This window comes from Arachis stenosperma, chromosome 9, assembly GCF_014773155.1.
Source record: "Arachis stenosperma cultivar V10309 chromosome 9, arast.V10309.gnm1.PFL2, whole genome shotgun sequence".
NCBI classification, from domain to species: domain Eukaryota; kingdom Viridiplantae; phylum Streptophyta; class Magnoliopsida; order Fabales; family Fabaceae; genus Arachis; species Arachis stenosperma.
Genome location: NC_080385.1, coordinates 47,251,948 through 47,324,036, shown reverse-complemented (window position 1 = coordinate 47,324,036; position 72,089 = coordinate 47,251,948). Strand labels below are relative to the sequence as shown.

The 72,089-nt window shown below is 39.2% G+C and overlaps 3 non-coding genes across 3 annotated transcripts; all 3 read right to left on the bottom strand.

The window, feature by feature from the left end:
- Nucleotides 1–21,638: 21,638 nt before the first annotated feature.
- Nucleotides 21,639–21,742, bottom strand: LOC130952569 (small nucleolar RNA R71). Its single transcript, XR_009074748.1, has one exon. It is a non-coding gene; the product is annotated as a small nucleolar RNA R71 (small nucleolar RNA).
- Nucleotides 21,743–37,019: 15,277 nt separating this feature from the next.
- On the bottom strand, nucleotides 37,020–37,127 carry LOC130952988 (small nucleolar RNA R71). Its single transcript, XR_009075161.1, has one exon. It is a non-coding gene; the product is annotated as a small nucleolar RNA R71 (small nucleolar RNA).
- Nucleotides 37,128–56,204: 19,077 nt separating this feature from the next.
- Nucleotides 56,205–56,312, bottom strand: LOC130952046 (small nucleolar RNA R71). The gene has a single exon (XR_009074228.1). It is a non-coding gene; the product is annotated as a small nucleolar RNA R71 (small nucleolar RNA).
- Nucleotides 56,313–72,089: the final 15,777 nt, after the last annotated feature.

The window sequence follows — 72,089 nt, the reverse complement described above, 5'->3', positions numbered from 1 at the left end:
TCAGCAACAGACAGAGAATTCTAAGCAGAGCCCCTCTAGCTTAACAAATATAGTCTCTGATCTATCTAAGGCCACTCTAAGTTTCATGAATAAAACAAGGTCCTCCATTAGAAATTTGGAGGCACAAGTGGGCCAGCTGAGTAAAACAGTCACTGAAACTCCTCCTAGTACTCTCCCAAGCAATACAGAAGAGAATCTAAAAGAGAGTGCAAGGCCATAACCTTACTTGGTATGGCCGAACCTAGAGAGGAAGAGGAGGACATGAATCCCAGTAAGGAAGACCTCATGAGACATCCTCCGGACAAAAAGGAGTTCCCATTTGAGGAACCTAAGGAATCTGAGGGTCATCTAGAGACCATAGAGGTTCCATTGAATCTACTTCTGCCATTCATGAGCTCTGATGAGTATTCTTCCTCTGAAGAGGATGAAGATATTACTGAAGAGCAAGTTGCTAAGTATCTTAGAGCAATCATGAAGCTGAGTGCTAAGTTATTTGGTAATGAGACTTGGGAGGATGAACCCCCCTTGCTCACCAATGAGCTAAAAAACTTGATTAGGCAGACATTACCTCAAAAGAAAGAGGATCCCGAAAGGTTCTTAATACCTTGTACTATAGGCACCATGACCTTTGAGAAGGCTCTGTGTGACCTGGGTCAGGCATAAACCTCATGCCACTCTCTGTAATGGAGAAACTGGGAATCTTTGAGGTTCAAGCTGCAAGAATCTCACTAGAGATGGTAGACAAATCAATAAAACAGGCTTATGGACTAGTAGAGGACGTGCTAGTGAAGGTTGAAGGCCTTTACATCCCTGCTGATTTCATAATCCTAGACACTGGGAAAGATGAGGATGAATCCATCATCCTTGGCAGACCTTTTCTAGCCATAGCAAAAGCTGTAATTGATGTTGACAGAGGAGAGTTGGTCCTTCAATTGAATGAGGACTTCCTTGTATTCAAGACTCAAGGTTCTCCTTTTGTACACATAGAGAGGAAGCATGAAAAGCTTCTCTCAATACAGAGTCAAACAAAGCCCCCACATTCAAATTCTAAGTTTGGTGTTAGGAGGCCACAACCAAACTCTAAATTTGGTGTTAAGAGGCCACAACCAAACTCTAAGTTTGGTGTTGAGAGGCCACAACCATGCTCTGATTATCTGTGAGGCTCCATGAGAGCCCACTGTCAAGCTATTGATATTAAAGAAGCGCTTATTGGGAGGCAACCCAATTTTTATTTATCTATGTTATTTTATGTTTTCTTTAGGTTGATGATCATGTGGAGTCACAAAAATAACTGCAAAAATCAAAGCATATTCAAAAACAGTATTAAAAATAGCACCCACTAGAGGCTAAGCTTACTGGCATTTAAACGCCGTAAGAGTAGCAGAATGGGCAGTAAACACCCAGTCTGGCACCATTCTGGGCATTTAACCCCAGAAATGGGCACCAGACTGGCGTTTAATGCTAGAACAAAGCACCAAGTTGGCGTTAAACGCCAGAAACAAGCAACAGCTTGGTGTTAAACGCCAGGAGAGGTATAAAAGCTGGCGTTTAATGCCAGAAACAAGCAGCTGTCTGGCATTAAATGCCAGAATTGCACTCTAAGGACATTTTTGCTTGCCAAAATAGAGCAGGGATGAGAACTCCTTGACCCTTCCGGATCTACGGACCCCACAGGATCCCCACCTACCCCACCTCTCTCTCTCCCCCTCACACATCTCTATAACACTCTACCCAAAACACCACTCACCTATCAAATCCTATTCTCTTCCCTATATTCTCTTCACCAATCACCTCCATCCCTCTTCCCAAAAAAAAAAACCCACCTACCTCACTTTCAAATTCAAACACTTTTCCCTCCCAAACCCACCCAATTCCATTTGGCCACTCTCCCTCTTTTTCCCTATAAATACCCCTATTCACTCCTTCATTTTCACACATCACAAACCCTCTCCTACCCCCTTGGCCAAACCTATCTCTCCCTCCATCTCTTCTATTTTCCTCTTCTTCCCCTCTTTTCTTTCTTCTTTTGCTCGAGAACGAGTAAACCTTTTAAGTTTGGTGTGGTAAAAGCATTGCTTTTTGTTTTTCCATAACCATTTATGGCACCTAAGGCCGGAGAAACCTCTAGAAAGAGGAAAGGGAAGGCAAAAGCTTACACCTCTAAGTCATGGGAGATGGGGAGATTCATCTCAAAGGTCCATCAAGACCACTTCTATGAAGTTGTGGCCAAAGAAAAAGGTTATCCCTATGCAATTCAGCTGGAATTGTCATAGAGGAAGACATCCTCATTGAAGAGGACAAGCTCATCACCAAAAAGAGGATGGAGCAAACAAGAGAGCCCACTGATGGACCTCAACAAGAGCATGAGGAATTCCCTCAACAAGAAATCCCTGAGATGCCTCAAGGGATACTTTTTTCTCCACACAACTATTGGGAGCAACTAAGGATAGGAGCACGAAAAGCACTAAGGATGGAGCAACAAAGGCAAGGAAGAGACATTGAGGAGCTCAAGCACTCCATAGGATCTTCAAAGAAGAAGAACTAGCTGCCATCATTAAGGTGGACCCGTTCTTTAATTTTCTTGTTCTTATTTTTCTATTTTTCGATTTTATGCTTTATGTGCTATCTATATTTGTGTCTTCACTACATGATCATTAGTGTCTAGTGTCTTTGTCTTAAAGCTATGAATAATTTCATGAATCATTCACCTCTCTTAAATGAAAAATGTGCCTAATTACAAAAGAACAAGAAGTACTTGGATTTCAAATTTTATCTTGAAATTAGTTTAATTATTTTGATGTGGTGGCAATACTTTTTGTTTTCTGAATGAATGCTTGAACAGTGCATATTTTTTATAGTGAAGTTTATGAATGCTAAAATTGTTGGCTCTTGAAAGAATGATGAACAGAGAGAAATGTTATTGATAATCTGAAAAATCATGAAATTGATTCTTGAAGCAAGAAAAAGCAGTGAAAAAGAAAAAAAAAGTAAGTAGCGAAAAAAATGGAAAAAAAAAGAGAAAAAGAAAGAAAAAGAAAAAGCAAGCAGAAAAAGCCAATAGCCCTTTAAACCAAAAGGCAAGGGTAAAGAAGATCCAAGACTTTGAGCATTAATGGATAGGAGGGCCCAAGGAAATAAAATCCTGGCCTAAGCGGCTAAATCAAGCTGTCCCTAACCATGTGCTTGTGGCATAAAGGTCCAAGTGAAAAGCTTGAGACTGAGTGGTTAAAGTCGTGATCCAAAGCAAAAAGAGTGTGCTTAAGAACTCTGGACACCTCTAACTGGGGACTTTAGCAAAGCTGAGTCACAATCTGAAAAGGTTTACCCAGTTATGTGTCTGTGGCATTTATGTATCCAGTGGTAATACTGGAAAACAAAGTGCTTAGGGCCACGGCCAAGATTCATAATGTAGCTGTGTTCAAGAATCAACATACTGAACTAGGAGAATCAATAACACTATCTAAAATTCTGAGTTCCTATAGATGCCAATCATTCTGAATTTCAAAGGATAAAGTGAAATGCCAAAACTGTTCAGAAGCAAAAAGCTACTAGCCCCGCTCATCTAATTGGGACTAAGTTTCATTGATATTGTGAGATTCATTGTATATTCTCCTCTTTTTATCATATTTTGTTTTCAGTTGCTTGGGGACAAGCAACAATTTAAGTTTGGTGTTGTGATGAGTGGATAATTTATACGCTTTTTGGCATTGTTTTTAGATAGTTTTTAGTAGGATCTAGCCACTTTTTAGTATATTTTTATTATTTTTTAAGCAAAATTCACATTTCTGAACTTTACTATGAGTTTATGTGTTTTTCTTTGATTTCAGGTATTTTCTGGCTGAAATTGATGGACCTGAGCAAAAATCTGATTCAGAGGCTGAAAAATGACTGCTGATGCTGTTGGATTCTAACCTCCCTGCACTCAAAATGGAATTTTTGGAGCTACAGAAACCCAAAAGGCGCACTCTTGATTGCGTTTAAAATTAGACATCTAGGGCTTTCCAGAAATATATAATAGTTCATACTTTGCTCGAGTTTTGATGACGCAAATTGGCGTTCAAATTCCAATTCCCTGCCCTATTCTGGCGTTAAACGCCAGAAACAAGTTACAAGCTAGAGTTAAATGCCCAAAACAGGCTGCAAACTGGCGTTCAACTCCAAGTGAAGTCTCTACACATGAAAGCTTCAATGCTCAGCCCAAGCACACACCAAGTGGGCCCGGAAGTGGATTTTTGCATCATTTACTTATTTCTGTATACCTTGATAACTAGTCTAGTATAAATAGGACCTTTTACTATTGTATTCGACATGCTGGGATCTTTGATCAGTTTTATGCTATCTTAGACATTGGGGGCTGGCTCACGGCTATGCCTGGACCATCATCACTTATGTACTTTCAACGGTGGAGTTTCTACACACCATAGATTAAGGTGTGGAGCTCTGCTGTTCCTCGAGTATTAATTCAATTACTACTGTTTTCTTTTCAATTCATGCTTATTCTTGTTATAAGATATCCATTCGCCACAAGAATATGATGAATGTGATGATTATGTGACGCTCATCATCATTCTCAACCTATGAATGCGTGTCTGACAAACACTTCCGTTCTACATGCAAACGAGCTTGAATGCATATCTCTTAGCCTTCTGGTTCACGATCAGAGTCTTTGTGGTATAAGCTAGAATCAATTGGCAGCATTTTTGAGATCCGAAGAGTCTAAACCTTGTCTATGGTATTCCAAGTAGGATCTGGGATGTGATGACTGTGACGAGCTTCAAACTCGCAAGTGTTGAGCATGGTGACAGACACAAAAGGATCAATGGATCCTATTCCAACATGAGTGAGAACCGACAGATGATTAGCCATGCGGTAACGGCGCATTTGGACCATTTTCACTGAGAGGACGGATGATAGCCATTGACAACGGTGATCCCTCAACATACAGATTGACATAGAAAGGAGTATGAAGGATTGGATTAAGGCAGTAGGAAAGCAGAGATTCAAAAGGAATAACGCATCTCCATACGCTTATCTGAAATTCCCACCAATGAATTGCATAAGTATCTCTATCTTTATTTTAAGTTTTATTTATCTTTTAATTATCAAAAATCTATAACCATTTGAATCCGCCTGACTGAGATTTACAAGATGACCATAGCTTGCTTCAAGCCGACAATCTCTTTGGGATCGACCCTTACTCACGTAAGGTTTATTATTTGTATGACCCAGTGCACTTGCTGGTTAGTTGTGCGAAGTTGTGAAAAAGAGTTGAGATTACAATTGTGCGTACCAAGTTGTTGGCGCCATTGAGATCACAATTTCGTGCACCATGACTGCTGCACAAAATATCTCGGCGAAGACCTCGGGAGAAGGATCCTCTTAGGTGCCTCTGAAGAAGCCGACTTCTGATGCCTCTGGACCGAGGAACATTATTCTGACTCCTTAAGTCCGGTCGATTCCTTCTGACCCTGTTCAGCCGACTTCTGGTGCTCCTCCAGAACGTCAAAAAACTATTAGTTCTTATGATCTGAATGACAAGGATTTTGATGGTGTGGGTTTTGCTACCGAACTGATTGCTCCTCATGGTAAACTTCCTTTGGATAATGTATCTATTCTTCACCACCTTGATTTTGTTACAAGTAACAGTACTCGGATGGCCAATATTGGTGCGAAGTCTGAATATGGAAAATGCCAAGTCTGAATATGACAGAATGAAGGGTTTGAAGGATGAGCTTGACGCTAGGGTGATTAAGCTATAGTTAGATGTGGAGAGGGAGAAATCCCGAGCTACTACTGCTGAGGCATCAGCCAATTTAGCTGAGGAAATAGCCAAGAAGTCCAAAGAAAGCTACACCCGCACATATGCCAAGTTGTTGGAGACTAGGAAGAGGCTTCAGTCTGCCCAAGCTGAATATGCCGAGCTTCAAAGTCATTGGGTGGGCTGTGTGACTGATGCTTATGAAAACTTGTAGGCTCAAGTCCGAGTTCTTGTCCCTGAGCTCGATCTGACTTTGTTTAGTCTGGACAATGTCGTGGAGGATGGAAAGATCGTGCCTGCCCCAGATGATGAAGATGAGGGTCCTCCTCCTGCGCCACCAACCAAGGCTTCTATGGCTTCAGCCTCTTCGACTCCTTCTGCCGAGGCGGCTCCTGCTGGGTCCGATCTTGATGTAGAAATACTGAATGGCCCAGATGGAGTTGTCAATGTTGTTCCTCTTGCGACCAGGCCTCCCTCTCCTAAAGATGCCACTACCGAAGCGACTTTGAATCCTTGATGACTCTTTTTAATTTTCATATATTGCTACAGTCCGACTTGTGGACTTTTGAACTTTTTTTTTGTAAATCTTTTTGCTAGTTTGCCTATGCTTGGCTTTTCTGACGTTTGGTGGCTTCTTTGCAACCTTTATTTTAAAAAAGAACTATTTAAACTCTTGGGCTGTCCTTTAAACAGCCTTTGAGCCTTGGATGTTTTAATTTGAATGATGCGCCTATTGAACCCTTGACACTCGGTGGTTTTACTTTTGCGACCTTTTAGGGCTTATAGAGGTTAGGTACTTTCTTGTCTGACCTCCTTGTCCCTGCCCTTTGGGTCATGCGTTGTCCGTCCTCTGCTTTGGCAAAGTGATCCTTGCGGCTAGGCATTCGGGCTCTTAGTAACTCGTCCAACAATTTCTTAGTGTTCTTTAGAACCTTTTTAGTTTGAACGACTTCTTTGTTGCCCTATTTTGTGCGGAGTTGTCCTCCTCTTAGCCAAGCGCCTTTGAGCCTTAAGTTGTTTTCAACCTTTTTGGATTTTGATGTCGACCTATCTAGCTTCACTATCCTGGCTTTTTAGTCATATTCCAACAACTTTTTAGGTAGTGTTCCAAGGGGAACCTTTTCTTTATAGTTTGTTTGGATGATTTTTTAGCGCCGAGTTAACCCGTGCTTTTACTTTTTAAGTAGTGTCGTTTTTCAAGACTTCGTACCTTTCAGCAAAGCACTTCTGGCCTTTCTTTGGCCTTTGTGAGGTGTCTTCGTCCCTTTTTAGTGATCATTTTTCTTGGTCCGACTTTTCTGTCGGGCCTTCTTAAGTTATTTTTAGTAATCCATTTTTAGTCAGACCTCGTCAGGTCGCTTTCTATGGTTACTTTTTTATAACTTCTTGCATTAATTTGATTTTACGCTTTCACCTTGCTGACTTCTTTGTAATCAGACGATGAATTTGGTTTTCACCTTGCCGACCTTTTAGTAATCAGGCGATGCATTTTCGCGTTATGAGCTTAGATTAATGCGTCTTGGTAGAAAATTTTTAGGGAATCTGAAAACTTTATTCAAATGGTAATAAGAGATAGAAATATAAACAAGAGTGTATACATATGACTGCTTACCCTTCTAGGTCGGGTAATTTTGTAGATCTTGGCCTGGTGCCTCATTAAAAAACCTTTTCAGGAAAAAGAGTGCACCTTGACCTAAGATCTTTATTATTTTCTAACTATAGTACCTTCTTAGGTTACAGGCATGCTATGACCTTGGTAGCTCTCGCCCTTCGAGATTGGACACCTTGTAGTAACCCTTTCCCAGTACTTCTACAACTCGATAAGGTCCTTTCCAGTTAGCTGCTAGCTTCCCTTCTCCTAATCGACCTGCTCCGATGTCATTTCGGATCAAGATAAGATCGTTGGCGGCAAAGCTTAGTTGGACTACCTTCTGATTATATCTTAAGGCCATTCGTTGCGTTATTGCTTCCTCTCTAATCCGAGCTCTTTCTCAGACTTCTGGAAGTAAGTCTAGCTCTTCCCTTTGAATTTGGGAGTTGGCCTCTTCATTGTAGAGGATCATTTTGGGAGATCCTTCTTCTATTTCCACTGGAATCATTCCCTCCATTCCATAAGCGAGTCGGAAGGGTGATTCTCCAGTGGTTGAATGTGGGGTTGTTCGATATGCCCATAGGACTTGTGGGAGCTCTTCATCCCAAGCTCCCTTTGCGGCTTGTAGTCTCCATTTTAACCCAGCCATTATGACTTTATTGGCTGCTTCCACCTGTCCATTGGCTTGTGGGTGTTCTACAGATGTGAATTGGTACTTTATTTTCAAGTCAGCTACCAAATTTCTGAAACCTATGTCAGTGAACTGAGTGCCATTATCTGTGGCGATGGAGTAAGGAACCCCAAACCTTGCGATAATGTTTCTATACAGGAATTTCTGACTTCTTTGGGCGGTGGCAGTAGCTAAGGGTTCTGCCTCAATCTATTTTGTGAAATAATCTACTCCTACAATGAGGAACTTGACTTGTCCTGATCCCTGAGGGAAGGGTCCAAAGAGGTCGAGCCCCCATTTTGCAAATGGCCAGGGCGACGTAACACTGATGAGTTCCTCTGGTGAGGTGATGTGGAAGTTGGCATGTTTCTGGCATGGTGGGCATTTCTTAACGAACTCTGCTGCTTTCTTTTGTAAGGTTGGCTAGTAGAAATCAGCTCGGAGTACCTTTTTGAAAGTGCTCGTGCTCCCAGGTGGTTGCCGCACATGCCACTGTGTATTTCTTCTAAGACTTCCCTCGCATCGGAGTCTGGCACGTATTTTAGGAGTGGTGTTGAAATCCTCTCCTATATAGGATGTTACCCACCATAGTGTAGTACTGTGCTTCTCGTACTAGCCTTTTCGCCTCTATTTTATTTGTGGGAAGTATCTCAGACTTGAGGTAGTTGACTGTGGAAGCCATCCATCCTTGATCCTGACCTGATATGGTTAGGACCTTTTCTTCCTCTGAGATTGATGGACTTTGCAATGTTCATGGATGAGGCTTCTATTATTGCTCCCTGGTTTAGTCCTGGCTAGTTTTAAAAGTGCGTCAGCTCGAGCATTGTGTTCCCGAGGTATATGTCGGACCTCATATCCCCCGAATTGTCTGAGCTGTTCTTTGGTTATTCCTAGGTATTTTTTCATGGTGGGATCCTTAGCTTGTTAGTTCCCTTCTATTTATGAGGTGACTACTTGTGAATCACTGAAGATGGCAAGCTTCTGCACTCCTACCTACTTGGCCAGCCTTAAACCAGCCAGTAGTGCCTCATATTCAGCCTGATTATTTGAGGCATGGAATTCGAAATTTAATGATAGCTCGATTTGGGTTCCTTGATCGCTTTCGATTATTACACTTGTGCCACTTCTGGTCTTATTTGAGGAGCCATCCACGTAGAGATTCCATTTTGTAGTAGTTCTCGGGGTGTCAGTTGATGAGCGGATAATTTATATGCTTTTTGGCATTATTTTTAGGTAGTTTTTAGTATGATTTAGTTACTTTTAGGGATGTTTTCATTAGTTTTTATGCTAAATTCACATTTCTGGACTTTACTATGAGTTTGTGTGTTTTTCTATGATTTCAGGTATTTTCTGGCTGAAATTGAGGGACCTGAGCAAAACTCTGATAGGAGGACGACAAAGGACTACTGATGCTGTTGGAATCTGACCTCCCTGCACTCGAAATAGGTTTTCTGGAGCTACAGAACTCCAAATGGCGCGCTTTTAATAGCGTTAAAAACTAGACATCCAGAGCTTTCTAGCAATATATAATAGTCCATACTTTATTCGTGATTAGACGACGTAAATTGGCACTCAACGCCAGTTCCATGCTGTATTCTGGAGTCAAACGCCAGAAACACGTCACGAACTAGAGTTGAACGCCCAAAACACGTTACAACTTGGTGTTCAACTCCAAGATAAGCCTCAGCTCATGGATAGATCAGGCTCAGCCCAAGCACACACCAAGCGGGCCCCAAAAGTGAATTTATGCATCAATTACTTACTCCTGTAAACCCTAGTAGCTAGTTTAGTATAAATAGAACTTTTTACTAGTGTATTAGACATCTTTGGACGTTTAGTTCTGAGATCTTGGGGGCTGGCCATTCGGCCATGCCTGGACCTTCATCACTTATGTATTTTCAACGGTGGAGTTTCTACACACCATAGATTAAGGGTGTGGAGCTCTGCTGTACCTCAAAGTTTTAATGCAATTACTACTATTTTCTATTCAATTCGATTTATTCCTGTTCTAAGATATTCGTTGCACTTCAACTTGATGAATGTGATGATCTGTGACACTCAACATCATTCTCACCTATGAACACTCGTGACTGACAACCACTTCCGTTCTACCTTAGACCGGGCACATATCTCTTGGATTCCTTAATTAGAATCTTCGTGGTATAAGCTAGAATTGATGGCGGCATTCATGGGAATCCGGAAAGTCTAACCTTGTCTGTGGTATTCCGAGTAAGATTCCAGGATTGAATGACTGTGACGAGCTTCAAACTTCTGAAGGCTGGGCGTTAGTGACAGACGCAAAAGAATCATGGGATTCTATTCCAACCTGATTGAGAACCGACAGATGATTAGCCATGCTGTGAGAGAGCATTTGGACCATTTTCACTGAGAGGATGGGATGTAGCCATTGACAACAGTGATGCCCTACATACAGCTTGCCATGGAAAGGAGTAAGAAGGATTGGATGAAAGCAGTAGGAAAACAGATATTCAACAGGGATAAGCATCTCCATATGCTTATCTGAAATTCCCACCATTAATTTACATAAGTATTTCTATCCTATTTTATTTATCTTTTAAATATCTAATCCAATCACATTTGAATCAGCCTGACTGAGATCTACAAGATGACCATAGATTGCTTCATACCAACAATCTCCGTGGGATCTACCCTTACTCACGTAAGGTATTACTTGGACGACCCAGTGCACTTGCTGGTTAGTTGTGCGGAGTTATGACTAAGTGTAATTCACGTGTGAGAGCTACCAAATTATTGGAGCCATTGTTGATGATCACAATTTCGTCCACCAAGTTTTTGGTGCCGTTGCCGGGGATTGTTCGAGTATGAACAACTGACGGTTCATCTTGTTGCTCAGATCAGGTAATTTTCTTTTTGTTTTAATTTCAAAATTTTTCAAAAAATTCTTTCAAAAATTTTTTTTCTCTTTTTCGTTTTCCTAAAGAATATTTTCGAAAAAAATAATAAAAGTACAAAAAAATAATAAAATCATAAAAATCAAAAATATTTTGTGATTCTTGTTTGAGTCTAGTGTCAATTTTTAAGTTTGGTGTCAATTGCATGTTTTAAAAATTTCTTGCATTTTTCGAAAATTCATGCATTCATAGTGTTCTTCATGATCTTCAAGTTGTTGTTGGTAAGTCTTCTTGTTTGATCTTGATGTTTTCTTGTTTTGTGTCTTTTATTATTTTTCATATGCATTTTTGCATTCATAGTATCCATGCATTAAAGAATTCTAAGTTTGGTGTCTTGCATGTTTTTTTTGCATGAAAAATTTTTCAAAAATATGTTCTTGACATTCATAGTGTTCTTGCATGCATCATAAGTTTTGATTCATAATTTTCATGTTATGAGTCATTTTTGTTGTTTTTCTCTCTCATCATTAAAATTTCAAAAATAAAAAAAATCTTTTCCTTATTTCTCTCCTAATTTTCGAAAATTTGAGTTGACTTAGTCAAAAAATTTTAAAATTAGTTGTTTCTCATAAGTCAAGTCAAATTTTCAATTTTAGAAATCCTATCTTTTCAAATTTTTTTTTTCAAAAATCAAATCTTTTTCATTTTTATCTTATTAATTTCAAAAATTTTAAAATTATTTTCAAAATCTTTTTCTTAATTTTATTTCAAATTTTTGAAATTACACTAACAATTAATGTGATTGATTCAAAAATTTGAAGTTTGTTACTTTCTTATTAAGAAAGGTTCAATCTTTAAATTCTAGAATCATATCTTTTAGTTTCTTGTTAGTTAAGTAGTTAATTTTAATTTTAAAAATTAAATCTTTTTCAATCCTATCTTTTTATCATATCTTCTTATCGTATCTTTTTATCATATCTTTTTCAAAAATTTGATTTCAAAATATCTTATCTAACTTCTTATCTTCTTATCTTTTCAAATTTGATTTTAATATCTTTTTCAACTAACTATTTGACTTTTTGTTTATTTCTTATCTTTTTCAAAACCACCTAACTACTTTTCCCTCTTTAATTTTTGAAAATATCTCATCTCTTTTTCAAAAATTCTTTTTAATTAATTAATTGTTTTAAATTTTAATTTTAATTCTATCTTATCTTTTATTTTCAAAAATTATTTAACTTCTTTTCAAATTTATTTTCGAAATTTCTTCCCTCTCCCCTTCTTCTATTTATTTATTTATTTACTAACACTTCTCTTCACCTCTCTTCATCTCAAATCACTGCCCCTACCTTTACCCTTTATTCAGACTATTCATTCTTCTTCACTCCTATTCCCTTTCTTTTTCTACTAACATAAAGGAATCTCTATACTGTGACATAGAGGATTCCACTTCTTTTCTTATTCTCTTCTCTTTCATATGAACAGGAATAAGGAAAAATGCATCTTTGTTGAAGCTGATTCAGAACTTGAAAGGACTCTGAAGAGAAAACTAAGAGAAGCTAAATTACAACAATCCAGAGGCAACCTTTCTGAAATTTTCAAACAAGAGAAGGAGATGGCAGCCGAACCCAACAACAATAATGCAAGGAGAATGCTTGGTGATTTCACTAAACCAACGTCCAAGTTTGATGGAAGAAGCATCTCAATTCCTGCCATTGGAGCAAACAATTTTGAGCTGAAACCTCAATTAGTTGCTTTAATGCAACAGAACTGCAAGTTTCATGGACTTCCATCTGAAGATCCTTATCAGTTTTTAACTGAGTTGTTGCAAATTTGTGAGACTGTTAAGACGAATGGAGTAGATCCTGAAGTCTACAGGCTCATGCTTTTCCCTTTTGCTGTAAGAGACATGATGGGATTATTTTGGTGGAAAAATGAATTTCTCCCAAAACAACACCAATCTAACCGGCAAGTGCACCGGGTCGCATCAAGTAATAAAAACTCACGGGAGTGAGGTCGATCCCACAGGGATTGAAGGATTGAGCAATGTATGTTTAGTGGTTGATTTAGTCAAGCGAATCAAGAATTGGTTGATTGATTGGTGATTGGCAGAATGTAAATTGCATTGAAAGTAAAGGGAATGGGAAATTGGCATGAATTTTAAAGAGAACAAAAATTTAAGTGCTGAATCTTAGAGAACAAGAAATTAAATGGCAGAAACTTAGATTGCAATTGCAAGAATCTTAAATGGCAAGAAATGTAAATGGCTTAAAATGTAAAGGGGATTGGGACTTGGAATTGCAGGAATTAAACAAAGAGAAGTTAAATTGCATCAAACAGAAAGTAAATGAGAATTGGGATGAATCGGATTCAAAACAGAAAATTAAATGAACAATTAAAGCAAGAAACAGAGAATTGAAATGGGAAAATTGGATCTCAGGACCCAGAGACTAGAAAACCAAGTCTAGATCTCAATGCCTTCCTAGATCCAACAAGAACAATAGCAATGAAATTGTAAATTGCAAGGAAATTAAATGAGAAGGCAAGTAGCAGAAATGGGAATTTAATTTGCAGTGAAAAATAAACAAGATCCAAGGCGAGATTGAAACAGAGTTCCTTCAATTCTTCAACCCAAGATCCAAGACAATTGTAATTGAAATTAAAAGCAAGAAAGCTAAGAGGAAGAGAATGGAATTCTCCTTCCCCAAAACAAGAAATTAAAGATCACTCTGTAACTAAAAACTAAAGGAAAGTTCTATGAAAAATTCTAAAAAGGGAACTCCACGATTAACTTGAATTCTAGCCTATTTATACACTTTCTTCAATTGATCTTCAAGCCTTGAGTTGGGCCTTTGCTCTTGGTGGAATTGGGTTGAAAGAGGCCTTGGTTAATTGCTCTTGAAGTTTGAAGAGAAACCCAAGTGAACCATGTGAACCGGATTTGAATTTTGTAAAGTTGGATTCAAAGTTTGAGTTGAAGTTTGGGGGCTAACTTTGAGGCAAACTTTTTATATCAGCAAGCCCATTTTTCTGGTGCCAAAGTTGGTGCCAAAGTTAGGGGGCAAACTTCAGCGCAAACTTTGGCCTTTCCTTAAACACAATTGGCGCCAAAGTTAGCCTTCAAGTTTGGGGTCAAACTTGAGCGCAAACTTTGGCCACCCCTGGGAGAAATTGACATGCCAAAGTTAGCCTCCAAGTTTGGGGGCAAACTTGAGCGCAAACTTTGGCTACCCTTGGGAGAAATTGACATGCCAAAGTTAGCCTCCAAGTTTGGGGGCAAACTTGAGCGCAAACTTTGGCTACCCTTGGGAGAAATTGACATGCCAAAGTTAGCCTCCAAGTTTGGGGCAAACTTGAGCGCAAACTTTGGCTACCCTGGGTGAGAAATTGACATGCCAACGTTAGCCTCCAAGTTTGGGGGCTAACGTTGGCACAAACTTTGGTTGTCCAGGGAAGAATTTTCAACTTCTCAAGTTAGCCTTCAAGTTTGGGGCTAACTTTGAGGCTAACTTTGCACCAAAAGTTTGTGCCAAAGTTTGAGGGCTAACTTCAACTCCAACTTTATGTTTCTTGGTTCAATTTCACTTGTTTCATTGCTCCCTCTTTGCTTCTAGCCGTTCCTTCTTTCTTCCATTTTTCTCCAAGCTTTCTTCACTTATCATTAATCAACCAAACACATCAAAGCTATGCCCAAAATCATAAGATATTCAATTTATCATAATATGCAACAATTATAGCATAAAACCTCATGAGTTTGCATTAATTCACATATGGTTGATTCAATCAAAGGAAGCATGAAAATCTACCCAATTGGCTTGCTTATGGCTCAAGAAAGTGCATTAATCAAGTGAAAACAAAAGAAAAAGACTAGTGAAACTAGGCTAAGATGACTTGTCATCACAACACCAAACTTAAAGCTTGCTTGTCCCCAAGCAAGAAATGAATTATTAAGAAGAAAGAATGAAATGGAAGAGGATGTTCATGCTAGCAGAATGTTATTGGTAGTTCATGGGATTTTGTGTGGATATGCAATACTCACTTCTTATTGACTCTTAGGCCTAGAAAGTCTCCTTCAAGCTTCAAGTAATTTACTGCTATGACCCCTCATTATTCCTTCATCCTTGGCTATTACTTTGTTCAAAGCTTTATTTGAGTGTCATGTGTAGCAAGTTCATTTTCTTCTCTGTATACTTGACACATTATTCACCATGGACACTTGGCTCACCTTTCCTTTTAAACATTGATGCCCAGCACCTCTTTGGGTTACTAAATGCCTTGTAGTTAGGTTGCTCTTGATAGTGGATTTTCAGCTGATGATCCCGGATTAGTTAATCCAAGTCACCGAGTGTTGAAGCACTCCAAAGAGCTTAGTAGTCCAAGCAGATCCTAATACACAGACACCACAGGCATATATTTTTAAGGTTCAAGCTATTGGTATCCAACTTTGTTTCTTTTTGTTTCCTTTTCTTTTCTCTGCCACTTTTTGGCTATCTCTTTTCTTTCTTTCTTTTTGTTTTTCTTTCTTACCAAGGATCTTTATCTAATTGAGATCCATAGACAGTAGGTCACTCTATACTTGGAAGGAGATATCCTAGCTCTTTATTCACTAACAGTGAGCTATCATACAATCACACATACATACCACCACTTACTTTTATTGTACTTCTGTCTAACAGAGGACTATCTCACTTCACATTCAAACATTTCTTTTATTGAATTGAAAATGCAGGGGACAAAGCATGCTTTTTGTTAATGTGAAAGTAAACACACAAGCACATACTTAAACTAGCATACTTATTTTAACTAGAACATTCAAGATGCAAAATGACTGAACTAACAGTTACTGTTGCAATGGTAACACTCAAACTTCCAAATTAGAACAGTTAAATGCTGATAGAATTAAGTGACAATACAACCTCTTGGTGGCTTCTTCTTCTTACTCTCAGCTGATGGTATGTAACCCTTCCAAGAGAGTGATTGAATTCCTATAAAGTTCATGGAAGTTGCTTCTTTCTCAAGCCCTTAGGTAACTTGTTAGTGTGCAAAATTTTCTTGTAGGCTTTTGAACTTACTTTGGTGTGTGAACACCAAACTTAGTTCCTTGCCACCTTTCTCATGCATCAAAATAGCTATATGTGAAATCCTCCTATCTTTGTTAAAGACAATAAAAACTAAAAAAAAACCAAAAAGTAAACAATTGGTTAATTAGTTTATCTGATTACTCGGAGCTAGCATCCATGTATGCAGAAGGTGAGAATGTGCTTTTAAATGAGAATTTGGTGAAACACCAAACTTAGAATCTTTCATTCTCCCTTAATTTATTTTGGTGTGCAACACCAAACTTAGCTCCTTGCAATATAGACAAGTCTAATTAATCCTTTTATTGAAATAGCTATGAAAAGTGAACTACCTCAGGTTGGGTTGCCTCCCAACAAGCGCTTCTTTATTGTCACTAGCTTGACATCTTATCCTTTGATCATGGGGGTTGAAAATCATAGTGCCTCAGCTTCTCTCCTCTTACTGTGAACTTCCTTCCGGTCTCCTCTCTGATGATTTCTAGGTGTTCAAGTGAAAGGATCCGGTTCACAGTATAATACTCAGATAATTGTGGACACACCTTCATTGGTTGGGTGTTCAACATCACTTTATCCCCTGGTGAGAAGTCTTCAGTGGGGATTTTCTTGTTTCTCCACCCTTTTGGCCTCTTCTTCTTCTCTTTTTTCTCAAGAGATAATCCATGCCTTAGTGGTTCTTTATCTGGAATGTTGAGGTTCTCATCTGGGGGTTTTGGATCTAGCTCCTCCTTGATTTCTTTGGTCTGTTGCACCATCTCTACTTCTTTCAAGAATGGATTTGAAAGTCTTGGAGTTAACTCATTGAATGCCTCTTTCAAGCTTTGATCTCTGGCCTTATCCTTCATACAATTTTCTTCTTGAGTAGGCTCATGCAAGGTTTTAAAAACATGGAATGCTAGATGTTCATCATGCACTCTCAGCAACAATTCCCCTTTTTCAACATCTATCAATGCTCTGCCCGTAGCCAGGAAAGGTCTCCCCAGGATGATGGGAGTGTTAGGGTCCTCTTCTATATCTGAGATAACAAAATCAGCTGGGAGAAAGAATTTTCCCACTTTTACCAAAACATTCTCCACAACTCCCAGTGCTTGCTTAATGGATTTGTCAGCCATTTGGAGAACTATTTGTGTGGACTTCAGCTCGGAAATTTTAAGTTTCCTCATTAGAGTTAAAGGCATCAAGTTTATGCTTGCACCGAGGTCACAGAATGACTTCTCAATTGTTATGTTTCCTATGGTGCAAGATATGTAAAAACTCCCAGGATCATCTTTCTTCTCTGGCAACTCTCTTTGGAGGATAGCACTACATTCCTTTGTCATCTCAACAATCTGTCCTTCCTTCAGGGATCTTTTCTTTGTTAGCACTTCTTTCATAAATTTGGCATATAATGGCATCTGTTCAAGTGCTTCTAAGAAAGGAATATTGATACTGAGTGTCTTGAATATGTCCAGGAACTTTGAATATTGCTTATCCTCGTTTTCTTTTTTGAACCTCTGAGGGTACGGAAGTTTGGGGACATCTGGCTTCACCCCTTCCTTCTTCTCCTGTAGCTGTGTTTCAAGGATGTCCTCATCTTTCTTTGAGCTTTTTGCATTCTTGGTCTTTCTTTCCTCTTCACTTCTTTCTTCTGTCTCTTCTTGTGGAACTTTTCTGTTGTGTTCTTCCTGATTGATGGCTTCCTTCTCACCTCCCACCATAATTGCTTTGCACTCCTCCCACTTTGTAGCTTTTCCTTTGTCCCTTGGGTGGTCTGAAGTGGTACTAGGGGATGCATTTGATTGCTTCTCACCCATCTCTGTGTTTTGTTTAGCTATTTGTTCCATATGCCTCTCAAGATTTCTGATTGCAGCTTCTTAGTTTTTGATTATTATGGCTTGATCCTTCCGTGCTGCTTCTTGATCTTGTCTTGCCATCTCTTGATTTTTCATGAGTTTCTCCATCATTGTCTCTTGGTGCTTCATCATCTTTTCTATCAATGTCTCCAAGTTGGAGATCCTTTGAGTATCTTGTGATGTTTGTGGCTGGTTGTGGGGTGTTGAAGGTTGATGGTGGGTGTTTTGGTTAGTGGTTTGGTTATTGGGTGGACAGTAGCTAGAATTTGAGTGGTTGTTTTGGGGTTTTCTATATGGATTGGAGTTAGTGTTTTGCTGGTTGTGATTTTGGTTGTTTCTTGAGTTATTTTGGTTTGAATTTCGTTGCCATGGTTGCTGATTTTGAGTGTGGTTATCTCCCCATCTTATGTTTGGATGGTTCTTCCAGGATGGATTGTAGATGTCACCATAGACTTCATTTTGGCCGGAGCTTTGGTTATGCACATATTGAGGTTGTTCCTGCTGCTGGTCTTCTTGGTTTTCTTCATTTTGCCCCCATTTGGTTGATGGTTGGCTTGTATTCACTGCTGCAACTTGCAGGCTATCAATCTTTTTAGCCATCTGCTCAAATTGTTGTTGAATCTGCTCCTGCATTATCTTGTTTTGAGCCAGGATTGAATCCACTCCTTCTAGCTCCATTACTCCTCTTCTTTGTGATGGTTGGCGGCTTCTTTGATGAGCAAAGAAATATTGGTTGTTAGCCACCATGTCAATGAGTTCTTGAGCCTCCTCTACAGTTTTCATGAGTTGCAAGGAACCTCCAGCTGAATGATCCAAAGCTTCCTGGGATTTCAATGTTAAGCCTTCATAGAAGTTTTGCAGCTTCTCCCATTCATTAAACATGGCAGGAGGGCATTTTCTGACTAGAGCCTTGTACCTCTCCCATGCCTCATAGATGGGTTCAGCCTCCATTTGTGTAAATGTTTGTACCTCAGCCTTCAACTTTATAACCCTCTGAGGTGGGTAAAACTTGGCAAGGAACTTGGTTACCAAATCATCCCAGTTGTTGATGCTGTCCCTTGGAAAGGATTCCAACCATTGAGTGGCCTTGTCCCTGAGAGAGAATGGGAATAGCATCAGTTTGTAACTGTCAGGAGGCACACCATTAGTTTTGACAGTGTTACATATCCTCAAGAAGGTGGATAAGTGTTGGTTTGGATCTTCCAAGGGGCCTCCTCCATAAGAACAGTTGTTCTGCACCAAGGTGATGAGTTGGGGCTTCAATTCAAAGTTATTTGCATCGACATTTGGGGTAAGGATGCTACTCCCACAATGCCTTGGATTAGCAAATGTATATGAAGCCAAGACTCTCCTCTGGGGTTGACCATTGTTGTTGGCCATTCTCACTGGTGGATTTGTTGGATTTGTTGAGTGTTCCTCCAATTCATGATATTCTTCATCTGATTCTTCTTCTCCAGCAACATTTTTTCTCTTGCTTCTCTTCTTAGCCTTTGGAGGATTCTTTCGTCAGTTTCATGAAAAGTGGGGGTGGTTCTTCTTGTACCTGACATACAAGCATAACAAGATAAATTCACAAACCAATGTTTCAATTCACTGTCAAATTGAGGGTTTGGTTAGTTTAAACAATAAATCAAACAGTTAGTGGGTTAATCAAAAATTAATAAAAAGTGCTTGATCTAAATTACCACCTCACTTAATCATTGTCAATCTAATCAATCCCCGGCAACGGCGCCAAAAACTTGATGGGATTATTTTGGTGGAAAAATGAATTTCTCCCAAAACAACACCAATCTAACCGGCAAGTGCACCGGGTCGCATCAAGTAATAAAAACTCACGGGAGTGAGGTCGATCCCACAGGGATTGAAGGATTGAGCAATGTTAGTTTAGTGGTTGATTTAGTCAAGCGAATCAAGAATTGGTTGATTGATTGGTGATTGGCAGAATGTAAATTGCATTGAAAGTAAAGGGAATGGGAAATTGGCATGAATTTTAAAGAGAACAAAAATTTAAGTGCTGAATCTTAGAGAACAAGAAATTAAATGGCAGAAACTTAGATTGCAATTGCAAGAATCTTAAATGGCAAGAAATGTAAATGGCTTAAAATGTAAAGGGGATTGGGACTTGGAATTGCAGGAATTAAACAAAGAGAAGTTAAATTGCATCAAACAGAAAGTAAATGAGAATTGGGATGAATCGGATTCAAAACAGAAAATTAAATGAACAATTAAAGCAAGAAACAGAGAACTGAAATGGGAAAATTGGATCTCAGGACCCAGAGACTAGAAAACCAAGTCTAGATCTCAATGCCTTCCTAGATCCAACAAGAACAATAGCAATGAAATTGTAAATTGCAAGGAAATTAAATGAGAAGGCAAGTAGCAGAAATGGGAATTTAATTTGCAGTGAAAAATAAACAAGATCCAAGGCGAGATTGAAACAGAGTTCCTTCAATTCTTCAACCCAAGATCCAAGACAATTGTAATTGAAATTAAAAGCAAGAAAGCTAAGAGGAAGAGAATGGAATTCTCCTTCCCCAAAACAAGAAATTAAAGATCACTCTGTAACTAAAAACTAAAGGAAAGTTCTATGAAAAATTCTAAAAAGGGAACTCCACGATTAACTTGAATTCTAGCCTATTTATACACTTTCTTCAATTGATCTTCAAGCCTTGAGTTGGGCCTTTGCTCTTGGTGGAATTGGGTTGAAAGAGGCCTTGGTTAATTGCTCTTGAAGTTTGAAGAGAAACCCAAGTGAACCATGTGAACCGGATTTGAATTTTGTAAAGTTGGATTCAAAGTTTGAGTTGAAGTTTGGGGGCTAACTTTGAGGCAAACTTTTTATATCAGCAAGCCCATTTTTCTGGTGCCAAAGTTGGTGCCAAAGTTAGGGGGCAAACTTCAGCGCAAACTTTGGCCTTTCCTTAAACACAATTGGCGCCAAAGTTAGCCTTCAAGTTTGGGGTCAAACTTGAGCGCAAACTTTGGCCACCCCTGGGAGAAATTGACATGCCAAAGTTAGCCTCCAAGTTTGGGGGCAAACTTGAGCGCAAACTTTGGCTACCCTTGGGAGAAATTGACATGCCAAAGTTAGCCTCCAAGTTTGGGGGCAAACTTGAGCGCAAACTTTGGCTACCCTTGGGAGAAATTGACATGCCAAAGTTAGCCTCCAAGTTTGGGGCAAACTTGAGCGCAAACTTTGGCTACCCTGGGTGAGAAATTGACATGCCAACGTTAGCCTCCAAGTTTGGGGGCTAACGTTGGCACAAACTTTGGTTGTCCAGGGAAGAATTTTCAACTTCTCAAGTTAGCCTTCAAGTTTGGGGCTAACTTTGAGGCTAACTTTGCACCAAAAGTTTGTGCCAAAGTTTGAGGGCTAACTTCAACTCCAACTTTATGTTTCTTGGTTCAATTTCACTTGTTTCATTGCTCCCTCTTTGCTTCTAGCCGTTCCTTCTTTCTTCCACTTTTCTCCAAGCTTTCTTCACCTATCATTAATCAACCAAACACATCAAAGCTATGCCCAAAATCATAAGATATTCAATTTATCATAATATGCAACAATTATAGCATAAAACCTCATGAGTTTGCATTAATTCACATATGGTTGATTCAATCAAAGGAAGCATGAAAATCTACCCAATTGGCTTGCTTATGGCTCAAGAAAGTGCATTAATCAAGTGAAAACAAAAGAAAAAGACTAGTGAAACTAGGCTAAGATGACTTGTCATCAAGACAGAGCTAGAACATGGTTGGACTCACAACCTAAAGATAGCCTGGACTCCTGGGATAAGCTGGTCACGGCCTTCTTGGATAAATTCTTTCCTCCTCAAAAGTTGAGCAAGCTCAGAGTGGATGTTCAAACCTTCAAGCAAAAAGATGGTGAATCCCTCTATGAAGCTTGGGAAAAATACAAGCAGATGACCAAAAAGTGTCCTTCTGACATGTTTTCAGAATGGACCATATTAGATATATTCTATTATGGTCTATCTGAGTTTTCCAAAATGTCATTGGACCATTCTGCAGGTGGATCCATTTACTTAAAGAAAACGCCTGCAGAAGCTCAAGAACTTATTGACATGGTTGCAAATAACCAATTCATGTACACTTTCGAGAGGAATTCCGTGAATAATGGGACGCCTCAGAGGAAGGGAGTTCTTGAAATTGATGCTCTGAATGCCATATTGACTCAGAACAAAGTGTTGACTCAGCAAGTCAACATGATTTCTCAAAGTCTGAATGGATGGCAAAATGCATCCAACAGTACTAAAGAGGCAGCTTCTGAAGAAGCTTATGATCCTGAGAACCCTGCAATAGCAGAGGTAAATTACATGGGTGAACCTTATGGAAACACCTATAATTCATCATGGAGAAATCATCCGAATTTCTCATGGAAGGATCAACAAAAGCCTCAACAAGGCTTTAATAATGGTGGAAGAAATAGGCTAAGCAATAACAAGCCTTTTCCATCATCTTCTCAGCAACAGATAGAGAATTCTGAGCAGATCCCCTCTAATTTAGCAAATTTAGTCTCTGATCTGTCTAAGGCCACTTTAAGTTTCATGAGTGAAACAAGGTCCTCCATCAGAAATTTGGAGGAACAAGTGGGCTAGCTGAGTAAGAAAGTCACTGAAACTCCTCCTAGTATTCTCCCAAGCAATACAGAAGAAAATCCAAAAGGAGAGTGCAAGGCCATTGATGTAATCAATATGGCCGAATGCACAAGGGAGGAGAAGGACGAAAATTCTAGTGAGGAAGACCTCCTGAGACATCTCTCAAACAAGAAGGAGTTCCCTATTGAGGACCTAAAGGAATCTGAGGCTCATATAGAGACCATAGAGATTCTACTAAATCTCCTTCTGCCATTCATGAGCTCTGAAGACTATTCTTCCTCTGAAGAGGATGAAGATGTAATTGGAGAGCAAGTTGCTCAATATTTAGGAGCTATCATGAAGCTGAATGCCAAGTTGTTTGGTGGTGCGCGAAATCGTGATCACTACAACTTCGCACAACTAACCAGCAAGTGCACTGGGTCGTCCAAGTAATAAACCTTACGCGAGTAAGGGTCGATCCCACGGAGATTGTTGGTATGAAGCAAGCTATGGTCACCTTGTAAATCTTAGTCAGGCAGACTCAAATGGGTATAGATGATGAACAAAACATAAAGATAAAGATAGAGATATTTATGTACATCATTGGTGAGAGCTTCAGATAAGCGTATGAAGATGCTTTCCCTTCCGTCTCTCTGCTTTCCTACTGTCTTCATCCAATCCTTCTTACTCCTTTCCATGGCAAGCTTATTCAAGGGTTTCACCGTTGTCAGTGGCTACCTCCCACCCTCTCAGTGGAAATGTTCAACGCACCCTGTCACGGCACGACTATCCATCTGTCGGTTCTCGATCAGGCCGGAATAGAATCCAGTGATTCTTTTGCGTCTGTCACTAACGCCCCGCCCTCAGGAGTTTGAAGCATGTCACAGTCATTCAATCATTGAATCCTACTTAGAATACCACAGACAAGGTTAGACCTTCCGAATTCTCTTGAATGCCGCCATCAGTTCTTGCCTATACCACGAAGACTCTGATCTCACGGAATGGCTGGCTCGGTTGTCAGGCGATCAACCATGCATCGTGTTATCAGGAATCCAAGAGATAAACATTAGAGCCTCGTTTGCTTGTAGAACAAGAGTGGTTGTCAGTCACTTTGTTCATGAGTGAGAATGATGATGAGCGTCACATAATCATCACATTCATCAAGTTCTTGAATGCGAATGAATATCTTAGAACAAGAACAAGCGGAATTGAATAGAAGAACAATAGTAATTGCATTAATACTCGAGGTACAGCAGAGCTCCACACCTTAATCTATGGTGTGTAGAAACTCCACCGTTGAAAATACATAAGAACAAGGTCTAGGCATGGCCGAATGGCCAGCCCCCAAATGATCTAAGAACTAGATGTCCGAAGATGAAAATACAATAGTAAAAGGTCCTACTTATAGGAAACTAGTAGCCTAAGGATTACAAAGATGAGTAAATGACATAAAAATCCACTTCCGGGCCCACTTGGTGTGTGCTTGGGCTGAGCAATGAAGCATTTTTCGTGTAGAGACTCTTCTTGGAGTTAAACGCCAGCTTTTGTGCCAGGTTGGGCGTTTAACTCCCATTTTGGTGCCAGTTCCGGCGTTTAACGCTGGGAATTCTGAGGGTGACTTTGAACGCCGGTTTGGGCCATCAAATCTTGGGCAAAGTATGGACTATCATATATTGCTGGAAAGCCCAGGATGTCTACTTTCCAACGCCGTTGAGAGCGCGCCAATTGGGCTTCTGTAGCTCCAGAAAATCCACTTCGAGTGCAGGGAGGTCAGAATCCAACAGCATCTGCAGTCCTTTTCAGTCTCTGAATCAGATTTTTGCTCAGGTCCCTCAATTTCAGCCAGAAAATACCTGAAATCACAGAAAAACACACAAACTCATAGTAAAGTCCAGAAAAGTGAATTTTAACTAAAAACTAATAAAAATATACTAAGAACTCAACTAAAATTGCTAAAAACATACTAAAAACAATGCCAAAAAGCGTATAAATTATCCGCTCATCATTTGGTAATGAGACTTGGGAAGATGAACCTCCCTTGCTCATTAGTGAACTAGATACATGGGTTCAGCAAACTCTACCTCAAAAGAAACAAGATCCTGGCAAATTCTTAATACCCTGTATCATAGGCACCATTACCTTTGAAAAAGCTCTGTGTGACCTAGGGTCAGGCATAAATCTTATGCCACTCTCTGTAATGGAGAAGCTGGGGATCATTGAGGTACAGCCTGCCTTATTCTCATTATAATTGGTAGACAAGTCAGTAAGACAAGCTTATGGATTAGTAGAGGATGTGTTGGTAAAGGTTAAAGGCCTTTACATCCCTGCTGATTTCATAATCTTAGACACTAGGAAGAAGAGGATGAGTGCATCATCCTTGGAAGACCTTTCCTAGCCACAGCAAGAGCTGTGATTGATGTTAACAGAGGAGAACTAGTCCTTCAATTGAATGGGGACTACTATGTGTTTAAGGCACACGGCCATCCTTCTGTAACAAGGGAAGGTAAGCATGCAGAGCTTCTCTTAGTACTGAGTCAAATAGAGCCTCCACAATCAAACTCTAAGTTTGGTGTTGGGAGGCCACAACCAAACTCTAAGTTTAGTGTTGGGAGTCCACAACATTGACCTAATCACCTTTGTGGCTCCAAGAGAGCCCACTGTCAAGCTAGTGACACTAAAAGAGCGCTTGTTGGGAGGCAACCCAATTTTTATTTATCTAATTTTTATTTAATTTTCATTGTTCTTTTATGTTTTATTAGGTTCATGATCATGTAGAGTCACGAAAAAAATATTAAAATTAAAAACAGAATCAAAAATAGCAAAAGAAAAATTACACCCTGGAGGAAGGACTTACTGGCGTTTAAACGCCAGTAAGGAGCATCTGGCTGGCGTTCAATGCCAGAACAGAGCGTGGATCTGGCGTTGAATGCCAAAAGCAAGCAACATCCTGGCGTTTGAACGCCAGGAATGCACCCTGAGGAGAGCTGGCGCTGAATGCCAGTAACAAGCATAGAACTGGCGTTCAACGCCAGAAACATGCTGCACATGGGCGTTGAACGCCCAGAACGTGCATCACTTCGGCGTTTAAACGCCAGAATTGCATGCAAAGGCATTTTACATGCCTAATTGGTGCAGGGATGTAAATCCTTGACACCTCAGGATCTGTGGACCCTACAGGATCATCTCCGGATCTGTGAACCCCTCAGGATCCCCACCTACCATATTCTCCCCTCTTCTCAACATTCATCCTCTCTTTCCAATAAACACTCTTCCCCAAAACCCTTTACCAATCACCTCAATCTCTCTTCCCAATTACCCCATTCACCATTCATATCTATCCATCTCTTTCCCACCCAATCCCACTCTACATGGCCGAAACACAAACATCTCTCCCTCCCTCCCATATCTTCTTCTCCTTTTTCTATTCTTTCTTCCTTTGCTCGAGGGCGAGCAACATTCTAAGTTTGGTGTGGTAAAAGCATAGCTTTTTGCTTTTCCATAACCATTGATGGCACCTAAGGCCAGAAAAACCTCAAAAAAAAAGAAGAAGAAAAAGGGAAGACAATTGCTTCCACCTCTGAGTCATGGGAGATGGAGAGATTCATCTCAAGGGTCTATAGCTCAGTGGTAGAACATTTGACTGCAAATTAAGAGATCCCTGAGATACCTCAGGGGATACATTTTCCTCCACACAATTATTGGGAGCAACTAAGGATAGGAGCACCAAAATCACTAGGGATCATGCAACAGAAGCAAGGAAGAGACATAAAGGAGCTCAAAGAGCACCATTGGTTTTTCAAGAAGAAGGCGCTACCATCACTAAGGTGGACTCATTCCTTAACTTCCTTGTTCTTATCTCTCTGTTTTTTTTTTCGATTTTTATGCTATATGTGTGTTTATGTTTTGTGCCTCTACCTCATGATCATTAGTATTGAGTAACTATGTCTTAAGGCTATGAATAATTCCATAAATCCTTCACCTCTCTTAAATAAAAAAATGTTTCTAATTCAAAAGAACAAGAAGTACATAATTTTTGATCTTGTTGTTTATGAATGTTAAAATTGTTGGCTCTTGAAAGAATGATGAACAAAGAAAAATGTTATTGACAATCTGAAAAATCATGAAATTGATTCTTGAAGCAAGAAAAAGCAGTGAAAAAGCAAAAGCTTGCGAAAAAAAATGGCGAAAAAAAATTTAGAAAGAAAAAGAAAAAGCAAGCAGAAAAAGCCAATAGCCCTTAAAACCAAAAGGCAAGGGTAAAAAGGATCCAAGGCTTTGAGCATCAATGGATAGGAGGGCCCAAGGAAATAAAATCCAGGCCTAAGCGGCTAAATCAAGTTGTCCCTGACCATGTGCTTGTGGCATGCAGGTCCAAGTGAAAAGCTTGAGACTGAGTGGTTAAAGTCGTGATCCAAAGCAAAAAGAGTGTGCCTAAGAGCTATGGACACCTCTAACTGGGGACTCTAGCAAAGCTGAGTCACAATCTGAAAAGGTTCACCCAGTCATATGTCTGTGGCATTTATGTATCCAGTGGTAATACTGGAAAACAAAGTGCTTAGGGCCACGGCCAAAACTCATAAAAGTAGCTGTGTTCAAGAATCAACATACTTAACTAGGAGAATCAATAACATTATCCAAAATTCTAAGTTCCTAGAGAAGCCAATCATTCTAAACTTCAAAGGAAAAAGTGAGATGCCAAAATTATTCAGAAGCAAAAAGCTACAAGTCCCGCTCATCTAATTAAAATTAATATTCATTGATATTTTGGGATTTATAGTATATTCTCTTCTTTTTATCCTAATTGATTTTCAGTTGCTTGGGGACAAGCAACAATTTAAGTTTGGTGTTGTGATGAGCGGATAATTTATACGCTTTTTGGCATTGTTTTTAGGAAGTTTTTAGTATGATCTAGTTACTTTTAGGGATGTTTTCATTAGTTTTTATGCTAACTTTACATTTCTGGACTTTACTATGAGTTTGTGTGTTTTTCTGTGATTTCAGGTATTTTCTGGCTGAAATTGAGGGACCTGAGCAAAACTCTGATAGGAGGCTGACAAAGGACTGCTGATGCTGTTAGAATCTGACCTCCCTGCATACAAAATGGATTTTCTGGAGCTACAAAACTCCAAATGGCGCGCTCTTAACGGCGTTGGAAAGTAGACATCCAGAGCTTTCCATCAATATATAATAGTTTATACTTTATTCGTGATTAGATGACGTAAATTGGCGCTCAACGTCAGTTCTATGCTGCATTCTGGAGTCAAAAGCCAGAAACACGTCTCGAACCAGAGTTGAACGCCCAAAACACGTTACAACTTGGCGTTCAACTCCAAGATAAGTCTCAGCTCGTGGATAGATCAGGCTCAGCCCAAGCACACACCAAGTGGGCCCCGGAAGTGAATTTATGCATCAATTACTTACTCCTGTAAACCCTAGTAGCTAGTTTAGTATAAATAGAACTTTTTACTAGTTTATTAGACATCTTTGGACGTTTAGTTCTGAGATCTTGGGGGCTGGCCATTCGTTCATGCCTGGACCTTCATCACTTATGTATTTTCAACGGTGGAGTTTCTACACACCATAGATTAAGGGTGTGGAGCTCTGCTGTACCTCAAAGTTTTAATGCAATTACTACTATTTTCTATTCAATTCGATTTATTCCTGTTCTAAGATATTCGTTGCACTTATGAATGTGATGATCCGTGACACTCATCATCATTCTCACCTATGAATGCGCGTGACTGACAACCACTTCCGTTCTACCTTAGACCGGGCGTATATCTCTTGGATTCCTTAATTAGAATCTTCGTGGTATAAGCAAGAATTGATGGCGGCATTCATGGGAATCCGGAAAGTCTAACCTTGTCTGTGGTATTCCGAGTAAGATTCCGGGATTGAATGACTGTGACGAGCTTCAAACTCCTGAAGGCTGGGCGTTAGTTACAGACGCAAAAGAATCACAGGATTCTATTCCAACCTGATTGAGAACCGACAGATGATTAGCCGTGCTGTGACAGAGCATTTGGACCATTTTCACTGAGAGGATGGGATGTAGCCATTGACAATGGTGATGCCCTACATACAGCTTGCCATGGAAAGGAGTAAGAAGGATTGGATGAAGCAGTAGGAAAACAGAGATTCAACAGGGACAAGCATCTCCATACGCTTATCTGAAATTCCCACCATTAATTTACATAAGTATTTCTATCCTATTTTATTTATCTTTTAAATATCTAATCCAATCACATTTGAATCAGCCTGACTGAGATCTACAAGATGACCATAGACTGCTTCATACCAACAATCTCCGTGGGATCGACCCTTACTCACGTTAGGTATTACTTGGACGACCCAGTGCACTTGCTGGTTAGTTGTGTGGAGTTTGTGACTAAGTGTAATTCACGTGTGAGAGCTACCAAATTATTAGAGCCATTGTTGATAATCACAATTTCGTCCACCATCAGTGTACTTGGCAATAAAGTTGGCCAGATACTGTGACTTGATAGCTATTTGAGCTTCATATTTGAGGTCGAATTCAGATAACTCGACTGCCCATTGTAGTATTCTTCTAGCCATGTCAGTTCTCTGTAGGATGCCTTTTATGGGCTGGTTGGTTTGAACTCTGATAGTGTGAGCTTGAAGGTGTGGTCGGAGTCGTCGAGAAGTGAGTATAAGGGCGTAAGCAAACTTTTCTATCTTCTGATAGTTTAATTCAGCCCCTTGTAAAGCCTAGCTGATGAAGTAGATGGGTTGTTGTTCACTTTCATCTTCTCTGACTAGTGCTGAGGCTATTGTCCGACTTCCTACTGCGAGGTATAATATGAGTTCTTCACTTTTCCGTGGTCAGATGAGAATAGGCGGTTGCCCCAAGAATTTTTTGAAATCATGGAAAGCTTGTTCGCACTCCGTTGTCCATTAAAACCTCTTTTCCTTCCTTAATGTTGCGTAAAAGGGGAAAGATCTTATGGCCGATCCAGCTAGAAATCTGGACAAGGCTGCTAGTCTTCCGTTGAGCTGTTGTACCTCTTTGACATAGGTCAGACTTTTCATGTGGAGTATAGCCTGGAATTTATCTGGGTTTGCCTCGATTCCTCTTTGGGTGAGCATGAAGCCCAAGAATTTGCTGGCTTCTACCGCGAAGGTACACTTTGCGGGGTTAAGTCGCATACCATGCTTTCTTATAGTATCGAACACTTTAGCGAGGTCAGATAACAATGATTCCTCATTTTGTGTTTTTACCAGCATGTCGTCTACATAGACTTCCATTTGTTTTCTGATGTGGTCGGCGAAGACTTTGTTCATCAGTCTTTTATAGGTAGCTCCTGCGTTCTTGAGTCCGAATGGCATAACTATACAGCAATAATTTGCCTTTGGGGTTAGGAACGAGGTCTTCTCTTGATCAGGTGGGTACATTAGGTTTTGTTTGTATCCTGAATAGGCATCCATGAAGGAGAGGTACTTGTATCCGGAAGAGGCATCCACTAGAGTGTCTATATTCGGGAGTGGGTAGAAATCTTTTGGGCAGGCCTTATTGAGATCGTTGTAGTCGGTACACATTTTCTACTTGCCATTTGAGTTCTTTACCAAGACCACGTTTGCTAGCCATAATGGGAATTTGACCTCCCTTATGAACCCTACCTCCAGTAAGGCTTGCACCTGCTCTTCCACAGCTTGGGACCTTTCGGGACTGAGCTTTCTGCGCTTTTGTTGTATAGGCCAAGATCCGGGATACACTTCCAGCTTATGGCACATTAGCTTGGGACCTATGCCAGGCATGTCTGCGGCCTTCCATGCAAAGAGATCGGCATTATCCTTTAGGAATTGTATCAGTGGCTCCTTTAAATCTCCTTTCAAGGTTGCCCCTATATTTGTTGTTTTATCCTGAGCGTCCCCAATCTGGACTTCTTCGGTCTCACCTTCAGGTTGTGGATGAAGTTATTCGCGAGCTCGAACTCCCTTGAGTTCAACAGTATTGATTTCCTCTCCTCTGGGGTTGCCTTTAAGGTTCAGACTTTCGTTGTAACAGCATCGTGCAAGCTTTTGGTCTCTTTTTATCGTGGCGATCCCTTCTGGAGTTGGAAACTTCATGCACAGATGTGGAGTGGAGACTACTGCGGTGAGCTGGTTCAATGATGTCCGACCTATAAGGGCGTTATAGGCTGAGCTCACGTTAACTACAATGTAGTCTATGTTTAGTGTCCTTGTCCGGGTTCCTTTTCCAAAAGTTGTATGCAGTGAGATGTATCCTAGTGGTTGGATTGGGGTGTCTCTGAGTCCAAACAAGCTATTCGGGTACGCTCTGAGCTCTTTCTCTTGTAGGTCGAGCTTGTCAAAGGCGGCTTTGAACAAGATATCTGTGGAGCTCCCTTGGTCTACCAATGTTCGGTGGAGATTAGCGTTGGTGAGTATGATAGTAATGACCATGGGATCATCATGTCCCGGGAAGATGCCTGTTGCGTCTTCTTGGGTAAAGGTAATAGTGGGAAGGTTGAGCGACCTGTCCTCTTCTTCGACAAGATATACCTTTTTAAGGTGTCTTTTGCGAGATGATTTAGAGATCCCTCCTCCTGTGAACCCTCCATTTATCATATGAACATGTCTCTCTGGTGTCCGAGGTGGTCGTTCAGCTCGTGTGACCTCTTCATCATTTCTTCTTTTTCTCTGTTCATTAGTTTTATTAGCTAAGAACCGATCTAGTCATCCTTCTCGCGCTAACTTCTCTATGACATTGTTTAGGTCGAAGCACTCGTTGGTAGAATATCGTAGATTCGGTGGTATTCGCAATACTTTGTCCGACTTCCTCCTCCTGTTTTGTGTTTTATCGTACGTGGGCGGGATCTTTTCAGTGTTGCATATCTCCCTGTATACATCCACGAGGGACACTCTTAGTGGAGTGAGTTGTGGTATTTTCTAGGTTTTTCAGTAGGCTAGTCTTTTTTTTCCTGGACTCTTTATCCTTGTCCCGAGGAGTGTAGGAGAATTCGGATTTTAATTTTTCTCCTAGTCGAGAGTTCTTCTCTATGTTAATATACTTTTATGCCTGTTATTGTACCTCATTCAGGGATGTTGGGTTCTTTTTGGATATTGACTGGCTAAAAGGTCCTTCTCGCAGACCCATGATGAGACCCATTGAATCTTTCCATGTTGTTGCGGAGGCTTTCCCAATCTCCTTGCTTTATCCCTAATAGGCTAGGGGCATGCTTGGCTTTGTCCTTCTGGATGGAGAATCTAGCTAGAAACTTCTTGGCGAGGTCATCGAAGCTTATTATCGATTTTGGCGGCAGACTGTCGAACTACTTTATTGCCATCTTGGTCAGAGTCGTTGGGAAGGCTTTGCATCAAATGGCATCCGAGGCGTCTGCGAGATACATCCTACTTCTGAAATTGATGAGATGATGGCTTGGATCAGATGTACCATCATAGGGGGTCATGTCGAGAGCCTTAAAGTCCTTTGGGACTTTAGCTTTCATGATTTCTTTGGTGAATGGATCTTGGTCCTTGTGGGAGCTATCTTCCTAATCGGATCGAATAGTTTTAGCTTTGAGATTGGCCTCGAGCTTTAAGAGCTTATCCTATAGCTCTCGGCATCGTCTTGTTTCACTCCGGAGGTCTCTTTCGGCTTCACGCTGGTGTTCGGCCTCTTGTTCGAGCTGTTAGAGGTGATCTTGCTGTTCACGGAGAGCATCTAAAATTTCTATGTTTGGAGACTGCTTGCCCCCCTTGGTTTGGGGCACATCTTTCGATGTGGCATCTGTATTTTTATGCGGGGTTCTTTCTTCCAAACCAGAGTTGTGATCGTTGTCATGGTCGTCTGCCATGGCGATGGGATGACTTCCAGGTTTCCCAGCAACAACGCCAATGTTTCGAGGGTTATCTAAAACCGAAGGTCGATCTCAGATGAAATCTGCTGTCGTGACCGGAGCTGTCGTGTCCGACTTATTGGACTTGGAGGTGCTACTGATCCTTGATCGCCAGAGGGTGGTGGTACCTGCAAGAGACTCTGATGCTTAAGTTAGCACATGCTTTAGGCATGTATTTTGTAGAATCAGAGTATGAGTTATATCTAGGTGCTCCAGTGTATTTATAGTAGTGTTGAGTGGCCTTCCTTGAGATAAGATAGTTATCTTATCTTATCTTTTTTAGGGGAACCACCTTATCTTTTAGTGGCCTAGCCGCCTTTAGAGTGGGCTTTGTTCCTTCGTTTGGGCCTGCTTGGGCCTCTATGGTGATATGGCCGAACTCTTTAGGAAGAGATCGGTGGCAATCCAAACTGAAGAAGTTGGTCGCTCGCGTCTTCAGTCAGCCCAAGTCACATAGCTTGACCCAGGGTATGAACACCGTACCAACGAAGTCCTCTACATATTTCATTGAGAATACAATATGCTTTAGAAAGCTTTAAATATCGTCGATGGCATAATATATATAATTGATTTGACTGTAAAGAACACATAAATAGATATATATTTTTTAATAGACAAATAATTATTGGATCCTTTATTTATAAAAAATGTTTATATTTGTGCCATCTTTTCAATTCTATCTTTTCAGTTTTGTATTTTTCTTTGAAGGACATCTACTATAATCTAGAGTCCAATTAATATCCAGTTGGCCACTATGCTTAATTTGTACTCCTTTAATGTTTCAAATTGTTTTTAGAATATTTTAATGATTCATATTACTGTTTATGTTTAAATCAATTGTTGGGATACAATGTTTTATGATGAGCGGATAATTTGTATGCTTTTTGGTATTGTTTTTAGTATGTTTTTGGTAGTTTTAGTTGAGTTTTTATTATATTTTTATTAGTTTTTAATTAAAATTCACTTTTCTGGACTTTACTATGAGTTTGTGTGTTTTTCTGTGATTTCAGGTATTTTCTGGCTGAAATTGAGGGACCTGAGCAAAAATCTGATCCAGAGACTCAAAAGGACTGCAGATGCTGTTGGATTCTGACCTCCCTGCACTCGAAGTGGATTTTCTGGAGCCACAGAAGCCCAATTGGCGCGTTCTCAACGGCGTTGGAAAGTAGACATCCTGGGCTTTCCAGCAATATATAATAGTCCATACTTTGCCCAAGATTTGATGGCCCAAACCGGCGTTCAAAGTCACCTCAAGAAATTCCAGCGTTAAACGCCGGAACTGGCACCTAATTGGGAGTTAAACGCCCAAACTGGCACTAAAGCTGGCGTTTAATTCCAAGGAGAGTTTCTACACGAAAAAGCTTCAATTGCTCAGCCCAAGCACACACCAAGTGGGCCCGGAAGTGGATTTTTATGTCATTTACTCATCTATGTACTAGTTTTCTATAAGTAGGACCTTTTACTATTGTATTGGAGAGCTTTTAGAAAGACTTTTGGGAGGCTGGCCATTCGGCCATGCCTAGACCTTGTTCTTATGTATTTTCAACGGTGGAGTTTCTACACATCATAGATTAAGGTGTGGAGCTCTGCTGTACCTCGAGTATTAATGCAATTACTATTGTTCTTCCATTCAAATTCCGCTTGTTCTTTATCCAAGATATCACTTGTTCTTCAACATGATGAAGGTGATGATTGACGCCCATCACCATTCTCACCCATGAACAAGGTGACTGACAACCATTCTTGTTCTACAAGCATCTGAGGCTTAGTGAATATCTCTTGGATTCCTGATTGCACGATGCATGGTTGATCGCCTGACAACCGAGTGCTCGCCTGACAAACGAGCCAACCATTCCGTGAGATCAGAGTCTTCGTGGTATAGGCAAGAACTGATGGCAGCATTCAAGAGAATCCGGAAGGTCTAACCTTGTCTGTGGTATTCTGAGTAGGATTCAATGATTGAATGACTGTGACATGCTTCAAACCTGTAACCTACTGGGCGTTAGTGACAGACGCAAAAGAGTGATTCTATTCCGGTAGGGGAGGGAACCAAACCGGTGATTGGCAGTACTGTGACAGAGTGCGTGCATTAGCTTTCACTGCGCGGATGGGAGGTAGCTGCTGACAACAGTGAAACCCTATACGAGCTTGCCATGGAAAGGAGTAAGAAGGATTGGATGAAGGCAGTAGGAAAGCAGAGAGACGGAAGGGAAGGCATCTTCATACACTTATCTGAAGCTCTTACACCAATGATATACATAAGTATCACTATCCTTATCTCTATATTATTTTCGTTCATCATCATATACAATTGAGTTTGCCTGACTAAGATTTACAAGATGACCATAGCTTGCTTCAATGCTAACAATCTCCGTGGGATCGACCCTTACTCACGTAAGGTATTACTTGGACGACCCAGTGCACTTGCTGGTTAGTTGTGCGAAGTTGTGTAATGCCATGGAATTGAACCACCAAGTTTTTGGAGTTCATGACCAGGGATTATGAGAGTTGTGAAAAGTATTGTTCACAATTTCGCGCACCAAGTTTTTGGCGCCGTTGCCGGGGATTGTTCAAGTTTTGAGCAAGCTTTTGGTAAACAACGCCTGGGATTGTTCTAGTTTGGACAACTGACGGTTCATCTTGTTGCTTAGATTAGGTATTTATTTTTTTTTCGAAATTCTTGAAGATGAATTCTAGAGTTTCATGATGATTTGTTGAAATCTGGCTGGCTGAGAAGCCATGTCTAATCTGATTGGACCGAGGTTTCAACTTATCACCACAAGAGCTTGTTGATTTTCATCATCTTGCTTTTGGAGCAGTGATCTGCTAAGGCTTGGCTGACCTTTGGTCATGTCTAGTGTTTTGGACCGAAGCTTTCCTTGAAAGCTTGGCTGGCTGTGAAGCCATGTCTAATGCCTGGACCGGAGTCTTAGACTAACATTGCACTGATTCCTGGAATTCTCATTGAGAATTTTGATACCTTTTTTTTCACTTAATTTTCGAAAAAATTAAAAAAAAAAAAGTTACAAAATCATAAAAACCAAAAATATTTGCTGTTTCTTGTTTAAGTCTAGTGTCTCATCTTAAGTTTGGTGTCAATTACATGCATTCATGTGTCTTAAGGATCTTCAAGTAATTCTTGATGATTTCTTACTCTGATCTTTGAATTCTTTTGGCTTGAGTGTTTATGTGTCTCATATAGTGTCAGTAGTACACAAACTGCTAAGTTTGGTGTCTTGCATGCATTGTTATTTGATTCTTGTTGCATTTTGATTATTAAAAATCCAAAAATATTTTTAATTTGTGTCTTTTCAAGTCAATAATACAGAGAATTGAAGATTCAGAACATACTGCAGAGGAATTATACAGAAAAAGCTGAGCATTCAAAAATGCCCAGTGAAGAAGGCAGACTGGCGTTTAAACGCCAGCCAGGGTACCTGGTTGGGCGTTTAACGCCCAAAAAGGTAGCATTTTGGGCGTTAAACGCCAGAATGTATACCATTCTGGGCGTTTAACGCCAGGATGGTGCTAGGGGGAAGATTTTGTTTTCAAATCAATTTTTTTTCAAGTTTTCAAAAGTTTTTCAAAACCAAATCTTTTTCAAATCATATCTTTTCAATCAAATGTTTTCAAAATCAATTTCTTTCCTTTTTCAAAGATACTTACTAACAATTAATGATTTGATTGAACATTTTTTACCTTTTCTATTAAGGAAGGTTTTATGTTTGAATCATATCTTTTCTTGTTAGGCAAGTCATTAATTTTTAAAATCATATCTTTTCAAATTGTTTTCAAAGCACATCTTTTAAAATTGTTTTCAAATCATATCTTCTCAATCACATCTTTTTAAAACCATAACTCTTCAATCAAATCTTTTTAACCACATCTTTTTCAAAATAGTTTTCAATCAAATCTTTTTAATTTCTAATTTCAAAATCTTTTTCAAAAATCACTTGATTTCTTTTTCACTTTTAATTTTCGAAAATTATCAATTAAATTTTTCAAAATGTTTTCAAAATCTTTTAATTGAATTTTCGAAAATCTTCTTCCCTCCTTCCCACATCCTTCTATTTATGGAGTACCACTCCTTCTAAATGCACAATTCGAACCTTATCTAATTAAAGTTCGAATTCTTCTTCTCCTTCTTCTTACTATTTCTCTTTTCCTCTGACACTTCAAGGAATCTCTATACTGTGACATAGAGGATTCCACATTTTCTTTTTCTCTCCTCTTTCATATGAGCAGGAGCAGAGACAAAGGCATTCTTGTTGAAGCTGATCCTGAACCTGAAAGGACCTTGAAGAGAAAGCTAAGAGAAGCCAAAGCACAACTTTCTTTAGAGGACCTGACCGAATTCTTCAATGAAGAAGAACACATGGCAGCCGAAAACAACAACAATGCAAGGAAGGTGCTGGGTGACTTTACTGCACCTACTCCTGATTTTTATGGGAGAAGCATCTCTATCCCTGCCATTGGAGCAAACAACTTTGAGCTTAAGCCTCAATTAGTTTCTCTAATGCAACAGAATTGCAAGTTCCATGGACTTCCAATGGAAGATCCTCATCAGTTCTTAGCTGAATTCTTGCAAATCTGTGACACAGTCAAGACTAATGGGGTTAACCCTGAAGTCTATAGACTGATGCTATTCCCTTTTGCTGTAAGAGACAGAGCTAGAATATGGTTGGATTCTCAACCTAAAGAAAGCCTGGACTCTTGGGAAAAGCTAGTCAATGCCTTCTTGGTAAAGTTCTTTCCACCACAAAGATGGAGTAAGCTTAGAGTGGAAGTCCAAACCTTCAGACAGAAGGATGGAGAATCCCTCTATGAAGCTTGGGAAAGATACAAACAATTAATCAGAAGATGTCCTTCAGACATGCTTTCTGAATGGAGCATCATAGGTATTTTCTATGATGGTCTCTCTGAACTATCTAAGATGTCCTTGGATAGCTCTGCTGGAGGATCTCTTCATTTGAAGAAGACGCCTGCAGAAGCTCAAGAATTGATTGAAATGGTTGCAAATAACCAATTCATGTACACTTCTGAAAGGAATCCTGTGAACAATGGGACTAGTCAGAAGAAAGGAGTTCTTGAGATTGACACTCTGAATGCCATATTGGCTCAGAACAAGATATTGACTCAACAAGTCAATTTGATCTCTCAAAGTCTGTCTGGAATGCAAAATGCACCAAACAGTACTAAGGATGCTTCATCTGAGGAAGAAGCTTATGATCCTGAGAACCCTTCCATGGAAGAGGTGAACTACCTAGGAGAACCCTATGGAAACACCTATAATTCTTCATGGAGAAATCACCCCAATTTCTCATGGAAGAATCAAGAGAGACCTCAACAAGGTTTCAATAATAATAATGGTGGAAGAAACAGGCTTAGCAATGGCAAGCCTTTTCCATCATCTTCTCAGCAACAGACAGAGAGTTCTAAGCAGAGTACTTCTGACTTAGCAACAATGGTCTCTGATCTAATAAAGACCACGCAAAGTTTCATGAATGAAACAAGGTCCTCCATCAGAAATTTGGAAGGACAAGTGGGTCAGCTGAGCAAGAAAGTTACTGAACTCCCTCCTAGTACTCTCCCAAGCAATACAGAAGAAAATCCAAAAGGAGAGTGCAAAGCCATAACCATGGCCGAATGTGGAGAGGAAAGAGAGGAGGAGGACGCCACTGAGGAAGACCTCAGTGGGCGTGTACCAACCTCCTCTGAGTTCCAATGGGAATCTGAGCCTCAAAATGAGACCATAGAGATTCCATTGGACTTACTTCTGCCATTCATGAGCTCTGATGAGTATTCTTCCTCTGAAGAGGATGAGTATGTCACTGAAGAGCTAGTTGCTAAGTACCTTGGAGCAATCATGAAGCTAAATGACAAGTTATTTGGAAATAAGACTTGGGAGGATGAACCCCCCTTGCTCACCAAAGAACTGGATGACTTGTCTAGGCAGAAACTGCCTCAAAAGAGGCAGGATCCTGGGAAGTTTTCTATACCTTGTACCATAGGCACCATGACCTTCAAGAAGGCCTTGTGTGACTTAGGGTCAAGTATAAACCTCATGCCCCTCTCTGTAATGGAGAAATTAGGGATCTTTGAGGTGCAAGCTGCAAGAATCTCATTAGAGATGGCAGACAATTCAAGAAAACAAGCTCATGGACTTGTAGAGAATGTTTTGGTGAAGATTGAAGACCATTACATCCCTACTGATTTCATAGTCCTAGAGACTGGGAAGTGCATGGATGAATCCATCATCCTTGGCAGACCCTTCCTAGCCACAGCAAAGGCTGTGATTGATGTTGATAGAGGAGAGTTGATCATTCAAGTGAATGAAGAATCCTTGGTGTTTAAAGCCCAAGGACATCCCTCTATCATCATGGAGAGGAAGCATGAAGAGCTTCTCTCAAAACAGAGCCAAGCAGAGCCCCCACAGTCAAACTCTAAGTTTGGTGTTGGGAGGCCACAACCAAACTCTAAGTTTGGTGTTGAACCCCCACATTCAAACTCTAAGTTTGGTGTTGGGAGGTTCCAACACGGTTCTGAGCATTTCTGAGGCTCCATGAGAGTCCTCTGTCAAGCTAATGACATTAAAGAAGCGCTTGTTGGGAGGCAACCCAATGTTTTATAATTAACTATTTTCTTTTGTTATTTTATTTTTTTTTGTAGGTTGATGATCATAAGAAGTCACAAAAACAATGAAAAAAGCAAAAACAGAATGAAAAACAGGAAGAAAAACAGCACACCCTGGAGGAGAAGGAGCTGGCGTTCAAACGCCAGTAATGCTAGCTGTTGGGCGTTTAACGCCCAGTCTGGCACCATTCTGGGCGTTTAACGCCAGAAAGGGGCACCAGACTGGCGTTAAACGCCAGTAAAGGGCAACAACCTGGCGTTAAACGCCAGGAATGGGCACCAGCCCGGCGTTTAACGCCAGAAATAGCTCAAAACGTGATTTTGAGCAACATTTGGTGCAGGGATGACTTTTCCTTGACACCACAGGATCTGTGGACCCCACAGGACCCTACCATCACTCTCTCTCTTCTTCCCCCATTCACCAATCACCTCAATACCTCTTCCCCAAAAACCCTTCACCTATCAAATCCCATCTTTCTCTTCACCACTCACATCCATCCTTCATAAATCCCCACCAACCTCACCCTTTAAATTCAAACCACTTTAATGGCCGAACCATTCCCACCCCTCTCTCCTATAAATTCAAACCACTTCATAAATCCCATCTTTCCCTCCCAAACCCACCCATAATGGCCGAACCATTCCCACCCCTCTCTCCTATAAATACCCTTCTTCACCCCTTCATTTTCACACAACCTAAACACCCTTTCTTACCCTTCTTGGCCGAACACACCACCTTCCCCCTCTTCCTCATTTCTTATTCTTCTACTCTCTTCTTTCTTCTTTTGCTCGAGGACGAGCAAACATTTTAAGTTTGGTGTGGTAAAAGCGTTGCTTTTTCGTTTTTCCATAACCATTTATGGCATCCAAGGCCGGAGAAACCTCTAGAAAGAGGAAAGGGAAGGCAAAGGCTTCCACCTCCGAGTCATGGGAGATGGATAGATTCCTCTCAAGGGTGCATCAAGACCACTTCTATGAAGTTGTGGCCTTGAAGAAGGTGACCCCCGAGGTCCCCTTTTCACTCAAAAAGGGTGAATATCCGGAGATCCGCCATGAGATCCGAAGAAGAGGTTGGGAAGTACTTACCAACCCCATTCAACAAGTCGGAATCTTGATGGTTCAAGAGTTCTATGCCAATGCATGGATCACCAAGAACCATGACCAAAGTGTGAACCCGAATCCAAAGAATTATCTCACTATGGTTCGGGGGAAATACTTTGATTTTAGTCCGGAGAGTGTGAGGGTGGCGTTCAACTTGCCTATGATGCAAGGAGATGAGCACTCTTACACTAGAAGGGTCAACTTTGATCAAAGGTTGGACCAAGTCCTCACAACCATATGTGAAGAGGGCGCACAATGGAAGCAAGATTCAAGAGGAAAGCCGGTTCAATTGAGAAAGCATGACCTCAAGCCCGTGGCTAGAGGATGGTTAGAGTTCATACAACGCTCAATCATTCCCACTAGCAACCGGTCCGAAGTTACCATAGACCTGGCCATCATGATCCATAGCATCATGATTGGAGAAGAAATAGAAGTTCATGAGGTTATAGCCCAAGAACTCTACAAGGTGGCGGACAAGACCTCCACTTTGGCAAGGTTAGCCTTTCCTCATCTCATCTGTCACCTCTGTTATTCAGTTGGAGTTGACATAGAGGGAGATACCCCCATTGATGAGGACAAGCCCATCACCAAGAAAAGGATGGAGTACACAAGAGACCCCTCTCACCAAGAGATCCCTGAGATTCCTCAAGGGATGCACTCTCCTCCACAAAACTATTGGGAGCAACTAAACACCTCCCTAGGAGAATTGAGTTCCAACATGGGACAACTAAGGGTGGAGCATCAAGAGCACTCCCTCATCCTCCATGAAATTAGAGAAGACCAAAGAATCATGAGGGAGGAGCAACAAAGACAAGGAAGAGACATTGAGGAGCTCAAACACTCCATAGGATCTTCAAGAGCAAGAAAGAGCCGCCATCACTAAGGTGGACCCGTTCCTTGATTTCCTTGTTCTTTATTCTTCTGTTTTTCGAATTTTATGCTTTATGTTATCCATGTTTGTGTCTTGTGATCATTAGTGTCTTAGTGTCTATGCCTTAAAGTTATGAATGTCCTATGAATCCATCACCTTTCTTGAAAAAAAAAATTGTTCTTAATTGAAAAGGAGAAGAATTGCATGAATTCTGAATTTTATAATAGTTTAATTATTTTGATGTGGTGGCAACACTTTTGTTCTCTGAATGTATGCTTGAACAGTGCATATGTCTTTTGAATTTGTGGTTCATGAATGTTGGCTCTTGAAAGAATGATGAAAAAGGAGACATGTTACTGAGGATCTGAAAAATCATTAAAAATGATTCTTGAAGCAAGAAAAAGCAGTGAATACAAAAAAAAAGGGAGAAAAAGCAAACGAAAAAAAAAATCGAAAGAAAAAAAAAGAAAGAAATAAAGTTGTGATCCAAGGCAATAAGAGTGTGCTTAAGAACCCTGGACACCTATAATTGGGGACTTTAGCAAAGCTGAGTCACAATCTGAAAAGGTTCACCCAATTATGTGTCTGTGGCATGTATGTATCCGGTGGTAATACTGGAAGACAGAGTGCTTTGGGCCACAGCCAAGACTCAATAAAGTAGCTGTGTTCAAGAATCATCATACTTAACTAGGAGAATCAATAACACTATCTGGATTCTGAGTTCCTAAAGAAGCCAATCATTCTGAGTTCCAAAGGATAAAGTGAGATGCCAAAACTATTCAGAGGCAAAAAGCTAAAAGCCCCGCTCATCTAATTAATGCTGATCTTCATAGATGTTTTTGGAGTTCATTGCATATTCTCTTCTTTTTATCTTATTTGATTTTCAGTTGCTTGGGGACAAGCAACAATTTAAGTTTGGTGTTGTGATGAGCGGATAATTTGTATGCTTTTTGGTATTGTTTTTAGTATGTTTTTGGTAGTTTTAGTTGAGTTTTTATTATATTTTTATTAGTTTTTAATTAGAATTCACTTTTCTGGACTTTACTATGAGTTTGTGTGTTTTTCTGTGATTTCAGGTATTTTCTGGCTGAAATTGAGGGACCTGAGCAAAAATCTGATCCAGAGACTCAAAAGGACTGCAGATGCTGTTGGATTTTGACCTCCCTGCACTCGAAGTGGATTTTCTGGAGCTACAGAAACCCAATTGGCGCGCTCTCAACGGCGTTGGAAAGTAGACATCCTGGGCTTTCCAGCAATATATAATAGTCCATACTTTGCCCAAGATTTGATGGCCCAAACCGGCGTTCAAAGTCACCCCAAGAAATTCCAGCGTTAAACGCCGGAACTGGCACCTGATTGGGAGTTAAACGCCCAAACTGGCACTAAAGCTGGCGTTTAACTCCAAGGAGAGTCTCTACACGAAAAAAGCTTCATTGCTCAGCCCAAGCACACACCAAGTGGGCCCGAAAGTGGATTTTTATGTCATTTACTCATCTTTGTACACCTTAGGCTACTAGTTATCTATAAGTAGGACATTTTACTATTGTATAGATATTTTTGATCATGTTTTTATGATTGAACCCTCTTTGGGAGGCTGGCCATTCGGCCATGCCTAGACCTTGTTCTTATGTATTTTCAACGGTGGAGTTTCTACACACCATAGATTAAGGTGTGAAGCTCTGCTGTACCTCGAGTATTAATGCAATTACTATTGTTCTTCCATTCAATTCCGCTTGTTCTTTTACCAAGATATCACTTGTTCTTCAACATGATGAAGGTGATGATTGACGCCCATCACCATTCTCACCCATGAACAAGGTGACTGACAACCATTCTTGTTCTACAAGCATCTGAGGCTTAGTGAATATCTCTTGGATTTCTGATTGCACGATGCATGGTTGATCGCCTGACAACCGAGTGCTCGCCTGACAAACGAGCCAACCATTCCGTGAGATCAGAGTCTTCGTGGTATAGGCAAGAACTGATGGCGGCATTCAAGAGAATCCGGAAGGTCTAACCTTGTCTGTGGTATTCTGAGTAGGATTCAATGATTGAATGACTGTGACGTGCTTCAAACCTGTAACCTACTGGGCGTTAGTGACAGACGCAAAAGAGTGATTCTATTCCGGTAGGGGAGGGAACCAAACCAGTGATTGGCAGTACTGTGACAGAGTGCGTGCATTAGCTTTCACTGCGCGGATGGGAGGTAGCTGCTGACAACAGTGAAACCCTATACGAGCTTGCCATGGAAAGGAGTAAGAAGGATTGGATGAAGGCAGTAGGAAAGCAGAGAGACGGAAGGGAAGGCATCTTCATACACTTATCTGAAGCTCTTACACCAATGATATACATAAGTATCACTATCCTTATCTCTATATTATTTTCGTTCATCATCATATACAATTGAGTTTGCCTGACTAAGATTTACAAGATGACCATAGCTTGCTTCAATGCTAACAATCTCCGTGGGATCGACCCTTACTCACGTAAGGTATTACTTGGACGACCCAGTGCACTTGCTGGTTAGTTGTGCGAAGTTGTGTAATGCCATGGAATTGAACCACCAAGTTTTTGGAGTTCATGACCAGGGATTATGAGAGTTGTGAAAAGTATTGTTCACAATTTCGCGCACCATTTTACTTTTGAAATAGTTGTACATGTTTTCTCCCTATGCTTTTGTGTTTTGTTGTGAGTTTGTTGCTATTTGAAAGGGTCTTGTTTTAGCTTAAAAATATAATTTTCATGAGATAATGTGCGAAAGAGATAATTCAAACATTTTTTAGCTTCAGGGAATATTAAATCTGTGAGTATAAATTTTGGCTGTGATTTGATTTCTAAAATTCATGAGTGAGTTATTAGAATTGGACAGGTGAGGTCAAGCTGGTATAAAGATTGGTGAATTCAGTACTAGACCCTATGACAAAACACTCTTTGATGCAACAAAGAGTTTTCATAGAGCAGTGAGAGTTTTTGGGATATGTTTTGTGTAATTATTAAAAGGGACGTTTATAATCCCTCTTAGTTTTGCGATATGGCTCGTCACACCTTACTTGCTACATGTCGAGAGCTTTAATCCTTACAATTCTACTTAAAAGTAGTTTATAAATTGAATGCCTTGAATGATGAGCGAGAGATATTTTTATGGAAGATCCACTTATGTGTGAAAGAACATCTTGTAACATAAAGTGTAGTAAGTGTATAAATTATTAATTTCTTTTAGCAAGGAATAGAGTAATATTCAATTGAACTAAATCGACTGATTCGACCAAAAAATTGGTAAATTGAAACCCTTATGATTGGTGAATGGGGGGTGGTACTTATAAGGGACTCCGATAGTTAAGTTAGCAAGGATTCTAGGCAAGTTTTTATGGACTTATGCGTAGTAGGGTATTTATACAATTGGTGTGATAGTCTAGCCATTACTTTATAACTCCCCACATATAATGATGGGTGGTTATTTTCCTTTTGTTTAAGGGTGATTATGATCCCAAATTTTAAATAGTAGGCAAATTTGTAAGGTATACATCAGTGTAGTTGAGATCTTCTTCCTATGCAACTCAGGTCGGATACGTGGATTGAGGGATCCACTCCTCGCACAAGTAAGGTAAAAGAAAGGATCTTCTAGACCCTTCTCTTTTTGTAGATTGATTTTATCTCTTTTAGGCCTGTCTTTAATATTAGTCCAGGGTATGAACAATGTCCCTACTCAAGGTCAAACTTAGTTGGTCGACCTCGAGCAAACAGGTAAGCAAGTTGTATGGGCATTGTTATTCTAGACAAGTCGCAATGCCTAGCACTTAAGTCTGACAATTCTGCTATTGCTTATAGGTCGGTTTCTTGATGTGGTTTTATTGGAAGAGGTCAGTTGACTTGATGTGATTTTGATTGATGTGATGTTTCACATTTTATAACTATTCGTGTGCCTTTTCAATTTTTCTTTGCAACGTGCACAACATTTAAACACATGATAAAATTACAATTTTGCCCATACTTATAATTATATAAACTTGACTCCTCCTCTTCTTCTTTTTTGCTTCATTTTCTCTACCTTAAGATTCTCTTTTCTCTTACAAAAACTCTTCTTTTTCTTATCACGTATAGACTTTTCTTCTTCACTACTACCATTTTTCCTTCAAGCCTCCTTCTTTCTTCCAAATTTTGGTGCTACCAAGTTCCTAGATCACATTTGTTATACTTTTCTAATCATCAGTGTTAGTGCTTCTCCTATGTTAATTTAATAGTTACCAAAATCGAACTGGTAATTGACTCGTTCATACAATGGGGTTACTAGTTTAATCGGTGAATCGCTGATTCACTCGGTTGACCCGGACATAATTAAATAAAAATATAAAATTATAAAAAAAATTAAAAGTTAGAATTTAAAATGCATGTCTTCACAAATATATTAATACCAATCAAGTATCAATTCTTAAATATAATTTATGATGCAAAAAGAGAAAATAAATTAGTCACTAGTACAAAATACTTTCTTAATTTAAATGAACAAAAGAGAAAGCAATGATAACACAATCAGTATATCAATATGTTCGTATATCATGTGTTGTTAATTACTTGTTTGAAATAAAATTTGGTATCCATGTCAATCAATGCTTAAAAGGATAAAAGTAAAAATAAAAATCCGTTCATGGTTTACTTTATAATTATCTTTTGTAACATATAGTATTAAGAAGTATGATGGTAGAGTGGCAGTAGGGATGCATTGCATTCATAATGCCTCCTGTTTGAACCTTACTTTCAACATTTTTTGGTTTAATTTTTGCTGCTGCAGTAGGGACACGTGGAAGCTCCTTCGGCAGTGGGCGGGTGTATCATGGACCCGAATGGGTCAAGAGCAGTTCGAAGCACAAACCCAGTGACTTTCAACAGGTTTGACCACCGTTAATCAGCTCAACTGCAAATCCGGTCTAATTCACTACTTGAACTGGCCAGATCACCAGTTCACCAATTTTTTTATAGAGCCAGCCAGTCCAATCTAGTTTTGATAACTATGGTTAATTTTCTCTTCTTCTTGTTTCTTGGTTACTATTTTCTTCCATACTACTATGGTTTTCTTGTGTGTTGATGGTTATTGCATGATTCTTTATTTGAACCTTGTTGTGTGATTGTGGGGTTCACCCTACCCTTAAGTGGTGTTATTGCTGCTGTTGATAATGGCGCTACTGAAGATCCCATGGATTTTTTTCATGTCTTTGCCTCTATCTTTATTTAGGGATAATGAAAGTTGCTTGAATATTTTGGTTGAAGATAACCCAATCTTGGCGCGCTTAGCTTTGTTCGACTTATATTATTTTTATAAGGCTAGTTACTTTTTCTTTTCTAGTATTTGACATTTATGTCTTGATCTATAGTTCAAATAATGCTTTCTAGCATTTCAGCCAAGTTAAATTAGGTAGACAGCACAATATTAGTGGCTGTGTCTGTAATGGATAGGGAAACCTTAAAAAATTTTTGCCTTAAGCACTTTATTTGTAAAAACTAAGAGGATGAGGACAAGTATGTTCTAATAGCCCTTGACCCTCAAGTGAGAATCTATTACACCCAATTCAACAAGTCAGAACCACACTTTCTATTCATGTATGAATGTCTATTTCCTAGATTAGGCGTGAAAATTCCTTTTTCCAATTTTAAGCAAGATGTGTTGTTGTCTTTCCAAGTTGCTCCTATCCAACTTCATCCGAATTCATGGGAATTTATGAAAATCTATTAGTTGGTTAGTCGAGTGCTTGACCTTCCCTTATCCCCTATAATTTTCTTTTACTTGTTTTAACTGATAAGATCTTTTAGTTCTAAAAATAACAGTGAACCTCTTTCTGAGCTATTAAGGGTAGAAAAGTATTCTCTATTTTTGAAGAGTCTTTTAATGACTTTAAAAACTATTATTTCAAAATTCGACTTGTTGAGAATGTCTAATCTTACTATATGAATGAAAAATTCCAATATATGTTCTGCCTGTACTTGGAGGCACAGTCTGTGGTCATAAAGTATGACTTCAAGAAACTTGACGAGGAGGAACAGTTGATTATGACTTGTTTCAAGAATGTTGGGGTCAATCTCCTAATCTCAACACCAATAAATTTCTGATAGCCAAATCAAGTTATGTACGGACTGAGTTAGGTAGATAGTTGTTTTTTATATATAGCTCTCTGTATGCACCACTTGCACATGATAAGTCTTGTTTTTTTGTTTTTGTAAAAAAAATTGTCAATAGCTCAAACACTTATAAAAAGATCAAGCAAGCTAAGGAAAACGAAGCTACTCGACAGGCTAAGCTACTATTGGAAAAAGAACATTTGAAAACAAAGAAAAGAAATATCTAAAATTATTTAAAAAATATCCAAAACCTAAAATGAAGAAACATTCAAAACATAAGAAAAAGAAACATCCAAAACATATAACAAAAACACATCCAAAACCTAAGAGAAAGAAACATCCAAAACTAGTAAAAACAATCATCCAAAACTTAGAAGAAGAAGAAGAGGGTTCAAAGGGGGAGGGCATGACGTCGTAAGATGACGAGTTGCAGGGGGAGGTGTTGCAACACGAGGAATTGCAAGGGAGGCATGCGTTCATCGTGGCAATAGCCGATAAGGTTCGGAGGGAAAGGGCATGACAACGCTGGACGACAAGTTGCAGGAGGGAGGCACAACATCATGGTTTGGACGGGCAGGTGTAATAAGAGTTCCAAAGGGGGACACGTTTTTGAAATTTTATAATTAAGTTTTTATTTTTTGAAAAATGTGACGCTACGTGACCAAGTGGCTGCCTATAGAGTTAGTTACTTATGCTTTCTCTTTCATTTTTGTCACTCAAGAGAAATTATATGTAACCAACTCTATTTGTAGCCAATTAGAACAACTTTTCAAAAATGTTCAAAAACTTTGATTTTGAAATTCCCAAAATTTAGGATTAGGTTCATAAACATGTGCCATCCAACCTCAACCTCTAGCGCAACCTCCCCTCCAATTCCTTCCCCCTCGCGACACCATGACATTCCTCTAAGATTCCTCTCGAGCGCTGATAAACTACTATTTTATGGTTTATCTTGTGCTAATTTGAGTGGTTTTTATCAAGCCTTTGCACACTTATTCATACTATTTGCATGGTTTTATATTTTTCCTTCCTAACTTTGTGCTATGATTGAGAACATGCTTCTTTGGCCTTAAATTTGCTATGTTTAAATCCCCTCTTATTACCATTCGATGCCGTGATATGTGTGTTAAGTGTCTTCAGAGATTATAGGGCATGAATGGCTTAGAGGATGGAAAGGAAGCAAGCAAAAGTGGAAGGAATACAAGAAACTGAAGGAACTGCTAAAGCTGTCTAGCCTGACCTCTTGGTACTAAATTGAATATAACTTGAGCTACAGATGTCCAAATGAAGTGAGTTTAGTTGCGTTGGAAAGCTAACATCTAGGGCTTCGCAACAATATATAATTTGTCATAGCTGCCTTGAAGATAGGTAATGCGCACGCGTGGATCACGCGCACGTGTGACCTGGCAAAAATCCAATACACGCTCACACATGGACGACACTCACGCGTGACCTTGCAGTGACCTGTACGTATCAGAAATCACTGAGGGCGATTTTTGGGCTGTTTCTGACCCAGTTTTTTGCCCAGAAAACACAGATTAGAGGCTATAAAGTGGGGGAATGTATCCATACATTCATTGAACATTCATAATACACAAATTTAGGTTTTATATGTAGTTTTCTAGAGAGAGAGGCTCTCTCCTCTCTCTTAGTTTTTAGGATTTAGAATTTCTCTTAGGTTAGGTTTACTTCTTCTCCATTCCAGGTTCAATGTTTCTTTACTTTGGTTTCTCTTCTATTTTTATTTATTCTATTACTTTGATTTATGAATTCTCATGTTAGATTTGATTTTATATTTAATATAATTTGAGGTATTTCATATCTATGATTGCTTTCTTCTATTTAGGATCTAAATAATTTGGATTTTTCTCCTCTCTTTGCTTTGGTTGAGTAATTGGTGACACTTGAGTTATCAAACTCAGCTGTTGATTGATATTTAAAGTTTGCTGGTTGATTTGGATCCCTCTAAAGCTAGTCTTTCCTTAGAAGTTGACTAGGACTTGAGGAATCAAATTGATTAGTCTACTTGAATTTCTTTTATTTAATAAGGGTTAACTAAGTGGGAGCAATAAACAATCCTCATCACACCTGATAAGGATAACTAGGATGGGATTTCTGGTTCTTATACCTTGCAAGGGTGTTCATGATAATTAATTTACTTTATTGTTAATTTATTTCCTTGTTCCCTATTTTAAAAAACCAAAAAATATACCTTTTTCCATAACCAATAATAAATTATACTTCCCTACAATTCCTTGAGAGATGACCCGAGGTTTGAATACTTCGGTTATAAATTTTATTGGGTTTGCTTTAGTGACAAACAAGTTTTTGTATGAAAGGATTCTCTGTTGGTTTAGAAACTATACTTACAACGTGATTATTTTTGTGAAATTCTTTACCGGTAAAAGTCATCTCGTCAAGCGCCCTCAAGGTACATCGCCCCTCGCATGCTACCATGTCCTCTGTAAAGTCCCACATCGGTTGGGGAGGGGAACAAAGCATGCCTTAGAAGGGTGTGGATACCTCTCCCTAGCATGACGCGTTTTGACAAGTGAGTGTGGGGGCTGCGGCTAGCATCCCTATCGTCAAAGGTAAAACCATGAGGCCTTGTGTGCCAAAACGGACAATATCGTGCTAGCGGGTGGTCTGGGCTGTTGCAGATGGTATCAGAGCCGGAGCCCAGATTGATGTGCTAGCGAGGGCGCTGGACTCCCTTAAGGGGGTGGATTGTAAAGTCCCACATCGGTTGGGGAGGGAAACAAAGTATGCCTTATAAGGGTGTGGATACCGCTCCCTAGCATGACATGTTTTGACGAGTGAGTGTGGGGGGCTTCGGCTAGCATCCCTATCGTCAAAGGCAAAACCTTGAGGCCTTGTGTGCCAAAGCGGACAATATCGTGCTAGCGAGTGGTCTGGGCTATTACAGAGACGTAAGAACCCGCGTTTTCACGTAAAACTGTTTTAATAAAATAATTTTAGTGCCCGAAATAGATTCAAAATTTATAAGTTTTAATTTGAAAATAAAAATGTGAAATTTGATTTCAGTGAATTTTTCTGAGTTGGAAAATGTACCTTTTCAAAAAGATTTTTGTAAAAATGCGTACTGGCGCATAAATTGGCAGGACCGGCTCTAAACTGTCCAGTATTGCATATTTTGGAAAATAATAATTATAAAATTGATTTGTTGTTTTGAAAGGACAAAAATAATTTTAGAATCGAAAATCGGACACCAATATTAAAAGTTTTGGCCCAAAATGGGCCAAACAGACCAAAAATGCTAACGGGATGGATCGGGCCCAAGGTCCAACATATATAAGCTCACTTAATGAGCTTTTCAGCTCATTTTTCTCCCCACAAAGAGAGAGGGGCGCAGATTGAGAAGAGAGGAGAGGTGAGGGTTGGTTACTTTTCACCTCCACCTTCTATGAGCCATAACTTTTGATCTGGAGCTCCGATTGACGAGTCATTTGTGGCCACACGAAGCTCTCGTTGAGCTCTAAGTTTATATTCAAAGAAATCTGGTAAGATCTCTCTCTTCACGTCCCAGTTTCCAGCCCTAGATTTTATGCATTTTTATATATAGTTTATGAGTAGATTTTGTGATTTTAGTTGTTTAGGTGATCTCTAGTAGCGGGTAATTGTTAGATTTTATCCCTACTCACATTGGGTAAGGTAAGTTTTCACTAAACCCTTGTGTTTAGTTATTTTGTGTATCTTAGGTTTTGATGTTGGTGATATATGTGTTGTTAGTTTGAGCCTTGGTGTTTGTTGGAGTTGGTTGAGGCTTTGGATCAAGCTTGGTGGCTTTGTTTTGGTGTTTGGAGAGTTTGGAAATTGGCCAAGGTATGGTTTTGGTTTTCTTTATGTAATATGTAATGTTCATGGACACTTAGACTAGTTGACCCTAAGATAGGATTGAATGTTGTTGGTGTATGAATGATTATATATGAATTGGTGCTAATTGTTGGTTGTATTGGATTAGTGTGGTTGATGATGATTTTTGGAGATTATTGGTATTGATGAATATTGATGTTGTTGGTGATAATTATATATTTTGATATTGGTTGATATTGGTGAGTGTCTATGTTGAGTGTGGTAGTATGAATGTGGGTATGATTGATAATGTTAAGGTTAAGTGATAAGGATTTGAAGTGGCTATTGATGTTTGTTTGTTGGCATTTTAGTGATTATGAAGGTTGATTATGAACGTTGAGATTTGTTTTGATTGGTGAGGTTGTTATTGGTTGATGATGGTCATGAGTGTGGATTTATGATTGAATTAGAGATTTTGGATTGTTAGTGAGATATGACGTAATGGCTTAGTAATTTAGGTGTGAAATTGTGGAGGATGGTATGAAATGGTAAGATGTTGTATGTAGTAGTGGTTTATGATGGTTGGACATGGTTTGGTTTGGTTTTGAATTGAGAGATGGTTAGATTTGAGGATTTGAGGATTTGAGGTTTTTGGTAAAAAATATTTTTGGTGATCTTTTTCTGATAATAACTTTTGCCTTGGTTTTTAAAATTGGTTGAATTTAGATTATAATTAAAGATTATTGAAAACCCTTCTATTTGATATAAAGTTTGTAAAATTTGGAATTTTGTAGAGGAAGTTATGATCATTCAAAGTTGGTGTTGAAAACTTGAATTTTTGCAAAGTTAGAGAATTCTGAGTTTCTGGTATGTGCGCATGCACTGCCTTGTGCGCACGCACACTCTGTGAAAATTGTGACCTATGCGCATTCACAGACCTGTGCGTCCGCACACGCAGAGGTAGGCAATCTGCTTGCAACGCTGACACAGTTGGTGCACGCACACACCAATGAAAAATTGTAACCTGTGCGTACGCATAGACCTGTGCGCACGCACACGTTGGAAAGGCCAGTCTGTTGGGGGCGCTAGCACGCCTTGTGTGAGCGCACATACCTTATAAAAATTTGTACATGTGCGTACGCACACTTTGAAATTTTTCCTGGGCGTGCGCACGCACACCCCTGTGCAGACGCACACGCCCTGTTTCATAATCTTAAAACTTGTTTTCAACTACTTCACCTTCCCAACAAGGTTGTAAGCTTCTATAACACCATTTAAGGCTTTTGGGCTTAATTTTGAGTATGGGAATAAGGGAAATAGGCTATGGATTTTAGTTCATGATCAATTTGAAAAGTTAGCAAACCGAGGTCTAGGTTTCTAGTGTACTGTGGATGAGTTAGTTGAGAGAGAAGGAGGAGCGGTGTATATGATGATTGTTGACAATGAATTGGAAATTGATGAACTAATGAGTTCGAAATGGAAGTAATGAATTGATGATGGTTATGATGAGTTGAAGACTCAAAGAGGAATGATTGTCTTGTTGAATAGTGAGAGTGTGCCAGGCACTACATCCTTGGGTTAAGTATGATAAGTGTGCAAAGTATTATGTCCTTGTAATTGAACCATGATTGATAATCTTTTCTGCTGCAAGAGTGGGTCAGACACTATATCCTTGGGTTATTGATGAGCAGTTTATTTATACGCTTTTTGGCATTGTTTTTAGGTAATTTTTAGTAGGATCTAGCTACTTTTAGGGATGTTTTCATTAGTTTTATGAAAAATTTAAATTTCTGGACTTTACTATGAGTTTGTGTGTTTTTCTGTGATTTCAGGTATTTTCTGGATGAAATTGAGGGACCTGAGCAAAAATCTAATAGGAGGCTGACAAAGGACTGCTGATGTTGTTGGATTCTGACCTCCCTTCACTCGAAATGGATTTTCTAGAGCTATAGAAATTCAAATGGCGTGCTCTCAACGTCGTTGAAAAGTAGACATCTAGAGCTTTCCAGCAATATATAATAGTTCATACTTTGTCCGAGCTTAGACGACGCAAACTGGCGTTCAACGCCAGTTCCATGCTGCATTCTGGAGTAAAACACCAGAAGCACGTCACAAACCAGAGTTAAACGCCAAAAACACGTTACAACTTGGCGTTTAACTCCAAAAGAAGCCTCTGCATGTGTAAAGCTCAAGCTCAGAACAAGCACACACCAAAGTGGGCCCCGGAAGTGGATTTCTGCACTTATTTCTGTAAACCCTAGTAACTAGTCTAGTATAAATAGGACATTTTACTATTGTATTAGACATCTTGGTATCAATCTCGGTCTAGTCTTTTATCTGGGATTTTACATCTTTAATCACATTTGGGGGCTGGCCATTCAGCCATGCCTGGACCACCATCACTTATGTATTTTCAATGGTGGAGTTTCTACACACTATAGATTAAGGGTGTGGAGCTCTGTTGTACCTAGAGTTTTAATGCAATTACTACTATTTTCTATTCAATTCAGCTTATTCTTATTCTAAGATATTTGTTGCACTTCAACATGGTGAATGTTATGATCCGTGACACTCATCATCATTCTCACCTACGAATGCGTGACTGACAACCACTTCCGTTCTACCTTAGAACGAGTAAATATCTCTTGGATTCCTTAACCAGAATCTTCGTGGTATAAGCTAGAATTATTGGCGGCCATTCTTGAGAATCCGAAAAGTCTAAACCTTGTCTGTGGTATTCTGAGTAGGATTCAGGGATTGAATGACTGTGACGAGCTTCAAACTCACGATTGTTGGGCATGGTGCAGACGTAAAAGAATCAATGGATTCTATTTAGACATGATCGAGAACCGACAGATGATTAGCCGTGCTGTGATAGAGCATTTGGACCATTTTCACTGAGAGGATGGAAAGTAGCCATTGACAACGTGATGCCCTACATATAGCTTGCCATGGAAAGGAGTATGAAGGATTGAAGGAAGGTAGTAGGAAAGCAGAGATTCAACAGGGACAAAGTAACTCCATACACTTATCTAAAATTCCCACAAAATGATTTACATAAGTATCTCTATCTTTATTTTATGCTTTATTTATTATTAATTTTCAAAAACCTTTATAACCATTATAATCTGCCTGACTGAGATTTACAAGATGACCATAGCTTGCTTCATACCAACAATCTCCGTGGGATTGACCCTTACTCACGTAAGGTTTATTACTTGGACGACCCAGTACACTTGCTAGTTAGTTGTGCGAAGTTGTGACAAAGTGTGATTCACATTTGAGAGTGCTACCAAATTTTTGGTGCCATTGTTGATGATCACAATTTCGTGCACCAAGTTTTTGGCGCTGTTGCCGGGATTGTTTGAGTTTGGACAACTGACGGTTCATCTTGTTGCTCAGATTAGGTAATTTTCTTTTCAAAAAGTTTTCAAAAATCTTTCAAAAATTTTTATTTTATTTTCATTTTTCCAAAAAGAAATTTTCGAAAAAAAATTTAATAAAATCATAAAAATCAAAAAAATATTTTTGTGTTTCTTGTTTGAGTCTTGAGTCAATTTTTAAGTTTGGTATCAATTGCATGTTTTTTTAAAAAAAATTTGCATTTTTCGAAAAAAAAAACTCATGCATGGTGTTCTTCATGATCTTCAAGTTGCTCTTGGTAAGTCCTCTTGTTTGATCTTTATGTTTTCTTGTTTTGTGTCTTTTGTTGTTTTTCATATGCATTCTTGCATTCATAGTGTCTAAGTATTGAAAATTTCTAAGTTTGGTGTCTTGCATGTTTTTCTTTTCTTGAAATTTTCAAAAATAAGTCTTGATATTCATCTTGATCTTCAAAGTGTTCTTGGTGTTCATCTTGACATTCATAGTGTTCTTGCATGCATCATGTGTTTTGATTCATAATTTTCATGTTGTGAGTCATTTTTGTTGTTTTTCTCTCTCCTCATTAAAAATTCAAAAATAAAAAAAATATCTTTTCCTTATTTTGCTTATAATTTTCGAAAATTTGAGTTGACTTAGTAAAAAATTTTTAAAACTTAGCTATTTCTTATAAGTCAAGTCAAATTTTCAATTTTAAAAAAATCTTATCTTTTCAAAATCTTTTTCAAAAATCAAATCTTTTTCTTTTTTTATTATTTTTGAAAATTTTTAAAATTTGTTTTCAAAATCTTTTTCTTATCTTTATTTCAAAATTTCGAAAACTTTACTAACAATTAATGTGATTGATTCAAAAATTTGAAGTTTGTTACTTTCTTGTTAAGAAAGGTTCAATATTTAAATTCTAGAATCATATCTTTTAGTTTCTTGTTAGTCAAGTAATCAAATTTTAATTTTAAAAATCAAATCTTTTCCAAAATATCTTTTTCAATCATATCTTTTCAAAATATCTTTTTTTCAAATTATATCTTTTCAAATTCAATTTCAAAATCTTTTCCAACTCCTTATCTTTTCAAAATTGAATTTCAAATCTTTTTCAACTAACTAATTGACTTTTTGTTTGTTTTACTATTTCTTATCTTTTTCAAAACCACCTAACTACTTTCCTCTCTCTAATTTTTGAAAACTCCTCTCCCTTTTTTCAAAAATTCTTTTTAATTAATTAATTGTTTTAAATTTTAATTTTAATTTTATTTCTTCTTTTAATTTTCGAAAATCACTAACCTGTTTTCAAAAATAGTTTTCGAAAACTCCTCTCTCTCATCTTCTTCTATCTATTTATTTATCTACTAACACCTCTCTCCTATTCAAGAACTCGAACTCACTCTTCCCCCTTGTGTTTGGATTCTTACCTTTTTCTTCTTTAATTCTCTTATTCTTCTACTCACATAAAGGAATCTCTATACTGTGACATAGAGGATTCCAGATTTTCTTTATTTTCTTCTCTTTTATATGAGCAGGAACAATGAAAAAGGTATTCTTGTTGAAGTTGATCCTGAACCTGAAAGGACTCTAAAGAGGAAATTAAGAGAAGCTAAAATACAACAATCCAGAGACAACCTTACTGAAATTTTTGAACAAGTAAATGATATGGCAGCCGAGCCCAACAACAATAATGCAAGGAGGATGCTTGGTGATTATACTACACCCAAATCCAAATTTGATGGAAGAAGCATCTCAATCCCTGCCATTGGAGCAAACAATTTTGAGCTGAAACCTCAACTAGTTGCTCTAATGCAACAGAACTGCAAGTTCCATGGACTTCCATCAGAGGATCCCAATCAGTTTTTGATTGGGTTCTTGCAGATCTGTGAGACTGTTAAGACTAATGGAGTAGATCCTGAAGTCTACAGGCTCATGCTTTTCCCTTTTGCTGTAAGAGACAGAGCTAGAACATGGTTGGACTCACAACCTAAAGATAGCCTGGACTCCTAGGATAAGCTGGTCACGGCCTTCTTGGGTAAGTTCTTTCCTCCTCAAAAGCTGAGCAAGCTTAGAGTGGATGTTCAGACCTTCAAACAGAAAGATGGTGAATCCCTCTATGAAGCTTGGGAAAGATACAAGCAGATGACCAAAAGGTGTCCTTCTGACATGCTTTCAGAGTGGACCATTCTGGATATATTCTATTATAGTCTATCTGAGTTTTCTAAAATATCACTAGACCATTCTGTAGGTGGATCCATTCACCTAAAGAAAACACCTGCAGAAGCTCAAGAACTTACTGACATGGTTGCAAATAACCCATTCATGTACACTTCTGAGAGGAATTTTGTGAATAATGGGACGCCTCAGAGGAAGGGAGTTCTTAAGATTGATGCTCTGAATACCATATTGGCTCAGAACAAAATGTTGACTCAACAAGTTAACATGATTTCTCAAAGTCTGAATGGATGGCAAAATGCATCCAACAGTACTAAAGAAGCATCTTCTGAAGAAGAAGCCTATGATCCTGAGAACCCTGCAATGGCAGAGGTAAATTACATGGGTGAACCTTATGGAAACACCTATAATTTCTCATGGAGAAATCATCCAAATTTCTCATGGAAGGATCAACAGAAGCCTCAACAAGGCGTTAATAATGGTGGAAGAAACAGGCTTAGCAATAACAAGCCTTTTCCATCATCTTCTCAGCAACAGACAGAGAATTCTGAGCAGAGCTCCTCTAGCTTAGCAAATATAGTCTCTGATCTGTCTAAGGCCACTTTAAGTTTCATGAGTGAAATAAGGTCCTCCATCAAAAATTTGGAGACACAAGTGGACCAGCTGAGTAAGAAAATCACTGAAACTCCTCCTAGTACTCTCCCAAGCAATACTAAAGAGAATCCAAAAAGAGAGTGCAAGGCCATTGATAAAATCAAAATGGCCGAACCTAGAGAGGAAGGGGAGGATGTGAATCCCAATGAGGAAGACCTCATGGGACATCTCCCAGACAAGAAGGAGTTCCCTATTGAGGACCTAACGGAATCTGAGGCTCATATAGAGACCATAGAGATTCCTTTAAACCTCTTTCTGCCATTCATGAGCTCTGAAAACTATTCTTCCTCTGAAGAGGATAAAGACATAATTGGAGAGCAAGTTGCTCAATATCTAGGAGCAATCATGAAGCTGAATGCCAAGTTGTTTGGTAATGAGACTTGGGAAGATGCACCTCCCTTGCTCATTAGTGAACTAGATACATGGGTTCAGCAAACTTTACCTCAAAAGAAACAAGATCCTGGTAAATTCCTAACACCCTGTACCATAGGCACCATGACCTTTGAGAAGGCTCTGTGTGACCTGGGGTCAGGTATAAATCTTATGCCACTCTCTGTAATAGAGAAACTAGGGATCTTTGAGGTACAGGTTGCCACATTCTCATTACAGATGGCAGACAAGTCAGTAAGACAAGCTTATAGATTGGTAGAGGACGTGTTAGTAAAGGTTAAAGGCCTTTACATCCCTGCTGATTTCATAATCTTAGACACTATGAAGGAGGAGGATGAATGCATCATCCTTGGAAGACCCTTCCTAGCCACAGCACGAGCTGTGATTGATGTTGACAGAGGAGAGCTAGTCCTTCAATTAAATAGGGACTACCTTGTGTTTAAAGCTCAAGGATATTCCTCTGCAACCATGGAGAGGAAGCATGAAAAGCTTCTCTCAATACAAAGTCAAACAAAGCCCCCACAATCAAACTCTAAGTTTAGTGTTGGGAGGCCATAACCAAACTCTAAGTTTGGTATTGAACCCCCACATTCAAACTCTAAGTTTGGTGTTGGGAGTCCACAATATTGACCTGATCACCTGTGAAGCTCCATGAGAGCACACTGTCAAGCTAGTGACATTAAAGAAGCGCTTATTGAGAGGCAGCCCAATTTTTATTTATCTAATTTTATTTTTATTTTATTTTTTCTTTTATGTTTTATTAGTTTCATGATCATGTGGAGTCACAAAACAAATACTAAAATTAAAAACAGAATCAAAAACAGCAGAAGAAACAGCACACCCTGGAGGAAGAGCATACTGGCATTTGAACGCCAGTAAAGAGCATTTGGTTGGTGTTCAACGCCAGAACAGAGCATGAATCTGGCGTTGAACGCCAGAAATAAGCAATAATCTGGTGTTTAAATGCCAGGATTACACTCTGAGAAGAGCTGGCATTAAATGCTAGAAACAAGCATGGAACTGGCGTTCAACGCCAGAAACATGCTGCAGACTGGCGTTGAATGCCCAAAACAAACATAGAACTGGTGTTTAACGCCAGAAACAAGTATCAATCTGGAGTTAAACGCCAGGATTGCATGCAGAGGGCATTTTACATGCCTCATTGGTTCAAGGATGATAATCCTTGACATCTCAGGATCTCTGGACCCCACAGGATCATCTCAAGATCTGTGGACTCCACAGGATCCCTACCTACCTCAATTTACCTTCTCTCTTCTTCACACAGTACAATAACACTCTTCCCCAAAAACCCTTCACCAATCACCTCAATCTCTCTTTTCCATCACCTCTTTACCACTCACATCCATCCACTCTTCCCCATAAACCCCACCTACCTTCAAATTTAAAATCCCTTTCCCACCCAAACCCACCCAATATGGCCAAACCTTAACCCCTCTCCCTCCACTATATAAACCCCTCTATCCTTCTTCATTTTCACACAACACAACCCTCTCTTCTCCCCCTTGGCCGAATACACACCTCTCTCCCTCTCCTCCATTTTTCTTCTTCTTCTTCTTCTCTTCTTTCTTCTCTTGCTCGAGGGCAAGCAATATTCTAAGTTTGGTGTGGTAAAAGTATAGCTTTTTTGTTTTTCCATAACCACTTATGGCACCTAATACTGGAGAAACCTCTAGAAAAGGGAAAGGGAAGACAAAAGCCTCCACCTCCGAGTCATGGGAGATGGAGAGATTCATCTCAAAGGTCCATCAAGACCACTTCTATGAAGTTGTGGCCAAGAAGAAGGTGATCCCTGAGGTCCCTTTCAAGCTCAAGAAAAATGAGTATCCGGAGATCCGACATGAGATCCAAAGAAGAGGTTGGGAAGTTCTGACCAACCCCATTCAACAATTCGGAATCCTAATGGTTCAAGAGTTCTATGCCAATGCATGGATCACTAGTGATGAGCGGATAATTTATACGCTTTTTGGCATTGTTTTTAGGTAGTTTTTAGTAAGATCTAGCTACTTTTAGGGATGTTTTCATTGGTTTTTATGCTAAATTCACATTTCTAGACTTTACTATGAGTTTGTGTATTTTTCTGTGATTTCAGGTATTTTCTGGCTGAAATTGAGGGACCTGAGCAAAACTCTGATAAGAAGGCTGACAAACGACTGCTGATGTTGTTGGATTCTGACCTCCCTGCACTCGAAATAGATTTTCTGGCGCTACAGAACTCCAAATCGCGCGCTCTCAACGGCGTTGGAAAGTAGACATCCAGAGCTTTCCAGAAATATATAATAGTCCATACTTTATTCGATATTAGACGATACAAATTGGCGCTCAACGCCAGTTCCATGCTGCATTCTGGAGTCAAACGCCAAAAACACGTCACGAACCAGAGTTAAACGCCAAAAACATGTTACAACTTGGCGTTTAACTCCAAGAGAAGTCTCTGCAAGTGTAAAGCTCAAGCTCAGCCCAAGCACACACCAAGTGGGACCCGGAAGTGGATTTCTGCATCAATTACTTACTTCTGTAAACCCTAGTAGCTAGTCTAGTATAAATAGGACATTTTACTATTGTATTAGAAGTCTTGGATTGTCTAGTCTTTTGACCATTCGGTCTTTTGATCATTCATGGGGGCTGGCCATTTGGCCATGCCTGGACCATCACTTATGTATTTTCAACGGTGGAGTTTCTACACACCAAAGATTAAGGGTGTGGAGCTCTACTGTACCTCGAGTTTCAATGCAATTACTACTATTTTCCATTCAATTCAGCTTATTCTTGTTCTAAGATATTCGTTGCACTTCAACATGATGAATGTGATGATCCGTGACACTCATCATCATTCTCACTTATGAACGCGTGACTGACAACCACTTCCGTTCTACCTTAGACCGAGCACATATCTCTTGGATTCCTTAATCAGAATCTTTGTGGTATAAGCTAGAATTGATGGCGGCATTCCTGAGAATCTGGAAAGTCTAAACATTGTCTGTGGTATTCCGAGTAGGATTCAGGGATTGAATGACTGTGATGAGCTTCAAACTCACGATTGTTGGGCGTGATGACAAACGCAAAAGAATCAATGGATTCTATTCCGGCATGATGAGAACCGACAGATTATTAGCCGTGCTGTGACAAGAGCATTTGGATCTTTTTAACTGAGAGGAAGGGAAGTAGCCATTGATAACGGTGATGCCCTACATACAGCTTGCCATGGAAAGGAGTATGAAGGATTGAAAGTAAGAAAGCAGTATGTTGCAGAGATTCAACAGGGATAAAGCATCTCCATACACTTATCTGAAATTCCCACCAATGATTTACATAAGTATTTCTATCATTATTTTATGTTTTATTTATCTTTATATTCGAAAACTCTATAACAATTTGAATCAACCTAACTGAGATCTACAAGATGACCATAGCTTGCTTCATACCAACAATCTCCGTGGGATCGACCCTTACTCACATAAGGTTTATTACTTGGACGACCCAGTGCACTTGTTGGTTAGTTGGGCGGAGTTGTGACAAAGTGTGATTCACGTTTGAGAGCGCTACCAAGTTTATTGGCGCCATTGTTGATTATCACAATTTCGTGCACCAAGTTTTTGGTGCCGTTGCCGGGGATTGTTCGAGTTTGGACAACTGACGGTTCATCTTGTTGCTTAGATTAGGTAATTTTATTTTCAAAAAGTTTTCAAAAATCTCTCAAAAAAAATTTTTCTCTTTTTCGTTTTTCTAAAGATTATTTTCGAAAAAAATACAAAAAAAATCAATAAAATCATAAAAACCAAAAATATTTTGTGTTTCTTGTTTGAGTCTAGTGTCAATTTTAAGTTTGGTGTCAATTGCATGTCTTTAAAAATTTGTGCATTTTTCAAAAACTCATGCATGGTGTTCTTCATGATCTTCAAGTTTTGTTCTTGGTAAGTCTTCTTGTTTGATCTTGATATTTTCTTGTTTTGTGCTTTTTGTTGTTTCTCATATGCATTTTTTAATCCATAGTGTCTAAACATTAAAAATTTTTAAGTTTGGTGTCTTGCATGTTTTCTTTTCTTGAAAATCTTTCAAAAATAAGTCTTGATGTTCATCTTGAAATTCAAAGTGTTCTTGGTGTTCATCTTGACATTCATAGTGTTCTTGCATGCATCATGTGTTTTGATTCATAATTTTCATGTTATGAGTCATTTTTTGTGTTTATCTCTCTCATCATTAAAAATTCAAAAATAAAAAAAATATCTTTTCCTTATTTTGCTCATAATTTTCGAAAATTTGAGTTGACTTAGTCAAAAATTAAAAAAAAACTTAGCTATTTCTTATAAGTCAAGTCAAAATTTCAATTTTAAAAATCTTATATTTTCAAAACTTTTTCAAAAATCAAATCTTTTTCATTTTTTTATTTATTTTCGAAAATTTTGAACTTTGATTTTCAAAATCTTTTTCTTATCTTTATTTCATAATTTTTGAAAACTTTACTAACAATTAATGTGATTGATTCAAAATTTTAAAGTTTGTTACTTTCTTATTAAGAAAGGTTCAATCTTTAAATTCTAGAATCATATCTTTTAGTTTCTTGTTAGTCAAGTAATCAATTTTAATTTTAAAAATCAAATCTTTTTCAATCATATCTTTTTAAAATATCTTTTTCAAATCATATCTTTTTCAAAAATTTGATTTCAAAAATCCTTTCTAACTTCTTATCTTTTCAAAATTGATTTTCAAATCTTTTTCAACTAACTAATTGACTTTTTGTTTGTTTTTTATCTTTTTCAAAACCATTTAACTACTTTCCTCTCCCTAATTTTTGAAAATCACTTCCCTTTTTCTTAATTAACTAATTATTTCAAATTTTAATTTTAATTTTAATTCTTCTCTTAATTTTCAAAAATCACTAACCCTTTTTCAAAATTAATTTTCGAAATTCTCTCCCTCTCATCTTCTTCTATCTATTTATTTATCTACTAACACTTCTCTTCATCTCAAGAATTTGAACCTATCTTCCCCCTTGTGTTTGGATTCTTAACTCTTTTCTTTCTTCTATTCCTTTCTTCTTCTACTAACATAAAGGAATCTCTATACTGTGACATAGAGGATTCTTCTTCCTTTTCTGTTCTTTTCTCTTTCATATGAGCATGAACAAGAAAAAAGGCATTCTTGTTGAAGCTGATCCTGAACCTGAAAGGACTCTGAAGAGGAAACTAAGAGAAGCTAAATTACAACAAGCCAGAGACAACCTTACTGAAATTTTCGAACAAAAAAAGGATATGGCAGCCGAACCCAACAATAATAATGCAAGGGGGATGCTTGGTGATTATACTACACCTACTTCCAAGTTTGACGGAAGAAGCATCTCAATCCCTGCCATTGGAGCAAACAATTTTGAGCTGAAATCTCAACTAGTTACTCTAATGCAACAGAACTGCAAATTTCATGGACTTCCATCAGAAGATCCCTATTAGTTTTTAACTGAATTTTTGCATATCTGTGAGACTGTTAAGACTAATGGAGTAGATCCTGAAGTCTTCAGGCTCATGCTTTTCCCTTTTGCTGTAAGAGACAGGGCTAGAACATGGTTGGACTCTCAACCTAAAGATAGCTTGGACTCTTGGGATAAGCTGGTCACGGCCTTCTTGGCTAAGTTCTTTCCTCCTCCAAAGCTGAACAAGCTTAGAGTGGATGTTTGATGAGCGGATATTTTATACGCTTTTTGGGGGTAATTTCATGTAGATTTTAGTATGTTTTAGTTAGATTTTAATAGATTTTTATTAGTTTTTAGGCAAAAATCATATTTCTGGACTTTACTATGAGTTTGTGTATTTTTCTGTGATTTCAGGTATTTTCTGGCTGAAATTGAAGGAGCTGAGCAAAAATCTGATTTAGGCTGAAAAAGGACTGCTGATGCTGTTGGATTCTGACCTCCCTGCACTTGGAATGGCTTGGAAAGTAGACATCCAGGGCTTTCCAGCAATATATAATAGTCCATACTTTTCGCGAAGATAGACGACGTAAACTGGTGTTCAACGCCAGTTCCATGTTGCAGTCTGGCATTCAGCGCCAGAAACAGGTTACAAGTTGGAGTTCAACGCCAGAAACAGGTTACAACCTGGCGTTCAACTCCAAAAATAGCCCAGGCACGTGAAAAGCTTAAGTCTCAGCCCCAGCACACACCAAGTGGGCCCCAGAAGTGGATTTCTGCACTATCCATCTTAGTTTACTCACTTTATGTAAACCTAGGTTACTAGTTTAGTATTTAAACAACTTTTAGAGACTTATTTTGGAGCTCATGACATTTTTAGATCTGAATTTTATACTCTTTGACGGCATGAGTCTCTAAACTCCATTGTTGGGGGTGAGGAGCTCTGCAGCGTCTCGATGAATTAATGCAATTATTTCTGTTTTCCATTCAAACATGCTTGTTCCTATCTAAGATGTTCATTCGTGCTTCACTATGAAGAATGTGATGATCTGTGACACTCATCACCTTCCTTAATCCATGAATGTGTGCCTGAAAACCACCTCCGTTCTACATCAAATTGAATGAGTATCTCTTAGATTTCTTAATCAGAATCTTCGTGGTATAAGCTAGAATTTATGGCAGCATTCATGAGAATCCGGAAAGTCTAAACCTTGTCTGTGGTATTTCGAGTAGGATTCAATGATTGAATGGCTGTGAGGAGCTTCAAACTCGCGATTGTTGGGCGTAGTGATAGACACAAAAGGATCAATGGATCTTATTCCGACATGATCGAGAACCAACAGATCATTAGCCGTGCTGTGACAGAGCATTTGGACCATTTTCACTGAGAGGATAAGAAGTAGCCATTGACAACGGTGACACCCTACATACAGCTTGCCATGGAAGGAGCCTTGCATTTATGAAAGTGAGGAAGCATTATGTTACAGAAATTCAAAAGACAAAGCATCTCCAAAACTCCAACATATTCTCCATTATTGCACAATAAGTATTTATTTTATGCCCTTTGACTTTTTATAGTTAAAACGAAAGAACCCTATTGGCATCCTGACTAAGATCAACAAGATAACTATAGCTTGCTTCAAGCCAACAATCTCTGTGGGATTCGACCCTTACTAACGTAAGGTATTACTTGGATGACCCAGTGCACTTGCTGGTTAGTTGTGCAGATTGCAAAAGTGTGATTGCAATTTCGTGCACTAATGTTCAGAACATCAAACAAAAAGATGGTGAATCGCTCTATGAAACTTGGGAAAGATATAAGCAAATAACCAAAAGGTGTCCTTCTGACATACTTTCAGAGTGGACCATTCTAGATATATTCTATTATAGTCTATCTGAGTTCTCTAAGATGTCACTGGACCATTCTGCAGGTGGATCTATTCACCTAAAGAAAACACCTACAGAAGCTCAAGAACTTATTGACATGGTTGCAAATAACCAATTCATGTACACTTCTGAGAGGAATTCTGTGAATAATGGGATGCCTCAGAGGAAGGGAGTTCTTGAGATTGATGCTCTGAATGCCATATTGGCTCAAAACAAAATGTTGACTCAGCAAGTCAACATGATTTCTCAAAGTATGAATGGATGGCAAAATGCATCCAACAGTACTAAAGAGGCATCTTCTGAAGAAGAAGCTTATGATCCTGAGAACCCTGCAATAACAGAAGTAAATTACATGGGTGAACCTTATGGAAACACCTATAATTATTCATGGAGAAATCATCCAAATTTCTCATGGAAGGATCAACAAAAGCCTCAACAAGGATTTAATAATGGTGGAAGAAATAGACTCAACAATAGCAAGCCTTTTTTATCATCTTCTCAATAACAGATAGAAAATTCTGAGCAGAGCACCTCTAGCTTAGCAAACATAGTCTCTGTTCTGTCTAAAGCCACTTTAAGTTTCATAAGTGAAATAAGGTTCTCCATTAGAAATCTGGAGGCACAAGCGGGCCAGCTGAGTAAGAAAATCACTGAAACTCCTCCTAGTACTCTTCCAAGCAATACTGAAGAGAATCCAAAAAGAGAGTGCAAGGCCATTGACATAATCAACATGGCCGAACCTAGAGAGGAAGGAGAGGACGTGAATCCCAATGAGGAAGACCTCATGGGACGTCTCCCAAACAAGAAGGAGTTCCCTATTGAGGACCTAAAGGAATCTGACGGTCATATAGAGACCATAGAGATCCCATTAAACCTCCTTATGCCATTCATGAGCTCTGAAGACTATTCTTCCTCTGAAGAGGATGAAGATGTAACTGGAGAGCAAGTTGCTCAATATCTAGGAGCCATCATGAAGCTGAATGCCAAGTTATTTGGTAATGAGACTTGGGAAGGTGAACCTCCCTTGCTCATTAGTGAACTAGATACATGGGTTCAGCAAACTTTACCTCAAAAGAGACAAGATCCTGGTAAATTCTCAATACCCTGCACCATAGGCACCATGACCTTTGAGAAGGCTCTGTGTGACCTGGGATCAGGGATAAATCTTATGCCACTCTCTATAATGGAGAAGTTGGGGATCATTGAGGTACAACCTGCCATATTCTCATTACAGATGGCAGACAAGTCAGCAAGACAAGCTTATGGATTGGTAGAGAACGTGTTAGTGAAGGTTGAAGGCCTTTACATCCCTACTGATTTCATAATCTTAGACACTAGGAAGGAGGAGGATGAATGTATCATCCTTGGAAGACCCTTCCTAGCCACAGTAGGAGCTGTGATTGATGTTGACAGAGGAGAGCTAGTCCTTCAATTAAATAGGGACTACCTTGTGTTTAAAGCTTAAGGATCTTCTTCTGCAACCATGGAGAGGAAGCATGAAAAGCTTCTCTCAATACAGAGTCAAACAAAGCCCCTATAATCAAACTCTAAGTTTGATGTTGGGAGTCCACAACCAAACTCTAAGTTTGGTGTTAAACCCCCACATTCAAACTCTAAGTTTGGTGTTGGGAGTCCACAACATTGACATGATCACCTGTGAGCCTCCATAAGAGCCCACTGTCAAGCTAGTGACATTGAAGAAGCGCTTATTGGGAGGCAACCCAATTTTTATTTATCTAATTCTATTTTTATTTTTATTGTTCTTTTATGTTTTATTAGGTTCATGATCATGTGGAGTCACAAAACAAATACTAAAATTAAAAACAGAATCAAAAATAGCAGAAGAAATAGCACACCCTAGAGGAAGGGCTTACTGGCGTTTAAACACCAGTAAGGAGCATCTGGCTGGCTGATAAACCCCATTTTGAGGGTTTATCTTGTATCGATTTCAGGGGTTTTATCAATGATTCCACAAGCTTTTCATATGAAAATACAAGACTTTGTGCTCCTTTCCTAATTTTGCCTCATGGATGAAAACATGCTTATTTTACACTAAATTAGATACATTTCTAATCTTCCCTTGGTGCCATTCGATGCTGTGACCTGTGTGCTAAGTGGTTTCAGAATATAGGGCAGGGATGAATCGGAAGAGAGAAGGAGAACGGACGCAAAGGAAGGGAACATGAGAAATTGAGCTTTGGAAACTTCAGCAAGGGCGCGTGCGCGTACTTGGCGCACCCGCGTGGATTGCGTAGCTAGAAGTCAAAGCTAGAAGCCAAGCCACGAGCCGGCTTGTGTAGCGGCTAGGCCATAATCTCCATGGGCGCGCACGCGTACGTTACGCCTCCGCGCACATTACAAGATGCCCCAGTGGCGCGCACGCGTGCTTTGCGCGTGCGCGCCGATGCTCGAATATGATTTTTTAAAGAGTCACGTGACCTGGGCGTGGAGACAGTTAGGGATCTCATCTTGGGGGAAGTGCCTTGGCGGGAAGAGCTTAAGAAGACCAAAGGTTGAAGGGTTAAAGGATTTTTTTTTGGCTCATTTGTGATTGTTGTAGATATTTTTGCTATAGTTAGTTACTCTCTTGGAGAAGGAAGTTCTCATTAGGGTTCATCTTCATCCATTTTCTGAATTTTCAATTACTCTTTGGTGAGATCCATTGCAATTCTCAATTCACTTTGTTCATGTCATAGATCTTCTTCTCCAATCTCAATTAGTGTTTGTAATTGCTCAATTTTCATAGATCCTAGATTCAACTTTGTAGTTTTGGATTTTATCAAGTTCTTGAGAGTTTTATTTCCATTGTTGTTCTTTGTTAATTGTTGTTAGTCTCTTGTGTTGGAGCATTTTTAATTCTATTTTCTTCTCATTCTTACTATGCCTTTCATTCTTGCTCATCAATTGTTTGATAAAATGCCAACACTAGTTATGGAGTAAAAGTCTCTTACTTGGCATAGGGTTTGGATCATTAGAAAGAGTTGAATAGTTTATGTCAATTGTTGATTTGGAATTAGAAATTGCTAGTTGACTTGGAGTACACTAAAGCTAGATTTACCTAAGGTAAAGCTAGAACTTGTGACTCAAGTTAATTACTCTCATTTGACTTTCCTCTATACCTACGGGTTAACTAAATGAAGCAAGGCCTAATTGTTGTCATCATTGAAGGAACTATAAGGATAGGATTTCTAATGCCAACCCTAGGCCAAGTCTCTTAAAGATTGATTGTTTGTTATCCATTTTACTAAACCTTCAAAGAATCATAACAAGGCTTCCTAATCAATAAGATGCATGCTTTAGCAATTCCGAGGGAGGACGACTCGGGAGACTAGTACTCTCGGTTATAGATTGTAGGATTGTTTGATGCGAAGTTTAAGTGTCAGTTAGACTATACTCACGATCATATTCATCATTGAATTCTATATCGGCATGATAAATTTCGTTTATCACTGGCGTTCAATGCTAGAACAGAGCATGGATTTGGCGTTGAATGCCAGAAACATGCAGCAATCTGGTGTTTAAATGCCAGGATTGCACACTGAGGAAAGCTGGCGTTCAATGCCAGAAACATGCTACAGACTGGCGTTGAATGCCCAAAACAAGCATAGCACTGGCGTGGACCCCACAGGATCTGTGGACCCCACAGGATCCCTACCTACCTCAACTCACCCTCTCTCTTTTTCACACAATCCAATAAACACTCTTCCCTAAAACCCTTCACCAATCACCTCAATCTCTCTTCCACATCACCTCTTCACCACTCACATACATCCACTCTTCCCCATAAACCCCACCTAACTTTAAATTCAAAATCCCTTTTCCCACCCAAACCCACCCTAAATAACCGACTACACACCTCTCTCCCTCTCCTCCATATCTTCTTCTTCTTCTTCTATTCTTTCTTCTCTTGCTCAAGGACGAGCAACATTCTAAGTTTGGTGTGGTAAAAGCATAGCTTTTTTGTATTTTCATAACCATTAATGGTACCTAAGGCCAGAGAAACCTAAAGCAAGAGGAAAGAGAAGGCAATTGCTTCCATCTCTGAGTTATGGGAGATGGAGAGATTCATCTCAAGGGTCCATAGCTCAGTAGTAGAGCATTTGACTGCACATCAAGAGAGCCCACTCATAGACCTCAACAAGTCAAGAAATCCCTGAGATACCTCAAGGGATACATTTTCCTCCACACAACTATTGGGAGCAACTAAGGATAGGAGCACCAAAATCACTAGGGATCAAGCAACAGAGGCAAGGAAGAGACATAGAGGAGCTCAAGGACACCATTAGTGCTTCAAGAGGAAGACGCTACCCTCACTAAGGTAGACTCATTCCTTAACTTCCTTGTTCTTATCTCTCTATTTTTTTTCGTTTTTATGCTATATGTTTGTCTATATTTGTGTCTTTACTACATGATCATTAGTATTTAGCAACTATGTCTTAAGGCTATGAATAATTCCATGAATCCTTCACCTTTCTTAAATGAAAAATATTTTTAATACAAAAGAACAAGAAGTACATGAGTTTCGAATTTATCCTTGAAATTAGCCTAATTATATTGATGTGGTGACAATACTTTTCGTTTTCTGAATGAATGCTTGAACAGTGCATATTTTTGATCTTGTTGTTTATGAATGTTAAAATCATTCACATTTGAAAGAATGATGAATAAGAGAAATGTTATTGATGATCTGAAAAATCATAAAATTGATACTTGAAGCAAGAAAAAGCAGTGAAAAAGAAAAAGCTTGCAAAAAAAATTATAAAAGAAAAAGAAAAAGCAAGCAGAAAAAGCCAATAGCCCTTAAAACCAAAAGGCAAGGGTAAAAAGGATCCAAGGCTTTGAGCATCAATGGATAGGAGGGCCCAAGGAAATAAAATCCAGGCCTAAGCAGCTAAATCAAGCTGTCCCTAACCATGTGCTTGTGGCATGCAGGTCCAAGTGAAAAGCTTGAGACTGAGTGGTTAAAGTCGTGATCCAAAGCAAAAAGAGTGTGCTTAAGAGCTCTGGACACCTCTAACTGGGGACTTTAGCAAAGCTGAGTCACAATCTGAAAAGGTTCACCCAGTCATGTGTCTGTGGCATTTATGTATCCGGTGGTAATACTGGAAAACAAAGTGCTTAGGGCCATGGCCAAGACTCATAAAAGTAGCTGTGTTCAAGAACCAACATACTTAACTAGGAGAATCAATTAACACTATCTAAACTCTGAGTTCCTATAGAAGCCAATCATTCTGAACTTCAAAGGAAAAAGTGAGATGCCAAAACTGTTCAGAAGCAAAAAGTTACAAGTCCCGCTCATCTAATTAGAACTAATATTCATTGATATTCTGGGATTTATAGTATATTCTCTTCTTTTTATCCTATTTGATTTTCAGTTGCTTGGGGACAAGCAACAATTTAAGTTTGGTGTTGTCATGAGCGGATAATTTATACACTTTTTAGCATTGTTTTTAGGGAGTTTTTAGTAAGATCTAGCTACTTTTAGGGATATTTTCATTGGTTTTTATGCTAAATTCACATTTTTGGACTTTACTACGAGTTTGTGTATTTTTCTGTGATTTCAGGTATTTTCTGGCTGAAATTGAGGGACCTGAGCAAAACTCTAATAAGAAGGCTGACAAAGGACTGTTGATGCTGTTGGATTCTGACCTCCCTGCACTCGAAATGGATTTTCTGGAGCTATAGAACTCTAAATGGCGCGCTCTCAATCGCGTTGGAAATTAGACATCCAGAGCATTCCAGCAATATATAATAGTTCATACTTTATTCGATATTAGATGATGCAAACCGGCGCTCAATGCCAGTTCCATGCTACATTCTGGAATCAAACGCCAGAAACACGTCACGAACCAGAGTTAAACGCCAAAAATACGTTACAACTTGGCCTTTAACTCCAAGAGAAGCCTCTACACGTGTAAAGCTCAAGCTCAGCCCAAGCACACACCAAGTGGGCCCCGAAAGTGGATTACTGCATCAATTACTTACTTCTGTAAACCCTAGTAGCTAGTCTAGTATAAATAGGACATTTTACTATTGTATTAGAAGTCTTGGATTGTCTAGTCTTTTGACCATTTGGTCTTTTGATCATTCATGGGGGCTGGTCATTCGGCCATGCTTGGACCATCACTTATGTATTTTCAACGGTGGAGTTTCTACACACCATAGATTAAGGGTGTGGAGCTCTGCTGTACCCCGAGTTTCAATGCAATTACTACTATTTTCTATTCAATTCAGCTTATTCTTGTTCTAAGATATTCGTTGCACTTCAACATGATGAATGTGATTATCCGTGACATTCATCATCATTCTCACTTATGAACGCGTGACTGACAACCACTTCCGTTATACCTTAGACCGAGCGCATATCTCTTGGATTCCTTAATCAGAATCTTCGTGGTATAAGCTAGAATTGATGGTGGCATTCATGAGAATCTGGAAAGTCTAAACCTTGTCTGTGGTATTCTGAGTAGGATTCAGGGATTGAATGATTGTGACGAGCTTCAAACTCGCGATTGTTGGGCGTGATGATAAACGCAAAATAATCAATGGATTCTATTCTGGCATGATCGAGAACCGACAGATGATTAGCCGTGCTGTGACAAAAGCATTTGGACCTTTTTCACTGAGAGGAAGGGAAGTAGCCATTGACAATGGTGATGCCCTACATACAGCTTGCCATGGAAATGAGTATGAAGGATTGAAAGTAAGAAAGCAGTATGTTGCAGAGATTCAACAGGGATAAAGCATCTCCATACACTTATCTGAAATTCCCACCAATGATTTATATAAGTATTTCTATCTTTATTTTATGTTTTATTTATCTTTATATTTGAAAACTCCATAACCATTTGAATTAGCCTAACTGAGATCTACAAGATGACCATAGCTTGCTTCATACCAACAATCTCCGTGGGATCGACCCTTACTCACGTAAGGTTTATTACTTGGACGACCTAGTGCACTTACTGGTTAGTTGTACGGAGTTGTGACAAAGTGTGATTCACGTTTGAGAGTGGTACCAAGTTTATTGGCGCCATTGTTGATGATCACAATTTCGTGCACCAACTAGGAACCATGTTCAAAGTATGAACCCGAATCCAAAGAATTATCTTACAATGGTTCGGGGGAAATACTTAGATTTCAGTCCGAAAAATGTGAGGTTGGCATTCAACTTGCCTATGATGCAAGAAGATGCACGCCCCTACACTAGAAGGGTCAACTTTGATCAAAGGTTGGACCAAGTTTTTATGGACATATGTGTGGAAGGAGCTCAATGGAAAAGAGACTCAAAAGGCAAGCCGGTTCAATTAAGAAGACTGGGCCTAAAGCTTGTGGCTAGAGGATGGGTGGAGTTCATCCAACGCTCCATCATCCCCACTAGCAACCAATCCAAAGTTACTGTGGATCGGGCCATCATGATC